Genomic DNA, 50,536 nt, shown 5'->3' on the forward strand with positions numbered 1-50,536 from the left:
TCCCGCACACGTGGAGGGCGGTGGCGGGTGCGGAGGCGCCGCGCGAGCCGGGAGGCAGCCAAGGGCAGGGGATACCTAGCGCCACCCGCTCCGCCTGCATCAGCTGCAGCTGCGCGCCCCAGCCCAAGGATGGGAAGACGCGGCCCCGCCCCCGGCCCGCCCCCGCCTTCCCATTGGCGGTCGCGCGGGGCGGGGAGCGGGGTCGGCTCTGTGGCCCTGAGCCCCTAGCCCTACCCTCCGTCCGCTCGCAGCCCGCTAGCCTGCTGCCATGTTGCGTGCTGCCGCCCGCTTCGGGCCCCGCCTGGGCCTCCGCTTCTTGTCAGCCGCCGCCACCCAGGCCGTGCCCGCCCCCAACCAGCAGCCCGAGGTCTTCTGCAACAAGGTGAGCCCCCCGGCCCGGCTCGCGCTTTGTTCTCCGGCCCAAGTTCCCCCAGGCCCCGCGCCGCCGTGGGCCTCAGTGTACCCATCTGGGGCTCGAGGGACTTGCAGAGGCTGAGCTGGAAGCACATCTGCCCCTTCCTCTCCTGCAAGCATTTTAGCCCCTTCGCCACCTCTGACAGTCCCCGTCCCGTTTCCCCTGACTTGGGCCCCCGCTCCGTCTTTGCCCAGCCTCGGTCTGTTTTCCAGCGCCAACTCTCGGGATTCCGTTCCCCCCACGGTCCTTGGCTTTCGGGTCTCCGCGGGGTCCCTACCCTCAACCACTTAGAAGACGCGGCCAAGTCCCTCTTTGCGGGAACTTTTCTGTCTTTTCCTTAGTCATCCCCTTTACCCCCTGACTCATGCCCTCATCCAAGAAGTTCAAAAGGAAAAACCAAGAAAGAGGTGATTTGCAGCCAGCGTTCTCCAGTTCGCCAAGGGCGAGGCCATGCCAGTGGGCGCTCGACTGCTTCCATCGCCGGGAGTGGGGAATCCTGGAGGACCTTAGGCCCCAGGGCGCCGACTCCAAGGGGTGTCTGCGGCTTGCAACGCCGGCTTTGACCAAACCAAGGAGGAGCTTTCCAGGATAAAACCGATTCCCGTGGTCCATTTATTGATTGCTCAATCAGTAGTACTTTGGAATATTTTTTATTTTGATCTTTGAGTTTGGGCAAAGTTCTAGACTTCACAGAGGTTGAAACTGGTAATGAAAGAGTTTGTTTTGTTTGTGCCAGTGCATGTTGGCTGCTTTCTCTGACTTAAGTTTCTCCTATAAATAGTAAGGGGCTCAGAGGGTGAGGTTCACACAGGTCCTCATCAACCGGTCACTTCATAGTTAATCACAGCTCCTGTCCTCTCTGCACAGCCTTTGTGCCTGGCACTGTTCTAAGGGTCTACCTGTTTTGCAATTTAAGGTAATTCTTACAACAGCCTCAGTAGGTAGGGACTATAATTCTCCATTTTATAGATGAAGAGACTGAGTCACAGAGAGGTTTAGTGACTCACCTGAAGACCAAAGTCAGTGGCATAGTTGGGGTTCACAGCTGAACTTCCAGGAGTAAGCCCCTGACCAGAACATTCCATGGTATGTTGTGACTCTGGGTGGGAGCAAAGGGAACACCGATCCTCTGGGACTGTTGCTGATTTGGGATGCTGTAGAGCTGACTCCTAGCCAGCTGCTTTCAACAGCACACCTGCTGGTCTGGCCCTGAGTGTGGCTGCAAATCTGGATATAGGTGATGGGTAAAGCCACATGCGTGTGATTTTAGGGGATGTTACAAAAGTCATTTGCAAGGGAATTTTTAAAAAGATAAAATAAAATGTCTTTTGTATAACACAAGCTAAAAAGGCAGCAGCTGTGGCTGCCTTGGCAGCCTGTGCAACTGAGGAGTTCATGCTTGGAAGACTTGAGCATCAAAAGATCTAGCAGAGGCCAGGAGCAGTAGCTCATGCCTGTAAATCCCAGCATTTTGGGGTGATCCCTTGAGCCTAGGACTTCGAGACCAGCCTGGGCAACAGCAAGACCCTGTCTCTAGTCTCTACTAAAAAAGTAAATTAGTCAGGTATGGTGGCACATGCCTATAGTCCCAGCTATATGGCAGGCTGAGGTGGGAGGATCCCTTGAGCCTAGGAGTTTGAGGCTGCAGTGAGCTATGATTGGGCCACTACACTTAGTCTGAGCAACAGAGCAAGACCCTGTCTCATAAACGTCCTCAAGGAACAGCCATCACACTAGGAACCCTTGTGGCCACAGGATCTGATTAAGATCTTTATCCTTCATCACATGCAGGTGAGGCAGCTGGGTCCAGAGGGGCACCCAGGCCTGTAGGTAACACTTCCTGTTCTCCAGATTTACTCTGTGGGTGTAGGCTGGAGGAGTGGAGCCAATTCCTGTGGTTGCTCTTCTTTATCAGACTTTTTGAGATCATTAAAGTAACACATGCCCACTGTATAAAATTGCAGAGGACTGACAACTCTCTGGACACAGTCGGCCAAGGTGGTTCATGCCTGTGATCCCAGCGCTTTGGGATGCCAAAGTGGGAAGATCGCTTGAGGTTAGATGTAAGGCTGCAGTGAGCTATGATTGTGCCACTGCACTCCAGCCTGGGCAATGGAGCAAGAACCCATCTCTTAAAAAAATAATAAGTAAATAAACCTCTCTGGATACCCCATTGTACTCCCTCCAAGAGCACTGTGAATAGGTAGGTGTGTCTCTTGTAGACATTTTTTCATTTACAAGTGCCTGCAGCAAGAGAGAGAGAGAGAATGCAAGCACACCAGAATTTTTTTTTTTTAAACATAAATGAGATGCAACCACTTATATTCTGAAGCTCCCCGTCTCACTGAACAGTGTACCTGGGTTATCATTCTGAGTACATTCAGATCTTATTTAACCCTTTCCAAGGACTACAGAGCATTCCACTTTGGCAGCACCATGCTGGAACTGGCCCTCTTAGAGCCCCCTGGGCTGTTTGCTGTGTGGCCTTGATGCCGACTCAGCAGGAAAGAGGGATGTTGTGTACAACAGTGGACTCTGCACCTCAGCTGCCTCATCTGTAAAATGGGGTAAAATGACTGGGTGCAGTGGCTCACACCTGTAATCCTAGCACTTTGGGAGGCTGAGGCGGGTGGATCACGAGGTCAGGAGTTCGAGACTAGCCTGGCCAATGTAGTGAAACCCTGTCTCTATTAAAAATACAAAAATTAACAGAGCGAGACTCCGTCTCAAAAAAAAAAAAAAAGCCAGGCATGGTGGCGCGCCTGTAATCCCAGCTACTTGGGAGGCTGAGGCAGGAGCATCACTTGAACTTGGGAGGCAGAGGTTGCAGTGAGCCGAGATCATACCACTGCACTCCAGCCTAAGTGACAGAGTGAGACTCCGTCTCAAAAACAAAAGGGGATAAAATTCCATCTGCGTCACCGAGTTGCTGGGAGGACCAAATGGGGTGAGGCTTCATGGCAGCTGGTACCTCCATATTGATTGCAGCCTTAAGCAGGAACTGGGATAATAGTGACGCTGTGAACTTGCAGTATCTTGGTGATCAAACTCCATTTGATATGGATGCTGTTATATTTGCAATTTGTTTCCTGAAGGGGTGAGCTAGGTTGTGGTAAAGTAGAATGGGAGTTTGGGGTGAATTAAAACTTGCATCTTTATTCTTACTCTCTCTTTCTGTTTTTGTTTTTGTTTTGAGACAGGGCCTCTCACTGTTGCCCAGGCTGGAGTATAGTGATGGTCACTGCAGCCTCAACCTCCCAGGCTCAGTCAACAAGTTACCCTCCTACTTCAGCCTCCCAAGTAGCTGAGACTACAGGCATACCCTACCACACCTGATAATTTTTGTATTTTTCATTTTATTTTATTTTATTTTATTATTTTATTTTATTTTATTTTTTTATTTGAGACAGACTCTTGCTCTGTTGCCCGCGCTGGAGTGCAGTGGTGTGATCTTGGCTCACTGCAACCTCCACCTCCTGGGTTCAAGTGATTCTCCTGCTTCAGCCTCCTGAGTAGCTGGGATTACAGGTGCCCACCACCATGCCTGGGTAATTGTTTTGTGTTCTTAGTAGAGATGGGGTTTCACCGTGTTGGCCAGGCTGGCTGGTCTTGAACTCCTGACCTCAGGTGATCCACCTGCCTTGGCCTCCCAAAGTGCTGGGATTAGGGCGTGAGCCACTGTGGCCAGCCTAATTTTTGTATTTTTTATAGAGATGGGGTTTCGCCATGTTGCCCAGGCTGGGTATTGAACGCCTAGGCTCAAGCAGTCTTCCCTCCTTGGCCTCCCAAAGTGCTGGGATGACAGGTGTGAGGCACTGAATTAAAGAGAGAACTGACAGAAAGGCAATTAAGGCTAGGTGTGGTGGCTCACAGCTGTAATCCCAGCACTTTCGGAGGTCAAGGTGGGAAGATTGCTTAACCCCAGGAGTTCGAGACCAGCCTGGGCAACATAGCAAAACCCCATCGCTACAAAAACTTCAAAAATTAACTGGATGTGGTGGTGAGCACCAGTAGTCCCAGCTACTTGGGAGGCTGAGGCAGGAGGATTGCTTGAGCCAAGCAGTTTGAGGCTTCAGTGAGCTTTGATCTTGCCACTGCAGTCCGTCCTGGGCAACCCTGCAAGTCTACATAGGCACCGTGCAGAAATGTTCATTGCAACTTCTTTTATGTCAGTAAAAGCTTAGGAAATAAGCCAGCTTGAGCTCCATTGGGAAATAGATGAACACCTATGTTACAGTTAATGTAGGGAATAATCCTCTGCACGTAGCAGTTACAAATCATTGGCTGGACCTGTACAAATAATGTATCTCAAAAAGAATATGTCAAGGAGGAAAAATGTCCAGTACTCTACACCATAAGAAACCATGAAAACTGTACAAAACAAAATTTTATATTGCATGTAGATAGACAGATCTCCATAAAAAATATGTAAGAATGTGCTGGAAGGAAAATTCTCCTTGGTGTAAGGATGGTTACTGCCTGAGTGGGCAAGACAGGATAGGGGACAGGCAGGACAGGATAAGGGTAGTAATGAACAGGGACTCTGGCTTCATTTAAATGTTTGATTTCTTTAAAAATTGCGCAGGCACAGTGGCTCACGCCTGTAATCTCAGCACTTTGAGAGGCTGAGGCCGGCAGATTGCTTGAGCACAGGAGTTTGAGACCAGCCTGGCCAACATGGTGAAACCCCGTCTCTGCTAAAAATACAAAAATTAGCTAGGCATGGTGGCCCACGGTTGTAATCCCAGCTACTCGGGAGGCTGAGGCATGAGAATCACTTGAACCCGAGAGGCAGAGGTTGCAGTGAGCCGAGAGAGAGTGAGGCCTAGCAACAGAGTGAGACTCCGTCTCGAAAAAAAAACAACAACAAAAAGAAATAGATTTAGGCAGGCTGGGTGTGGTGGCTCATGCCTGTAATCCCAGCACTTTGGGAGGCCAAGGCGGGCAGATCACCTCAGGTCAGGAGTTCAAGACTAGCCTGACCAATATGATGAAACCCTGTCTCTACAAAAAATACAAAAATTAGCCAGCATAGTGGCATGTGCCCGTAATCCTAGCTACCCCGGAGGCTGAGACAGGAGAAACGCTTGAACCCGGGAGGCAGAGATTGTGGTAAGCTAAGATCACACCATTGCACTCCAGCCTGGGAAACGAGTGAAACTCCATCTCAAAAAGAGAAAAAAAAGAAATAGATTTAGGCAGCCCAGAGAGTCTGGGGGTGTCACTGGGCCCCACCTTGGTTACTTCTGCTTCTAATAACATGTTTTTTTTTTAGATGGAGTCTTGCTCTGTCGCGCAGGCTGGAGTGCAGTGATGCGATCTCGGCTCACTGCAAGCTCCGCCTGCTGGGTTCACGCCATTCTCCTGCCTCAGCCTTCTGAGTAGCTGGGACTACAGGCGTCTGCCACCACACCCGGCTAATTTTTTTGTATTTTTAGTAGAGACGGAGTTTCATCATGTTAGCCAGGATGGTCTCGATCTCCTGACCTCGTGATCCGCCTGCCTCGGCCTCCCAAAGTAGTGGGATTATAGGCATGAGCTACCATGCCCGGCCCATGTTTTTTAATCAGAGAACACAAATAGGCATTCGGTACTTCCTGCCTGCCCAGAATCTGTAGGACACACTTGAGTTTCAGGTGATGGGGCTATAATAATGTTTGTGTTCCTGAGGGCAAGTTGAGTTGAGAATGTACATGTTGTGGACATGGGTATGTATCCCCTGCTCCAGTAATCATGATTATTCATCACCTGTTTTCTTTCTTTCTTTTTTTTTTTTTTTTTTTGTTGGAGACGGAGTCTCGCTCTGTCGCCCAGGCTGGAATGCAGTGGCGCGATCTCTGCTCACTACAAGCTCTGCCACCTCCCGGGTTCACGCCATTCTCCTGCCACAGCCTAACTAGAAGCTGGGACTTCAGGCGCCCACCACACCCGGCTAATTTTTTTGTATTTTTAGTAGAGACTGGGTTTCACCGTGTTCACCAGGATGGTCTTGATCTCCTGACCTCGTGATCCACCTGCCTCGGCCTCCCAAAGTGCTGGGATTACAGGCGTGAGCCACCGCGCCCAGCCTCATCACCTATTTTCTGTCAGGCCCTCTACTGAGGACTTCTACCTGCATTTCACCCTTCATCCTTCCTGCAACTCTATAAGCCATATGTCTTATATGTTGTCCCATCTTGCAGGTGAGGAAACTGAGGCTCAGGGAGGTCAAGTTCACATTAAGTATAACTAAGGGCATGCTGTGTGAAGGTTGGGCAGGGCAGAATTTGAAGCCCACTTTCAAACTTAAAACTTAGTGTGAACTTGACCTCACTAACTGATGATCAGACCATAAGAATGTATTAATAAACATTTAAGGGACAATTGAACAGAATTTTAAAATCAGAGAGGGGGAGCCATGTTTGTATTGTTCACTTTTGCATTCCTGGCACCTAGCACCTTGGCTTAGGATCATTGTTGGGTAAATATTCAATAATGAGTGGTTGCCATTTATGAAACTGTGTATACAGTTTTATGCTCCAGAAGTGAAGTAAAGGGTTGCTTAATGGGAACCCAGTATTTCTACTCAAAAGTGCCTTATTGCAAAGTATCTGGTAGTTTATAAGAGTGGAAATGTGGGGACGCATAGGGAGTGGTGAAATTGGCCCAGGGACAGTCCATTGCAGCAAGATAGAGGTTGCCAAACTGTAAGCAGAACGACAAGTTGAAACCGCGCCTGTCTGGCAAACAGTCCAGAGTAGAATCGAACCTCCCATCTTTGAAGTGGTGAAAAAAGGCCCTGGGGTGGAGGAGTGGGGCGGAGGGCCGGCGTCGGTTAGTCTTTGTTCGGAAGCGTCACGAGCAAGCCTGGGGAGATGGCTGCCCCTCACCTTGATCCCGAACTAACCTGGGGTTCTGGATGATGTGTGGGGAAGAGGAAATGTATGTGGCATTCCATGTTTGTCTTGGACTTTACTCCCTGGGATCTTGTAATACAAGCAATGGCATCTGCTTTCCATCAGACTTAATTACCTAACCGCAGATTAGCAAGTGAAAGAGCACATGCCGTTGGGATCCCAGGCTGCAAAACCCCGCCATTAGCTTGTACACTCTGGGAAAATAAGGTGTTCCAGGGACGGGGATTTCCTAGGTAACATGCCCAGTTCTTTCATGCTTCAAAGCTTAAACTGAAATCTTTCTAGAATGTGTCCTACCTCCTTAAATCAGAACTAATGAACACAGTTTAGCCTTTCATTGGAGACCCTGGGCATATGATAACCACCCGTTGTCTTGAGGTCTGGGGGTGGTGGCCGGAATTTCATTCTCTCCTGGCCTTGGTCTGGCCTCCGCCCCCAAGGTCCAGCTGTGCTGCTCTGGGTACTGACCCTGACCCAACTTCTGAGCCCCTCGGCCACCACCATCACCACTAAGTCTTCGCCTGGCATGGAGAACAAGATATCCAAGGTGAAGAGGGATCCTGTTACCCTCTAACTCAGTAGTTCTGATTTCTACACGGTAATCTGCCCCACGTTTGCAAAAACGCATGGGAAAGGATTCGCCACAGCTGTTGCTGGAATGATGATCACTTGCCCTAAAAGTGCATTTGTAGGAAATCGTTAAATAAACCATGGCCTGACCATGTTGAGGAATGCTGTGTGGCTTAACATGAGGCAAAGCTGCCTGTGGAATAATGTCCAAGAGAAACTGAGAAAAATGAGTTAGCAAATAGCTAGTCTATTACCCCCACTTAGAAAGGACACGGCAGTGTCCCGATTCCCCGGTCTCCTGGGTCCTCCCAGCACCAAGTGCAGATCCTGGCACACAGTGGGTGGAATTGCGAGCCCCCCCCCCCCGCCCCCTCTACCCTCACCTACACCCTGCAGCCATATCAGCCCATTCTGTTCCTCCTGTCCCCAGGCTCTTGCTAGCAGTCACCCTTCAGGTCCCCTCTTAGCGCACCGTCTGACCCCTCAGCTGGCCAAGCCTCCTTCCACTTCTCACTTGCTTGGTTTTGCGTGTTTACCGCGCCCTCTCCTCACCAGGACTTCAGCTCCCAGAAGCCGGGACTTGGCTGTTGGACTTCCAGTGCTGGAGTGGCCAGGGCTGTCAGTGAAAGCTTATGGAACGCGTGGGTGAATGAATCCCAACTTTTACAAAACAAAGTGAGACGTATTTATTAAAATATGTAGGAATTAGAGTATTTTGATAGAAAATCTTTATGTTTTGCCAACAGTCTAGATTGAAAGTGTCAACTCCAGACATCACTCTGCTTCTAGAAACTATAAAGAGGAAGTGGGAGCTAGGACACCCCCACCCTGCTCAAGAGTGTTATGTGTGTTATGTAAGTCGAGCTTCGGGTTTTGGGTCAGGAGGTTATAAAGCATCCACCCCGCCCAAGAGTGTACGGGTTAAGTGCATTATGTAAGTCGAGTTTTGGGTTTCGGGTCAGGAGGTTATAAAGCATTTGGCCCAGAGTCTGCCCTGGTGTTTATTCAGGAGAGCTGCTCCTCACTTGAAGCAGAACTTTGGCAGAGACTCAGTGTGAGAACAGTTCCTACCCAGTCCCCCACTGGGGAGGGAGGCCACTAAGTCTGGCCCTAGGAGAAGGGAAATGGGAAATGTAAACCAGAGGATGTGTCCAGGGTCCTACTCGGCAGACCCAGGTTTATCTTATCAGTGGAGAAGGGAGAGTGGGTTGTTGAAAGTGCAGCCTGATTCAAGGGTGAAGGGTGACTGAGAACATTCTGGGCTTTGAAAGGCAAACATGCCGGGGAGTGGTCTTTCCAGGATCCTAATCTAAATCAGAGGGGCCAGCCCAGTGAGGAAGGGGTGGGGCTGGTGGGGCTTTAGCCAGACTGGCCCACCTCTCCCCTTCCTACTTCCTGATCTTTGCAAAGTAGAGTTTAAAATCCAGGACAATTTAGTAAGCTTTGGTGCAGGGAACAACATAAAGAGTATAGACCTGGCCCTCGCTTCTAAGAATCTTTAGGCTGTGACAGCTGCAAGATCTAGAACACTGCAGGACCCCCTGCGGGCAAGGTCCTAGCTTAGGAACTGTACACCCATTCATGCATTTAACCTTCACATCTGGCCGCCGGAAGTATTCGGTGAGGCATCTGGGAAGTGAAGGGATTTGCGCAGGGTCAAATCTGTGAGGGATGGAGCCAGAATTCAAACCCAGGCTGGGCACGGTGGCTCACGGCTGTAATCCCAGCACTTTGGGGGTCCAAGACAGGAGGATCACTTGAGCACTTAGGACCAGCTTGGCCAACATGGTGAAAGTCCATCTCTACAAAAAGTACAAAAAATCCCGCCTTTATTTAAGAAAAAAAAAATTCAAACCCAGATCTGTTTGGCTTTGAGGTTGGTGCTTTTTCCAACATGCAGAATTTTAAAAAAAAATTTTTTTTTTTGAGACTCTGTTGCCCAGGCTGGAGTACAGTGGTGCCATCTTGGCTCACTGCAACCTCCATCTCCCAGGTTCAAGCAGTTCTCCTGCCTCAGCCTCTCTAGTAGCTGGGATTACAGACAAGTGACACCACGCCCAGCTAATTTTTGTATTTTTAGTAGAGACGGGGTTTCACCATGTTGTCCAGGCTGGTCTCGAACTCCTGACCTTAAATGATCCACCTGCCTTGGCCTCCCAAAGTGCTGGGATTACAGGGATGAGCCATTGTGCCTGGCTCAGAATCAAAATTTGAAATCAACCTGTGTTGAATCAGTAAGTAAACCATAAAGATGGAGATTCGGGAATCAGAATTCCAGCCTCCTTGAAGGCAGACCTGGACTATGGCTGGAGGTTGGAGTTGGAAGAACTGAGGAAAGAACACAGGCCTTGGAGTCCCAAAGACCTGCCTTCAAATCCTGGCTCTGCCTTTGCTGCTGTGTGACCTAGAGCCAAGTGGCTGGACTCTTCTGTGCCCAGCATCCTCTGCTGTGAAGTGGAGAGGATGAAGTTCACCTCCTAGGTTTGCTATGAGGTTTAAATGGGAACAATCCAAGTACACAGAACCGCTGGTGCGGGGCTACTGCTTGAGGAGTAGCTAGTGAATGTTAGCCGTGTCCATGACACGCAGAGGGCCAAGTGGACTTCCTCCCTCGGTAGGGGAGGAAGGAGAAGCTTGGGGACAGTACAAGGCCAACCAGACCTACTTCCACCCAGCCCAGCCTGGTGCTTCTCTGTACTCTCCTAACCCTGCTGACCCCAAGTACTTTGCTGCAAGGCAGTTGCGTGTGAGGCGTGAACCCTGAGCCTATGCTGCAGGGGGAAGAAAAGAAGGACGCTCACCCAACAGCTGCAGGCTGCCTGCCTGCCCCCCACGCCCGTGAGCCCCCTTCTTCCAGCAGGCAGCCCCAGGAACTCCCTTCTCCTCCACAGGCACCCAGAGGAGGAGCTGACTCTCAGAGTCGGGGAGCGAACACCCAGGGCCCGCTGCCCAGGCACGGCATGGTTCAACTCGAACTTAGGTCTGGCAGTCTCCTGACTTTGAACCTGAGCTCTTTATTGCCATGCCTGTCCCCACACTGGAAACGACCCAGCCTTCCTGTGGAAAGAAAGAAGGGTGCCATTTCCCTAAAGATTAATGATTGACCAACTAATATGAAACCACACAAGCATGACTCCAGAACCCCGGTTAATGTTTACCCAGGTTCTTCTCCGGTGCCAGAGCCTTTCCTGTGGGTGCGCAGCTGCGGATTCCACCAGAGATTATGGGGAACAAATTTAGCCTGGGAAAGTGATTCCTGCTAGACCCTTACCTGAGCGACTCCTTCCTGGGGCACTCTGTTACCACCCTGCCATCGTCACAGCATTGGGCATTCACTCCATTCTTGGCGCAGAGACTTCAGACCTTCACTTGGCTTTATAAAGGGGGATCTAGGGTGATTCCCACCCTACAGATGAGGAAACAAAGACACGGGGTGAGGTCGTTGTCCCATGTGACAAAATCAGGAGCAAAAGAGCCCATATTCAGCCAGGTGCGGTGGCTCATGCCTGTAATCCCAGCACTTTGGGAGGCCGAGGCTAGTGGATCGCCTGAGGTCAGGAGTTCGAGACCAGCCTGGTCACCATTGTGAAACTCCATCTCTACTAGAATACAAAAATTAGCCGGGCATGGTAGCAGGCACCTGTAATCCCAGCTACTCAGGACGCTGAGGCAGGAGAATCACTTGAACCTGAGAGGCAGAGGTTGCAGTGAGCCGGGATTGCGCCACTGCACTCCAGCCTGGGGGACAACAGCCAGACTTTGTCTAAAAAAAAAAAAAGCCGGGCGCTGTGGCTCAAGCCTGTAATCCTAGCACTTTGGGAGGCCAAGACGGGTGGATCACGAGGTCAGGAGATCGAGACCATCCTGGCTAACACGGTGAAACCCCGTCTCTACTAAAAAATACAAAAAAACTAGCCGGGCGCGGTGGCGGGCGCCTGTAGTCCCAGCTACTTGGGAGGCTGAGGCAGGAGAATGGTGGGACCCCGGGAGGCGGAGCTTGCAGTGAGCTGAGATCGCGCCACCGCACTCTAGCACACCGCACTCTAGCCTGGGGGACAGAGCGAGACTCCGTCTCAAAAAAAAAAAAAAAAAAAAGGCCCCTTACGCCTGTAATCCCAGAACTTTGGGAGGCTAAGACAGGCAGATCACGAGGTCAGAAGATTGAGACCATCCTGGCTAATACGGTGAAACCCCGTCTCTACTAAAAATACAGAAAAATTATCCGGGCATGGTGGTAGGCACCTGTAATCCCAGCTACTCGGGAGGCTGAGGCAGGAGAGTGGTGTGAACTTGGAAGGCAGAGCTTGCCATGAGCTGAGATTGCACCACTGCACTCCAGCCTGGGTGACAGAGCGAGACTCCATTTCAGGAAAAAAATAAAAAAGCCCATGTTTGTCCAGATTCTTTTTTTTTTTTTTAAGAGTCTTTTTCTGTCACCCAGGCTGGGGTGCAGTGGTGCAATCACGGCTCACTGCAGCCTTAACCTCCCAGGCTCAAGTGGTCTCCTGAGTAGCTGGGACTATAGGCATGCAACCACGCCTGGCTAATTTTCCATTTTTTGTGGAGAGAGAGTCTCACTATGTTACCCATGTTGTTTTCAAACTCCTGAGCTCAAGCAATCCTCCCGCCTTGGCCTCCCAAAGTGTTGGGATTACAGGCATGAGCCACTGCACCCAGCCACCTAGATTCTTGTCTTGAACCTCTGCTCCTTTTTGTGTTTTCTTTTTTGAGACAGGGTCTTGCTCTGTCACCCAGGCTGGAGGCAGTGGTGTGATCATGGCTCACGGCAGCCTCAACCTCCCAGCTTCAAGCAAGTGATCCTTCCATCTCAGCCTCCTAAGTAGCTGGGACTACAGGCGCAGGCTACCACACTTGGCTAATTTTTCATTTTTTGTGGAGATGGAGGTCTCACTATGTTACTCAGGTTGGTCTCAAATTCCTGAGCTCAAGCAATTCTCACACCTTGGCCTCTGAAAATGCTGGGACTACAGGTATGAGCCACTGTGCCAGGCCAAATGTCTGCTTTTGACCAATGAGCCTGGCCACCCCTCCCCAGCCCTGTTGTGAGCCTCGCTCCAGGCTTTGCTTGGCAGCTCGGTATTCTTTATGGTCCGAGACTCTGGCCCAGAGTGACCATGGATGTCTCACTGGAGTTCTAGGCCAGGGCCAGAACATGCAGGGATCCTGGGGCCAAAGGGTCTCCCAAGGAAGGCAGGCAGAGAGGCAGATGTCTTTGCCTTCATGTCATCTGTAGCCTTTGCCCCAACACTGGCAAGGTGATCATGGACTCTGCCAGGATACTTGTTTACCAAGCCCGAAGGGGACAGCTTTCTGGGAGATGTCTTCTCTGTACTCCCCAAGACCATCCCCCAGTGTCTGGAAAGCAGACGGTGAACTCTGGCACTTTATTTATGTATTTATTTTTATTTTTGTTTTTTGAGACGGAGTTTCACTCTTGTTGCCGAGGCTGGAGCGCAATGGTGTAATCTTCGCTCACTGCAACCTCCACCTCCCAGGTTCACATAATTCTCCTACCTCAGCCTCCCAAGTAGCTGGGACTACAGGCGCCTGCCACCACGCCTAGATAATTTTTTGTATTTTTAGTAGAGATGGAATTTCACCGGGTTGGCCAGACTTGTCTCAAACTCCAGACCTAAGGTGATCCACCCACTCCAGCCTCCCAAAGTGCTGGGATTATAGACATGACCACCGTGCACAGCCTTGTACTTTAACAGGTGACTAGGTAATAGGTAAAGACCCTTCCTCTGAGCAAATGGAGGGGCTTTAGCTCTCTGACATTGGCCTCATGAGGAAGGCAGTCTTTCCCCCAGATGTGGCTTGGTTGGGTGATGGCCTGGTCTGAATTACATTATAGAGGCAGAACTGAGGGCGTCTTGGGACCCGCCCTTCTCCCTGACCCTGTTTTTTATCACTTCCTTTCTGGTTCACCAGTAACTCTGGCCACCTTTGCTTTTTCTCAAATCTACCAGACTTATTCCTGCCCTGGGGCCTTTGCACTTGTTATGCCACAGCCTGGACTGCTGGTCCTCCGGCTCTTCCTGTGGACCCCTCCTTTTCATCATTCAGGACTCTGTCAAATGTCTGCTCCTCAGGGCGGCCTGCCCCTACCACCACGGCTGGAGTTCTCCACCCCACACCTTAGTCACCTTCTCTGGATCCTGTTCTTCCCTTTGCCTTCATCTGTACAGTCTGAGGTGGTCTTCTGTGTTTGATTGCCTCTTTATTTTCTGGGCACCATGAGAGCATGGTCTTTGTTGGCTTTTGGCTCTACTGTGTCCTCAGCCCTAGAACTGTGTCTGGCCCATCGCAGGTGTTCATTAAGTATTTGCTGAGTTAGTGAAAGAATAATCTAAGGCTGGGCGTGGTGACTCACGCCTGCAATCCCAGGACCTTGGGAGGCTGAGGAGGGAGTATCGCTTGAGTCCAGCCTGGGGAACATAGAGGGACTTCGTCTCTCCAAGAAATACAAAAATTAGCCAGGCATAGTGGCATGTGCCTGTGATCCCAGCTACTTAGGAGGCTGAGGCAAGAGGATCGCTTGAGCTTGGGAGGAAGCAGCTACAGGGAGCCGTGATTGTGCCACTGTACTCCAGCCTGGGCAACAGAGTGAGACCCTGTCTCAAAAAAAAAAAGAACAATAAAAAGAATAATCTAATTTAGTTCTCACAATGAATTTGTGTGGGAGTGAAGGTGTTTGCAAATTGTTTGCCATTCCTTCTAGGAAGAAGGGGAGGCTGTCTCCTCAACCTGGGACTCTGGACTGAGCCTGTGACTCACTTTGACCAACCAAATTTGGTGGCAGAAATGAGGCCAGGTGACTTCTGAAGCTAGATCTTAGGAAGCCGTTCAGCTTCCACCTGGGTCTCTAGGAACACTGTCTCAGGGGAAGCCAGCTGCCATGTGGGAAGTCGGACTAGCTTGAGCCAGCCATGCAGTCAGGAAGCCCAAGTAGCCACGTGGTGCCAGAGCAGTGAGTGCAGAAGCCATCTTGCACATCCAGCCTCAGAGTTGGATAACTATGGCCCCAGCTGCCCTCACACTGTAGCCACACAAGGGAACTCTGCCTAGATGAGCCCAACCAGTGGACCCTATTGTGGGAGATAAGAAATCACTTTAAGCCACCAAGTTTTAGGGTGCTATGTTATACAGCAATGGATAACTAGAACAAGTAGTAACATTCTCTTCATTTTTTCAAAGAAACCAAGGCACTGAAAAGAAAAATGACTCCAAATCACTTGGCAGAGTGGGCATTCTGGCCTAGATTTTCTGCAAGGCCTGTGCTTTTCATTTCTAGGCTACACCACTATGAAATTAATTCATATTTGCTGCTTCTTCTTTTGTTTTTTGTTTTACCCTTACAATACTGGTAGTCAGTATTAGGTTGAGAGCTGGTCCTGAGAACTTCTTTCCTTCTCACTGTAGATCTTCATAAACAATGAATGGCACAATGCCGTCAGCAGGAAAACATTCCCCACGGTCAATCCGTCCACTGGAGAGGTCATCTGCCAGGTAGCTGAAGGAGACAAGGTGAGAACTGGTGACTTACCTTGGGGGAGGGATGGATTCGTTTTCTATTTTGTATGTTTTTGTGTGCTGAAAGCTTCACTATTTATGTGTATTACTTTCACAAGTAACAGATACCAATGAAAAATTCCAAGTAAATTAATCAATAGAAACTTCCCTGCAGACAACGGTGTTGATTCACTTAGTGCAGAACTACAGACTTGAAAGTGATTTTGGCAAATATCTAATACAGTGTCTCCTTTCCAGACCTGGAAGTTGAAGGTCAGAGATGGAAACCTTGTTGGGTAGAATTAGGGTCTCCTAAGATCTAGCTCCTGTGGAGGCTTGAATTATATAGACTGTAGGAACCAACAGAAACTGATAATATTAGGTTTACAATTTTTAAATTAGACTCTTAGTAAAAGTATTTTGTGTTTTTGGCCGGGCACGGTGGCTCAGGCCTGTAATCCCAGCACTTTGGGAGGCTGAGGTGGGAGGATCACTTGAGCCCAGCAATTTGAGACCAGCCCGGGGAAACATAGGTATCATCTCTAAAGTAAACAAAGAAACAAATAAATAATTTAAAAACAAGAAAATACAGGCCGGGCGCGGTGGCTCACACCTGTCCCAGCACTTTGGGAGGCTGAGGCAGGTGGATCATGAGGTCAGGAGTTTGAGACCAGCCTGACCAACATGGTGAAACCCTGTCTCTACTAAAAATATAAAAATTAGCTGGGCGCGGTGGCGTCTGCCTGTAATGCCAGCTACTCAGGAGGCTGAGGTAGGCGAATTGCTTGAACCCGGGAGGCGGGGGTTGCAGTGAGCCGAAATTGCGCCACTACACTCTAGCCTGGGTGACAGAGCGAGACTTCATCTCAAAAAAAAAAAAAAAAGAAAGAAAGAAAATACAGAAATTGTCCGGATTCTCATTCCCACCAGGACTTCATGAAAGGGGGGAAGGTTGTGTTATTCAACCCCGTTGCTGAAGTCTGGTGCTGGTCAGGGCTCTGCCAGGCTAGGAGCATTGTTTACGGGGCAGGTTTTCTATGCAGCGATGTGCTGATGAGCCTCTGGATGTGTTTGTATTCGGAGTTGGTTATTACTGAGAAGGCCTGAGTTTTCCTGTGTTTTCCAGGAAGATGTGGACAAGGCAGTGAAGGCCGCCCGGGCCGCCTTCCAGCTGGGCTCACCTTGGCGTCGCATGGACGCATCACACAGGGGCCGGCTGCTGAACCGGCTGGCTGATCTGATCGAGCGGGACCGGACCTACCTGGCGGTGAGTCCCCAGCCCTTCTCCCCCTCAGATCCCACATGGCGAATGGGCTCGCAGCATCCTGTGAACAGCCAGGAACCAAGCATCCTGTGAACAGCCAGGGGCCACACATCGGACATGGGACTGATGGGAGTGGCGTAGGATGGACACCTTTGGGGGGCACCTCTGTATTAACCAGAGGAGGCTTTCAGTGTTTCCTTTTTTTGTTTTGTTTTGTTTTGCTTTTTTGAGATGGAGTCTCGCTCTGTCTCCTAGGCTGGAGTGCAGTGGCGACATCTTGGCTCACTGCAACCTCCACCTCCTGGGTTCAAGTGATTCTTCTGCCTCAGCCTCCAAAGTAGCTGGGATTACAGGCACAAGACACCATGCCCAGCTAATTTGTGTATTTTTAGTAGAGACAAGGTTTCACCATGTTGGCCAGGCTGGTCTCCAACTCCTGGGCTCAAGTGATCCACCTGCCTCAGCCTCCCAAAGTGCTGGGATTACAGGCGTGAACCACTACACCCGGCCTTAGTGTCTCCTTTGATGTGGTGGGTTTGGCTAAGCAAGAAGGATCTGGGGGAGGGAAGAAGAGCTGTGTCAGGGAGGCCTTCCCAGGAGAGAGACCCCTGGGAATGGACACCTCTCCCTGGGCTCTTCCATGATGGGCATTCTCCCTGGCTGCAAGAAGAGAAGAAACCAGGAGGCAATCTCCTCCCAGCCACAATTGATTCTGCACACAGAAGCCAGGGCGAACCTTCTAGAAGGCAGATTATACATGGCACTCTGCTCTTATGCCCTGCATGGTATGCGGTGTCCTTAGGATAAAACCCTCAACATGGTCTGTAAGACCCAGCCTTCAACATGGCGAGATCCTGTCTCTACAAAAAGTTAAAAACTAGCTGGGTATGGTGGCATATGCCTGTAGTCCTAGCTACTTGGGAGGCTGAGGCAGGAGGATTGCTTGAGCCCAGGAGTTCCAGGCTGCAGTGAGCTGTGGTAGCACCATTGCACTTTAGCCTGAGCAACAGAGTGAGATCCTGTCTCAAAGAAAAAAAAAATGGGCCTGGCGCGGTGGCTCAAGCCTGTAATCCCGGCACTTTGGGAGGCCGAGATGGGTGGATCACGAGGTCAGGAGATCGAGACTATCCTGGCTAACACGGTGAAACCCCGTCTCTACTAAAAAATACAAAAAACTAGCCGGACGAGGTGGCGGGTGCCTGTAGTCCCAGCTACTCGGGAGGCTGAGGCAGGAGAATGGCGTGAACCGGGGAGGCGGAGCTTGCAGTGAGCTGAGATCCGGCCACTGCACTCCAGCCTGGGCGACAGAGCGAGACTCCATCTCAAAAAAAAAAAAAAAAAAATGACCCAGCCTGTTCTAGTTCCATCATCTGAGTCATGCTGCACTGCAGTCCTCATATTCCCATGTGCTTCCGAGCCTGGGCTGCCATGCTTGATGGCTAAGCCTCTTTGAGCATCAGCACTTGCACCTGCCTGGGATGCTCTTTGCTCTGCTGCCTTCCGTACCATCCCCTTTGCCCAGTTGCCCCTACATATCATTCAGGTTCTAGCCTAAAGGGCTCATCTCTAGCTGATATTTCTGGACAGGGCTGGGCAGCCTGGCTCCCTGCTTTCTACTTTTTAGCACTCTTTTTTTCTTTTTTTTCGAGATGGAGTCTCACTCTTCACCCAGGCTGGAGTGCAGTGGCACAATCTCGGCTCACTGCAACCTCTACCTCCCGAGTTCAAGCAATTCTGCCTCAGCCTCCCAGTAGCTGGGATTACAGGTGTACACCACCATGCCCAGCTAATTTTGTATTTTCGATAAAGTCAGGATTTCACTGTGTTGGCCAGACTGGTCTTGAACACCTGACCTCAGGTGATTGACCCACCTTGGCCTCCCAAAGTGCTGGGATTATAGGTGCGAGTCACTGTGTCCGTCCTTTAGCACTCTTAACACATGTGACTGAGGACTTGTGTCATTATGCACAGTCTCTTTGCTCTGTGAGCTCCACTCTGGTCTCTATCTCAGCACCGGGATATGACAGAGAGCAGAAGCTAAGAGAGTGTGTTATGTGAAATCACTGAGTGAGAAGTCAGTGCCTCATCCTGCCTGGCCCCCTTCCTCCTCCCTGCCTTTGGAGAGACCATGGCAATAGTCCAGAGATGCCAGTGACATTTGGCAGCACAAAGGGGACTCTCACCCTGGGCTTGCACCAGCCCTTCTCAGTCCCAGCCTTGACTCCCTCTGTCAGCCCTTTATTTTCCTCTCATTCCTGCACTCACATCTCTGCTGACCTTGTTTTCTTCTCAGGCCTTGGAGACTCTGGACAATGGCAAACCCTATGTCACCTCCTACCTGGTGGATTTGGACATGGTCCTCAAATGTCTCCGGTACGGGCTCAGCTTTCCTATTCTTTGTTCTGGCAGAGGAAAAGGGGAGGCAACATTGTTAGGAGGTAAAAATTAAATTACAAAAATTCAAAAGGGGCAGGGTGCGGTATCTCATGCCTATAATCCCGGCACTTTGGGAGGCTGAGCCAGGTGGATTACATGAGGTCAAGAGTTTGAGACCAGCCTGGCCAACATGATGAAACCCCATCTCTACTAAAAATACAAAAATTAGCTGGGCATGGTGGTGCACACCTGTAATACCAGCTACTCAGGAGGCTGAGGTAGAAGAATCTCTTGATCCCTGGAAGTGGAGGTCACAGTGAGCCAAGATCATGCCACTGCACACCAGCCTAGGTGACAGAGTGAGAGTGTGTCTCAAAAACAAAAACAAAAATGAAAAACAAATAAATTACAAAAATCCAAAAGGATCACAGCTATGAGAGAAGCCTACTCCATTTAGACTCCAGCTCGTGGGAAAATCCTTCTATATCACAAATTGTGACTTAGTCATAAATGCTTTCTTTTGTTCTTGAGTCACTTTTGGTACTTTCTCTGTTACTTGGAACTTGTCCATTTTATTGAGGTTATCTAATTTGTTGGTGTACAATTGTTCACAGTATTCTTATAATCCTTTTTATCTCTGTAAGATGTTGTAGTGATGTCTCCATTTTCAGTTTTACTTATTTGGGTCTTAACTCTCTGTTTCTTAGCCTAGCTACAGGTTTGTCCATTTTGTGAATGTTTTCAAAGAACCAAACTTTTGGTTTTGTTGATGTTTTTGTTTTTCTATTCAAGAAAATACTCTCTTTTGTCTATCTCTGTTTCAGTATTTATTGTTTCCTTCCTTTTACTAGCTCTGGGTTTAGTTTAATCAAAAATGTTTTATTGATTGATTATTATTTTTTTTGAGATGGAGTCTCGCTCTGTCGCCCAGGCTGGAGTGCAGTGGCATAATCTCGGCTCACTGAAACTTCCGCCTCCCGGGTTCAAGCGATTCTCTGCCTCAGCCTCCGGAGGTGCTGGGATTACAGGAGCCTGCCACCACGCCCGGCTAATTTTTTGTATTTTTCATAGACACGGGGGTTTCACCACCTTGGCCAGGCTGGTCTCAAGCTCCTGACCTCGTGATCTGCTCACCTTGGCCTCCCAAAGTGCTGGGAATACAGGTGTAAGCTACCGTGCCTGGCAATACCCTGTTTCTTAAAAAAAAGAAAGAAGGTCGGGGATGGTGACTCACACCTGTAATCCCAGCACTTTGGGAGGCCAAGGTGGTTGGATCATGAGGTCAGGAGTTCGAGACCAGCCTGGCCAAGGTGGTGAAGCCCCGTCTCTACTAAAAATACAAAAAATTAGCCAGGCATGGTGGCGGGCACCTATAATCCCAGCTACTCGGGAGGCTGAGGTAGAGAATCTCTTAAACCCACTAGGCAGAGGTTGCAAAGGTTGCAGTGAGCCGAGATCGCACTACTGCACTCCAGCCTGGGTGAAAGAGCAAGACTCCTTCTCAAAAAAAAAAAAAAAAAAGAAGAAGAAAGAAAAAAATTCGGGCCGGGCGCGGTGGCTCAAGCCTGTAATCCCAGCACTTTGGGAGGCCGAGACGGGCGGATCACGAGGTCAGGAGATCGAGACCATCCTGGCTAACACGGTGAAACCCCGTCTCTACTAAAAAAATACAAAAAACTAGCCGGGTGAGGTGGCGGGCGCCTGTAGTCCCAGCTACTCGGGAGGCTGAGGCAGGAGAATGGCGGGAACCTGGGAGGCGGAGCTTGCAGTGAGCTGAGATCCCGCCACAGCACTCCAGCCTGGGCGACAGAGCAAGACTCCGTCTCAAAAAAAAAAGAAAAAAATTCTAATTCCTGGACATGAGCCCCAGCGAGTGGGACTGAGTATATTGGAAGTAGACTCTTGGGATCTGGTTTTTTTTTTTTACAAGAACCCCAGGTGATTCTGAGGCTTAGGGGTTAGCTACCTAGAGTAGATTATCATGACCTTAGCAGTCACTTGTCTTTCTCTGAATAAGCCAAAAGCAAGGGCAGTTATCAGAAAGACTCAGCTGGACCAGTTTGAGTCTTCTCTTTCTGCCAGGGTTTGCAGGGGTCCCTGACAATCATTGATTCGAGCTTGAATGTTTCTTTTTTTAAAGGTATTATGCCGGCTGGGCTGATAAGTACCACGGGAAAACCATTCCCATTGACGGAGACTTCTTCAGCTACACCCGCCATGAACCTGTGGGGGTGTGCGGGCAGATCATTCCGGTGAGTCCAGCCTCCCTGGAGTTTCTTCAGGGTGCCCTGAGATTTGGCAGTCTTCCAGGCTCTTTGCAGAGGTTCTGGGGTTGGCGTTGGAAGGCAGCCTGGGTGGCAGGTAAGAAGATGGGCTCTGACAAAGCCAATCCGGTTTGAGTCTGAGCCCTGCCACTTGTGAATTCTGTAACCTTGGGCAAGTCACTTATCCCCCAAGCCTCAGTTTCCCCATCTGAAAAGTGGAAATGAACATAGTGCCTGTCTTAGGGAGGTAATTAGGGCTTAGCATGGTGTCATGGATGTAAAAGCACAAATAAGTATGAGTCTCTGTCATCCTCATGCACTACCTGCCTTGTCCATCCATCTTAAAACCATGATGGACGGAGTTAGGGGAGGATGCACAGGGTGCAGAGAACTCAGTGCTGCTTCTGTCCTCTGGGGGTGCCACCTTCCGCTACCCAGTGTAGTTCTCTGAGGAAGCTTGGATTTCGAGGGCTGCTGCTGTTTGTTGCAGTGGAATTTCCCGCTCCTGATGCAAGCATGGAAGCTGGGCCCAGCCTTGGCGACTGGAAACGTGGTTGTGATGAAGGTAGCTGAGCAGACGCCCCTCACTGCCCTCTATGTGGCCAACCTGATCAAGGAGGTACGTGGCTTGTCCCGGTCTTAACCTCTAAATGCCCTTGTTGAGGCTTGTTCTAAAGAGTTCTGAGGAGGGTCTCGGGGTCCCTAAACAGGGAGGTGTGTTTTTGGAGCCCTCATCATCATGTGAACCAGAGTGGCTCCCTCTTACCTCCTTTCCACATTGGACTTCACTGCAAGATCCCCTTTGAAGAATTAAAAATATTGCTTCAGGCCAGGCTTGGCGGCTCACACTTGTAATCCCAGCACTTTGGGAGGCCAAGGCAGAGGATTGCATGAGCCCAGGAGTTTGAGTCCAGCCTGGGCAACATAGCAAGACCCAGTCTCTACAAAAAATTAAAAATCAGCTGGGTGTGGTAGCATGCACCTGTAGTCCCAACTACTTGGGAGGTTAAGGCAGGAGGATCACTTGAGCCCAGGAGTTTGAGGCTGCAGTGAGCTGTGATCACACCACTGCACTCCAGCCTGGGTGCCAGAGAGAGACTCTGTCTCAAAAAACAAGCAAAAACCCACTCTTGTTCTAAGTGAATGCTGTCAGGGGAGGGGCAAAGACACAGGGAACCCCAGCGAACAGGCTCCTTCTCCATCCCATTTAGAATTCCCATGTAGTGCCCCATAAAACTAGCTTCTGCCCATGTGTGTCCCTTGGCAGACTGTCCCACCCTCTCTGAGAAAGGATGCGTCTTCCCCTGGCCGAGCCTTTTGGAACAGGAGGGTGACTCCCAATGTCCCCTGGCTGTTTGCTCACAGGCCGGCTTTCCCCCGGGTGTGGTCAACATTGTTCCTGGATTTGGCCCCACGGCCGGGGCTGCCATCGCCTCCCATGAGGATGTGGACAAAGTGGCATTCACAGGCTCCACCGAGGTAAGGTGACCCTGGCCTCAAGCTTGCAACCTCCTTGGCCCAAGCTCCCCCTGTCCTTAGTGGACAACATGCTCAAGGTGAGCTCCCGGGTGTCAAGTGGAGGCCTCTTCCTCCAGGACTTGCCTGTGCAGAGCTCAGGCGAGGACCCTGTAGGTACCAGGAGGGGTGGGCAGGGTTGAGCCCTTTGTGGTCTGGTTGCCACACTAGCTGCCCTTGGGAGGGGCCGGTGTCCCATGTGGACTAAGGAGGCCAGGCCTGGCCAGGCTCCACATAGCGCAGAGCTGACCGCTTGCCCCAAATCAAAGCACCTTGGCTAGGTCAGACTCCTTGACTAGGACTGCCATTGTGGTTAAAAATTAGCCTCGTGTGGTGGTGTGTGCGTGTGGCTCCAGCTACTCGGAAGGCCAAGGCAGGAGGGTTGGTCGAGGCTGCAGTGAGCTGAGATCACGCCACTGCACTCCAGCCTGGGTGACAGAGCAAGACCCTGTCCAAAAGAAAAAAAAAGTGAATGTCTATTTGGTGAAATTCTCTAGGTCTCTCTTGGTCCAGTTGCTCGCTCAAGCCGTGGGGACCTCTGTTCTGTGTCTACAGAGTACTGGGCTCTTTCTCCCTGCACTGAGAGCTCGTTCCTGTCTCTCTGTCCCCACAGATTGGCCGCCTCATCCAGGTTGCTGCCGGGAGCAGCAATCTCAAGAGAGTGACCTTGGAGCTGGGGGGAAAGAGCCCCAACATCATCATGTCAGATGCCGACAGTGAGTTTCCAGCTGGAGGAGGCCTGGCCTTAAAGGCAGCCCTGGCCGCCTGTGTTGTGGGTCCAGCCGATCCTGTCGCCCCCACTGCCCAGTGGTGTTGGTTGCTGTCCCTCGGGCCTCAGGATAAGACGCCAGCGGCCTCGGGATAAGACGCCAGCACAAGGCCCGCGTGGCCTGGCCTTGGCCTGTCCCCAGCCTCTCCCTGGCTGCTCCCTGCAGCATCAGGCTAGGCCACGCCCCTGCTATCTGACTCATCCACTCACTGCCATCACGCCCTTTGTCCTGGTGGGCACTGGGCTCCCAGATCGCCCCTCTTCTCCCTCTGTCTGTCTCTGGCACTCAGCAGGCATCACCCCTGACAGTGGTGGGAACAGGCTTCGTTGGGCAGGTGGCCACAGGGGCCAGGGTCCTCCTCCTCTTCTCACTGTCGCCTTTCTGTCCCCTGCCCACTTCCTGCAGTGGACTGGGCCGTGGAGCAGGCCCACTTTGCCCTGTTCTTCAACCAGGGCCAGTGCTGCTGTGCTGGCTCCCGGACCTTCGTGCAGGAGGACATCTATGACGAGTTTGTGGAGCGGAGCGTTGCCCGGGCCAAGTCTCGGGTGGTCGGGAACCCCTTTGACAGCAAGACCGAGCAGGGGCCGCAGGTGAGCCAGGCAGTGCAGCAGGGTCTGGGTGTCCAGAGCCAGCATGAGAAGCAGAGAGGGCATCAGGTTCAGATCGGTTGGGACTGGGTTCAGGTCTCAGCTCTGCCACACAGCAGCTGTGTGCCCTTGGGAAGCTATGTTCCCTCACTCAGCCTCCATTTCCCCATCCCAAGCCCTGCCCTGCCTCATTCATGGGGTAGCTATGATGTGGAAATTAATTCTGGGAAGCACTTTGTAAATTGCATATATGTAACAAATACCAGGAGTGTCTGCAAAAGGGAGTGTGTGTTTCCAAGACCTTGGTCATCAGTAGAAATGTATCCACTAGAAGATACACAGCCCTGCAAACCTTGGTGTCTGAGAGTCATGATATGACTAGTGTAGGGACCTTATTTCACTTCATGTTTTGAGCTGTTTGATTTTATTTATTTATTTATTTATTTACCTATTTATATTTTAGAGACAAGGTCTCTCTTTGTTGCCCAGGCTAGAGTGTAGTGGTGCAATCATACCTCACCTCAGCCTTGAACTCCTGAGCTCAAGCAGGCTCAAGAACCACCGCGCCTGGCCTGGATTTTACTTTTGAGCAGTTGTAGGTTTACAGCAAAATTGAGCTGAACATATGAGGGTGCCCACATGTTCCTTTGCACCTCTCTGGTCCCCCAGTTTCCCCTTTATTCACGTCCTGCACGAACGTGGTTCATCTGTTAGTACCAATGAGCCAATACTGGTACTTTATTATTAACTTAAGTCTGTAGAGTACATTCGGGGTCACTATTTTTTCTTTTTTTTTGGAGACAGAGTCTTGTTCTGTCGCCCAGGCTACAGTGCAGTGGCGTGATCTTGGCTCATGCCTCCTGGGTTCAAGCAATCCTTGTGCCTCAGCCTCCTGAGTAGCTGGGACTACAGGTGCGCACCACCACGCCTGGCTAATTTTTTGTATTTTAGTAGAGACAGGGTTTCACCATTGCCCAGCCTGATCTCGAACTCCTGACCTCAGGCAATCTGCCCTCAGGCTCCCAGCCTCGGGGTCATTTTTTTGTGTTGTACTTACTATGGGCCTAGACAAATGTATCATAATATGTATAATACTATCATTCTAGTATACAAATAGATTTGTGCCCTGAAACCCACTGTCCTCCACCTATTCCCTCTCTTCCTCCCCTGAGCCCTGGCAGGCAACCACTGATTTTTTTAAATTTTATTTTATTTTATTTTATTTTTGAAACAGAGTCTCGCTCTGTCACCAGGCTGGAGTGCAGTGGCGAGATCTTGGCTCACTGCAACCTCTACCTCCTGGGTTCAAGTGATTCTCTCCTGCCCCAGCCTCCTGAGTAGCTGGGACTTACAGGTGCATGCCACCTTGCCCAGGTAATTTTTGTATTTTTAGTAGAGACGGGGTTTCACTGTGTTGGCCAGGATGGTCTCAATCTCCTGACCTCGTGATCCACCCACCTCGGCCTCCCAAAGTGCTGGGATTACAGGCATGAGCCATTGTGCCTGGCCGATCCTTTTATTGTCTCTATAGTTTTGCCTTTTCCAGATTGTCTTACACGAATCATACAGTAGGCAGCCTTCTCAGACTGGTTTTTTTCTTTTAGCAATTTGCATTTCTGGTTCCTCATTGGGGAGCCACAGCCATGTCTGAGGATGGACTGGCCTTGCCATGGGACAGGGTTATGTGCCCAACATTCCCCTCTGTGATTTTTTTTTTTAGAGACAGGGTCTTGGTGTGATCATGGCTCACCGCAGCCTCAACCTCCTGGCCTCAAGTGATCCTCCTGCTTCAGCCTCCCAAGTAGCTGGGACTACAGGCACACGTCACGACACCTGGCTGATATTCATATTTTTTGTAGAGACGAGGTCTTGCTATGTTACCGAGGCTGATCTTGAATTGCTGGGCTCAAGCGATCCTCCCACCTCAGCCTCCCAAAGTCCTGGGATTGCAGGTGTGAGCCACCGTGCCTGGCCTCTAACATCTCTCTCTTTCATAGCTTTATTGAGATATAATTCATGTAGTGTGAAATGTACCATTTTAGTGTACGATTCAGTGATTTTTAGTATATTTACAACATTGTGCAACTATCACCACCAATTCTACAATATTGTCATCACTTCCCCAAAATATCCTGTACCCATTAGCAGTCACTCCCCATTCCTCCCCCCACCAGGCCCAGGCAACCACCAATCTATGTTCTGCCTATAGATTGGTCTATTGTAGACGTTTTATACACATGGAATCCTACACTACATGGTTCTTTGTGTCTGGCTTCTTCCATGTAGCATGTTTTCAAGGTTCATCCATGTTGTAACAAGAATGTAACAGAACATAAAAGGCCAAGTAATATTCCGTTGTGTGGATAGACCACATTTTGATTTTTCCATTCATCTGCTGACAGATACTTGGTTGTTTCCACCTTTTGGTTACCGTGAATAGTGCAGCTAGGAACACTAACATTTCTTTCTTTCTTTTGAGACAGTCTCACTTTGTCACCCAGGCTGGAGTGCAGTGGCACCATCTCGGCTCACTACAACCTCCGCCTCGTGGGTTCAAGCAATTCTCCTGTCTCAGCCTCCTGAGCAGGTGGGACTACAGGTGCACGCCATCACGCCCTGCTAATTTCTGTATTTTTAGTAGAGACGGGGTTTCATCAAGATGGTCAGGCTGGTCTTGAACTCCTGACCTCAGGCGATCCACCTACCTCAGCCTCCCAAAGTACTAAAATTGCAGGTGTGAGCCACCGCACCTGTCCTAACATTTCTTTTCTTTTCTTTCTTTCTTTTTTTTTTTTGAGACAGAGTCTTGCTCTATCTCCAGGCTGGAGTGCAGTGGCGTGATCTTGTCTCACTGCAACCTTTGCCTCCCAGGTTCAAGGGATTCTCCTGCCTCAACCTCCCAAGTAGCTGAGATTACAGGTGCCCACCACCATCCGTGGCTAATTCTTTTGTATCTTTAGTAGAGGCGGGGTTTCACCATGTTGGCCAGGCTGGTCTCAAACTCCTGACCTTGTGATCCGCCCGCCTCAGCCTCCCAAAGTGCTGAGATTACAGGTATGAGCCACTGCGCCCATCCTAACGTTTCTTTTTGTCTCTTTTCTCTTTGTGGCTAATTATTAAGGTAATATAAACTTGCATTAATAAATTTAATGAGAAAGTGTGTAGGCTATGTGTGGCAGCTCACATCTGTAACCCCAACACTGGGAGGCTGAGGCAGGAGAATCTCTTGAGCCCAGGATTTCAAGATCAACCTGGGCACTACAGCAAGACCTTGTCTCTACTTAAAAAAACAACAACAACAACAAAAAACAAATCATGACCAGCCTGGCCAACATGGTGAAAACTCATCTTTACTAAAAATACAAAAATTATTCAGGCATGGTGGCAGGCGCCTATAATCCCAGCTACTCGGGAGGCTGAGGCAGGAGAATCACTTGAACCTGGGAGGTGGAGGTTGTGGTGAGCCAAAATCGCGCCACTGCACTCCAGTCTGGGCGACAGAGTGAGACTCCGTCTCAAAAAATAAATAAATTTTGTTCTTTTTTAAAAAAGCAAAAAAAGGCCGGGCGCGGTGGCTCACGCCTGTAATCCCAGCACTTTGGGAGGCCGAGACGGGCGGATCACAAGGTCAGGAGATCGAGACCATCCTGACTAACACGGTAAACCCCGTCTCTACTAAAAATACAAAAATTAGCCGGGCGCAGTGGCGGGCACCTGTGGTCCCAGCTACTCGGGAGGCTGAGGCAGGAGAATGGCGTGAACCCGGGAGGCGGAGCTTGCAGTGAGCCGAGATTGCGCCATTGCACTCCAGCCTGGGCGACAGAGCGAGACTCCGTCTCAAAAAAAAAAAAAAAAAAAAAAGCAAAAAAAATTAGCCAGATGTAGTGATGCGTGCCTATACTCTCAGCTCCTTGGGAGGCTGAGGTGGGAGCCCAGGAGGTCAAGGCTGCAGTGAGCAGTGATCACACCACTGCACTGCTGCCTCAACGGCAGAGTGAGACCCTGACTCTTTTTAAAAAAAGGTGTTTAATGTAAAAAATGAGACTCTGTTGCATTTCTTTTATTCTCCATTGGTAACCACACATGAACACACAGTTATGTTGTTGTATGTTTATTTTTTTAAAAATAGGCCGGGTGTGGTGGCTTACCCCTGTAATCCTAACACTTGGGAGGGAGGCCAAGGTGAGCCAATTACTTGAGCCCAAGAGTTCGAGACTAGCCTGGTCCACATAACAAAACTCCATCTCTACTAAAAATATAAATATTACCCAGGTGTGGTGGTGCACACCTGTAGTCCCAGCTACTAGGCAGACTGAGGTGAGAAGATCACCTGAGCCCAGGGAGGTTGAAGTTGCAGTGAGCTGTGATTTTGCCAGTGCTCTTCAGACTGGGCAATGGAGTGAGACCCTGTCACCCTTCCCCCTACCCTATAAAGGAGTATATAGTGCGTATTCTACAAGCTTTCCTTCTTTTTTTTTTTTTTTCTTGAGACGAGGTCTCACTCTGTTGCCCAAGCTGGAGGGCAATAGTGCGATCTCAGCTCACTGCAACCTCCACCTCCCCGGTTCAAGCGATTCTCCTGCCTCAGCCTCCCGAGTAGCTGGGACTACAGGCACGTGCCACCATGCCCAGCTAATTTTTGTATTTTTAGTAGAGATGAGGTTTCACTGTGTTGGCCAGGCCAGTCTCGAACTCCTGACCTCATGATCCACCTGCCTTGGCCTCTCCAAAGTGCTGGGATTACAGGCATGAGCCACTGCACCTGGCCCAAGCTTTCCTTCTTTTTACAGAATATCTTGGGCCATCTTTCTGTGTCAGTTAGTTCTCAGATCTATTAGTGACAATAGAATATATCAGATGCACCATAATAATTTTAACCAACCCCTCTACTGATTTATACTTAGAATTGCTTCCATCTTTTGCCTTTACAAAATGCTCCCCAGCCTGGGCAACAAGGGAAACCCTGTCTCTACTAAAAATACAAAAATTAGCCCAGCATAGTGGTGCATGCCTATAGTCCCAGCTAACTCAGGAGGCCGAGGTGGAAGGATCGTTTGAGCGTGGGAGGCATAGGTTGCAGTGAGCAGAGATCACACCACTGCACTCTAGCTCGGGTGACAGAGTGAGACCCCATTTCAAAAACAAAAATACAAAAAAAAAAGATACTCCCTAGTGAATATCCTTGTTCATTTCTCTTTGTGCATATGTAGAATAAATTCCTAGAAGTTAAATAGCTGGGCCAAAGGGTCTGAGCATATAATTTTTGAGCAATATTAATAAACCACTTGCGCCGGGCGCAGTGGCTCAAGCCTGTAATCCCAGCACTTTGGGAGGCCGAGGCGGGTGGATCACAAGGTCAGGAGATCGAGACCATCCTGGCTAACATGGTGAAACCCTGTCTCTACTAAAAATACAAAAAACTAGCCGGGCGTGGTGGCGGGCGCCTGTAGTCCCAGCTACTCAGAGGCTGAGGCGGGAGAATGGCGTGAACCCGGGAGGCAGAGCTTGTAGTGAGCTGAGATCGGGCCACTGCACTCCAGCCTGGGTGACAGAGTGAGACTCTGTCTCAAAAAATAAATAAATAAATAAATAAACCACTTGCTCTAAAGGCTGTACCAGCCTGTCATCCTTCTAACAGTGTATGTAACAGTCTCTTGCTATCAGTGTATTTTCTTCCTAAACTTTTTGGTAATCTTACAGTTGAAAAGTAAAAATTGATTTGATGTCCTTTTCTCTGATATGCTGAGGAAGTTGGGCCTTTTTGGTGTTTTCTGCTATTGGCCCTGTGTGTTTCCTCTTCTGATCTTGCTTACTCATGACCTTGGTCCGTTTCCCACTTGTCTTGTTGCCTGCATAATTCTAAGCCTGAAGCCTAGGAGAGGTCTGAATCTGATGCCTCCATAACTCTGGGTTACTTCTCCCACAGGTGGATGAAACTCAGTTTAAGAAGATCCTCGGCTACATCAACACTGGGAAGCAAGAGGGGGCGAAGCTGCTGTGTGGTGGGGGCATTGCTGCTGACCGTGGTTACTTCATCCAGCCCACCGTGTTTGGAGATGTGCAGGATGGCATGACCATCGCCAAGGAGGAGGTGAGCACCTGGGGCCGGTGTTCTGGGAACGTTTTTGGTGGGAGACGAGGTAAACAGTTCAGCCTGGCATCCTGCCACTGTCACCCATCTGCTGGCTTGGGGCCAGATCTGGAGTTAATGCCCAGAACCAGTGCCCATAACAAGTTATTCATAGTATGTATCTGATCTTGTCGCTCCTCTTCAGCTTGTACCCTCTGTCTGGGAGATCGTCTGCATTCCTTAGCATGGCCTGCAGGCCTTCATGTCGTGGCCCTCAGAGCCAAGAGTCTAGGAATGACGTTGCCTGCTCCTTCCCATGACCTTTTTCTTTTCTTTTTTTTCAGTCAGAGTCTTGCTCTGTTGCCCAGGCTGGAGTGCAGTGGCATAATCATGGCTCCTTACAGCCTTGAACTCCTGGGCTCAAGTGATCCTCCCACCTCAGCCTCCTGAGTAGCTGGGACTACAGGTGCTCACCACCATGCCTGGCTAATTTTTAAAAAAATTTTTAGTAGAGGCTAGGTGCAGTGGCCCATGCCTGTAATCCCAACACTTTGGGAAGCCGAGGCGGGTGGATCACCCGAGGTCAAGAGTTCGAGACCAGCCTGGCCAACATGCCGAAACCCTGTCTCTATTAAAAGTAAGAAAAAATTAGCCCAGTGTGGTGGCACTTGCCTGTGATCCCAGCTACTCTGGAGGCTGAGGCAGGAGAATCACTTGAACCCGGGAGGCTGAGGTTGCAGTGAGCTGAGATCATGCCACTGCTTTCCAGCCTGGGTGACACAGCAGGACTCCGTCTCCAATTTTAGCCACGCCTGGCTAATTTTTGTATTTTTAGTAGAGACAGGGTTTCACCATGTTGATCACGCTGGTCTCAAACTCCTGACTTCGTGATCTGCCCGCCTTGGCCTCCCAAAGTGCTGGGATTACAGGCGTGAGCCATCACACCCAGCTTATTTTTTCTTTTCTTTTTTTGGGATAGAGTCTCACTCTGTCGCCAGGCTGGAGTGCAGTGGCACGATCTCAGCTCACTGCAACCTCTGCCTCCCGGGTTCAAGCGATTCTCCTGCCTCAGCCCCTACTAATAGCTGGGATTACAGGCACGCACTACCACACCCAGCTAATTTTTCTTATTTTTAGTAGAGACAGGGTTTCACCATGTTGGCCAGGCTGGTCTCGAACTCCTGACCTCAAGTGATTCACCTGCCTCAACCTCCCAAAATGCTGGGATTACAGGTGTGAGCCATCGTGCCCAGTCAGAATTTCTTTTTTTTTTTTTTTTTAGTAAATACAAGGTCTCACTGTGTTTGACAGGCTGGACTCAAACTCCTAGACTCAAGCAGTTCTCCCACCTTGGCCTCCCAAAGTGCTGGGATTACAGGCATGAGCCACAGTGCCCAGCTGACTTAAATTCTTTCACACTAAATCTACATGTCATGTGTGAATAACATACCTGGCAGAATTGTTTAGAAATGGGATGCTGTATGTAAAGCCCGGGGACCACAGGAGGAAGTTGGCCCCTGTTAGCTCCATTCCCTCTGTGTTCTGCTGAGCTTGATGACTGTTGTCTTCCCCTGGAACTGTTAGAGCATGGCTGGGGGCTCATCCCCCAATCTGGAATCATCTGTTCTGCTCTGCGAGAGCTCGATGGCAGGTGCCTCTGTGTTGCTGAAACCCCCTACTCTGCTCTGTCCCTCCAGATCTTCGGGCCAGTGATGCAGATCCTGAAGTTCAAGACCATAGAGGAAGTTGTTGGGAGAGCCAACAATTCCACATACGGGTTGGCCGCAGCTGTCTTCACAAAGGATTTGGACAAGGCCAATTACCTGTCCCAGGCCCTCCAGGCGGGCACCGTGTGGTAAGAGCCTTCCAGCAGCCCCTCACAACCCAACAGAGATTCCTCAAAGCCAGGGCCTTCTGGAATCCAGTGGTCACCATCCTGGAATTTGGGGAGCTGGGCTCAGTTTCTCCTGGGTCAGGGTGTGATGTTGATTTGAGAGGTCCTGCTACCTCACCTCTGAGGGATCAAGCTTCTCTGTGGTGCAAACGCCCTGCACCTGTCCTTGGCAGGCAGCTGGGTGGTGGGCCTCCTCCCCAGCTGCCTCAGGGCAGGAAACCAGAGCAGACGGACCCGTGATTGTGACACTGATCCTAAAAACTTAGCCCCCGCTTCACACTTAGCCCCACTAGGATGGCTATATATTTACTATTTTATTTATTTTTAATTTTTTGAGACAGAAAAAAATACTCCACCCAGGCTGAAGTGCTGTGGGGTACGATTATAGCTCACTGCAGCCTTGAACTCCTGGGCTCAAGCAATCCTCCCATCTCTGCCTCCTGAGTAGCTGGGACCACAGGTCTGTACCACCACACCTGGCTAATTAAAAACAATTTTTTTTTGTAGAGATGAGATGTTGCCACGTTGCCTGGGCTGGGCATAATAAATATAAAAATATATATATATTTTATATAATATATTTTATATTATATATAAATATATAATATATAAAAATATATTATATATTTATATATAATATATAATATATAATATATAAATATATTATTTATATGATATATAAAAATAAAATATATATATTTTTTTAAGTATTGGTAAGGATATGAAGAAATTAGATCCCTCCTGTGTTGCTGATGGGAATGGAAAATGGCACACTCATTGTGGAAAATAGTTTGGGAGTTCCTCAAAAAGTTAAACATGAAGCCCCCATATGACCCAGCAATTCCACTCCTAGGTATTTATCCAAGAGAAAGAAAAACACACACCCACATAAAAACGTGTATATGAATCTTCACAGCAGCATTATTTATAACAGCCAAAAGGTGAACACAACCCAAATGTCCATCAGTAGATGAATGGATACAGAATATGATCTGTCCATGCAATGAAATGTGACTCAGCCACAGAAAGGAATGAAGTAAGTAACTGTATGAGTCTGTTCTCACACTGCTGGTAAAGGCATTCCAGAGACTGGGTAATTTTTAAAGGAAAGAAGTTTAATGGACTCACACAGTTCCACGTGTGGGAACTGGGGAGGCCTCACAATCGTGGTGGAAGGTGAAAAGCACATCTCACATGGGGGCAGACAAGAGAAGAGAACTTGTGCAGGGAAACTCCCCTTTATAAAACCATCAGATCTTGTGAGACTCACTATCACAAGACTAGCATGGGAAAGACCTGGCCCCATGATTCAATTACCTCCCACAACACATGGGAATTGTGAGAGCTACAATTCAAGATGAGGTTTGGGTGGGGACACAACCAAACCATATCAGTAGCCATGCATGCAATAGCGTGGATTAATCTTGAACATAGCATTGAGTGAAAGAACTCAGACTGTCTGGGCATGGTGGCTCACACCTGTGATTATAGTTCACTGCAGCCTTGAACTTCTGGGCTCAAGCAATCCTCCCACCTCTGCCTTTGGTAGGCCAAGGTTAAAAGGGTGGCCTGCCCCTCCATACCTGTGGGCGTTTCTCGTTAGGTGGAATGAGAGACTTGAGAAAAGAAATGAGACACAGAGACAAAATATAGAGAAAGAAAAAGTGGGCCCAGGGGACCGGTGCTGAGCATACAGAGGACCCACGCCGGCACCGGTCTCTGAGTTCCCTCAGTATTTATTGATCATTATCTTCACCATCTTAGAAAAAGGGAAGTGGCAGGATAATGGGATCGTCATAGGGAGAAGGTCAGCAGTAAGACGTATGAATAAAGATCTCTGTGACATGAATAGTTTTAAGGAAAAGTGCTGTGCCTTGATACACATATGCAAATATCTCCATAAACCTTTTTAGTGCATAAAGAGCAGCATTGTCACTAGCACGTCCCACCTTCAGCCCTAAGGCGGTTTTCTCCTTTCTCAGTAAACAGAACATACAATCGGGCTTTACACCAAGATGTTTCATTGCCCAGGGACTGGCAGGAGACAGATGCTTTTCTCTATTTCAACTGCCAACAGGCCTTCTTTCCTCTTGTACTAGTCCTCCTCAGCACAGACCCTTCACGGGTGTCAGGCTGGGGGACGATCAGGTCTTTCCCTTCCCACGAGGCCATATTTCAGACTATCACATGGGGAGAAACCTTGGACAATACCTAGCTTTCCTAGGCAGAGGTCCCTGTGACCTTTGGCAGTGTACGTGTCCCTGGGTACTTGGGATTAAGAGAATGGTGATGACTTTTCTTTTTTTTTTTTTTTTTTTTTTGAGACGGAGTCTCGCTCTGTCGCCCAGGCTGGAGTGCAGTGGCCGGATCTCGGCTCACTACAAGCTCCGCCTCCCGGGTTTACGCCATTCTCCTGCCTCAGCCTCCCGAGTAGCTGGGACTACAGGCACCCACCACCTCGCCCGGCTAGTTTTTTGTATTTTTTAGTAGAGACGGGGTTTCACGGTGTTAGCCAGGATGGTCTCGATCTCCTGACCTCGTGATCCGCCCGTCTCGGCCTCCCAAAGTGCTGGGATTACAGGCTTGAGCCACCGCGCCCGGCCCGGTGATGACTTTTCACAAGCATACTGCCTTCAGGCATTTGTTTAACAAAGCACACCCTGCACAGCCCAAAATCCGTTAAACCTTGAGTCACCACAGCACATGTCTCTTGCAATGACAAGGTTGGGGGTAGGGTCACAGATTAACAGCATCTCAAATACAGAACAAAATGGAGTCTTTTATGTCTACTTCTTTCTGTATAGACACAGTAACAGTCTGATCTTTCTTTTCCCCACAGAGGTGGGTAGGTCACTTGATCAGGAGTTTGAGACCAGCCTGGCCAACATGGTGAAACCCTATCTCTACTAAAAATACAAAACTTAGCTGACAGTGGTGGCAGGTGCCTGTAGTCCCAGCTACTTGGGAGGCTGAGGCAGGAGAATCGCTTGAACCTGGGAGGCGGAGGTTGCAGTGAGTGATCATGCCACTGCACCCCAGCCTGGGCAACAGAGTGGAGACGCCAAAAAAAAAAAAAAAGAACCCAGACATGATGGCCACATACTGTGTGATTCCATTTACAGTATTATAAATATCTAGAGTAGGCGAATCCATAGAGACAGAAAGTACATTAGTGGTTGCCAGGGGCTGGCGAAGGAAGGAATGGAGAGTGCCTGCTTCCCAGGCATAGGGCTTCTTTCAGTGTGATAGAAATGTTCTGCAATTAGACAGTGGTGATGGTCACACTGTTATGCCCAGACCGTTTATTCCCCGAAGAAGACCACCAGAGTCCAGAGTCAAAGCTAAGCAGCAAGGATCTTTATTACAGGTTCGAACCTGGAACTCTCCCTCGCTCGCGAAACGAGACGGGCAAGAGAGCTCCCCCACTGAGCTCCGAGCAGTGTTATATAGTCTAAGAAAAGTGGGCATAGAATTATTATACAAATCAGATATATGATTGGCTAGTGTTTGAACAAGGCGATTTGGCTAACTATGATTGGTTCCCGCCATTTCTGATATTTCGGTTCAACCTTTGAGGCGGGAGAGCAGGTTTATGGCAGCAAGAGTTTATCTTACTTAAACACATCTTGTGACCTTGCCTCAGAACTTACAAAATTTCTGGTACGTGCAGAAAAACAGGTACTCACAGAACTTACGAAATCTCTGGTATGTGCAAAACAAAATCTCTGGTATGTGCAAAACAAAATCTCTAGTACGTGCAGAAAAACAGGTACTCACAGAACTTACGAAATCTCTGGTATGTGCAAAGATTAGAGAGCAGAACAAAGGGTGTAGTGGGGTGGGGGGGCAGGTACACATCTATCTTTGTGTCCTTTCAACACAACACTGTGAATATGCTATCAACCAGTGATTGTACACTTTAAAATGGTGAATTTTAGGCTGGGTGCGGTGGTTCACCCCTGTAATCCCAGCACTTTGGGAGGCTGAGGTGGACAGATCACAAGGTCAGGAGATTGAGACCATCTTGGCCAACATGGTGAAATCCCATCTCTACTAAAAATACAAAAATTAGGCCTGGGCGCAGTGGCTCACACCCATAATCCCAGCGCTTTGGGAGGCCAAGGTGGGTGGATCATGATGTCAGGAGTTCAAGACCAGTCTGACCAACATGGTGAAACCCCGTTTCTACTAAAAATATACAAATTAGTGGGGCATGGTGGTGCACGCCTGTAATCCCAGCTACTCAGGAGGCTGAGGCAGGAGAATCACTTGAACCCAGGAGGCAGAGGTTGCAGTGAGCTGATATCATGCCACTGCACTCCAGCCTGGGTGACAGAGCAAGACTCTGTCTCAAAAAAAAAAAAAAAAAAAATTAGCGGGGCGTGGTGGCAGGCGCCTGTAGTCACAGCTACTCAGGAGGCTGAGGCAGGAGAACGGCGTGAACCCGGGAGGTGGAGCTTGCAGTGAGCTGAGATCCGGCCACTGCACTCCAGCCTGGGTGACAGGGCGAGACTCCATCTCAAAAAAAAAAAAAAAAAAAAGAAAAGAAAAAATAGGCCAGGCATGGTGGCTCACACCTGTAATCCCAGCATTTTGGGAGGCCAAGGCGGGCAGATCATGAAGTCAAGAGTTCAAGACCAGCCTGACCAACATGGTGAAACCCTGTCTCTACTAAAAATAGAAAAATTAACTGAGCATGGTGGCATGTACCTGTAATCCCAGCTACTCAGGAGGCCGAGGCAGGAGATTCGCTTGAACCTGGGAGGCGGAGGTTGCAGTGAGCCGAGCTCACACCACTGCACTCCAGTCTAGGCGACAGAGTGAGACTCCACCTCAAAAAATAATAATAATAAAAATAAATAAATAAATAAATAAATAAATAAATAAATAAAATGGTGAATTTTAAATTCAAATAAAATTTAATAATTTTTTTAATGGCAAAAAAAAAAAAAAAAGAAAGAAAAGAAACCCATCCAGATGCAGTGGCTCACACCAGTAATCCCAGTGCTTTGGGAGCCTGAGGCAGGAGAATTACTTGAGGCCAGGAGTTCGAGACCAGCCTGGGCAACATAGTGAGACCCCCCCCCCCCCCCCCCATCGCTACAAAAAATAAAAGATAAAAAAATTAGCCAGCCATGGTAGCACATTCCTGTAGTCTTACCTACTTGGGAGGCTGAGGCAGGAGGATCACTGGAAGCCAGGAGTTGGAGAACAGCCTGGATAACATAGTGAGACCCTGTCTCTTAAAAAAAAAAGTTATTTCCAGGCGTGTTTGCGCATGCCTGTAGTCTAGCTGCTTGGAAAGCTGAGGCAGGAGAATCTCTTGAACCCCAGATGTGGAGGTTGCAACGAGCCGAGATCATGCCATGGCAACTCCAGCCTGGGTAACAGAGAAAGATTACATTTCAAAAAAAAAAAATTTTTTTTTTAAGTTAAAAATAAAATACAGACTTTGGGGCAATACAGGGGATCCTGGGAGTGTAACCCATAACCCCCAAGAGTGACTTCTGCAATCTCATTTCAAATTACAGGGTCAACTGCTATGATGTGTTTGGAGCCCAGTCACCCTTTGGCGGCTACAAGATGTCGGGCAGTGGCCGGGAGCTGGGCGAGTACGGCCTGCAGGCATACACTGAAGTGAAAACTGTGAGTGTGGGACCTGCTGGGGGCTCAGGGCCTGTTGGGGGTTCAGGGTCTGCTGGTGGCTCGGAGCCTGCTGGGGGATCGGGGTCTGTTAGAGTCTCGGGGCCTGCCAGGGGTTTAGGGTCTGCTGGGCAGGCCACCTTTTGGCCTTTCCCTCATGCTTGAGGCCATCAGCATTTCCTACTAATTTCCCATTTTAAGCCTGAGAAGTGACAAGAGAGGGTAAAGACCCAGCCTCTGCTCTGTCCCATGAGAAATACCGAGGGACGTGCCCCAGCCAGCCCTATGCGGTCATTTGCTGGGCTTCGTTATATGCCAAGGCCTATAGAACCTGAGAAGAGGGAGAGACCTCAGGGGGTGGAGCCAAGAGGAAAAGCTTATAGTAAGAATCAGCTGGCCAGGGTTACTATGTTACCCACACCTGTAATCCCAGCACTTTGGGAGGCCAGTGTGGGTGGATCACGAGGTCAGGAGTTCAAGACCAGCCTGACCAACATGGTGAAACCTCGTCTCTACTAAAAATACAAAAATTAACCAGACATGGTGGTGTGCACCTGTAATCCCAGCTACTCGGGAGGCTGAGGCAGGAGAATCATTTGAACCCGGGAGGCGGAGGTTGCAGTAAGCCAAGATTGTGCCATTGCACTCCAGCCTGGGTAACAGAGCAAGACCCCATCTCAAAAAAAAAAAAAAAAAAAGAGAGCTATTAGGTTGGAATGGAGCAATTCCCACAGTAATAAAATTATTTTAGGCCGGGCGCGGTGGCTCAAGCCTGTAATGCCAGCACTTTGGGAGGCCGAGACGGGCGGATCACGAGGTCAGGAGATCGAGACCATCCTGGCTAACACGGTGAAACCCCGTCTCTACTAAAAAATACAAAAACCTAGCCGGGCGAGGTGGCGGGCACTTGTAGTCCCAGCTACTCGGGAGGCTGAGGCAGGAGAATGGCGTGAACCCAGGAGGCGGAGCTTGCAGTGAGCTGAGATCCGGCCACTGCACTCCAGCCCGGGCGACAGAGCAAGACTCCGTCTCAAAGAAAAAAAAAAAAAAAAAAAATTTTAAAATAAATAATAAAAAAATAAGCTATTAGGCATGAGATATCAAGGCCCATAACCATACCCATCTCCTTTGATTTGCAACTTCAGTGATTGGAATATAGCCTGAAGGACTCATCAGAAATAAAAGAAAGCGTTCCTTCCATAAATGTTCTTCACTGCTTTATCTCTAAGAAGCGAAAATCAGATGTAACCTTAATGCCCAATAAATTATCGAACACCCTGTTCAAGGAGTAACAGGTATCTGTTACAAATGTTTTTGTAGAATATTTGATATGGAAAATGCTTAGCCTTTAAAGTAAAAACAGTATACAAACTAATATATATTCAATATAAGTTCAATTTTTGGAATATATGTACATAGATACTCAGATACATTTACTTATAAATATAAAAAAAGACAGGAAAAAGTGGAGTGTGGTGGTGCATGCCTTTAGTTCCAGCTACTTGGGAGGCCGAGGTGGGAGGATCGCTTGAGCCACAAGTTTGAAGCCAGCCTGGAAAATGGGTTGAGAAGGCTTTCCAGGATTGAAATCACCAGGCTGGAGTGCACTGGTGCCATCACAGCTCACTGCAGCCTCCACCTCCTGGGCTGAAGTGATCCTCGCATCTCAGTATCCCAAGTAGCTGGGACTACAGGTGCACATCACCATTCCCGACTAATTTTTTTATTTCTTGTAGAGATGGGGTCTCACTATGTTACCCAGGCTGGTCTCAATCTCCTGGGCTCAAGTGATTCTCCTGCCTTGGTCCCAAAGTGCTGGGATTATAGGCATGAGCTACCACACCCAGCCTGGCTCTCAGTTTTGTAAGTCGAAAAACTTGGACAGGCCAAATTAGAGTCGTGTTTGCCAATTTCATAAGAGACTAATTTGGCAATGTAGCGAGACACCATCTTATTAAAAACAAAATGGCCAGGCGCAGTGGCTTACACCTATAATCCAAGCACTTTGGAAGGCCGAGGTGGGTGGATCACGAGGTCAAGAGATCGAGACCATCCTGGCCAACATGGTGAAACCCTGTCTCTACTAAAAATACAAAAATTAGCTGGGCATGGCGGTGCACGCCTATAGTCCCAGCTACTTGGGAGGCTGAGGCAGGAGAATCGCTTGAACCCGGGAGGTGGAGGTTGCAGTCAGCCAAGATCGCACCACTGCACTCCAGCCTGGCGACAGAGGGAGACTCAAAAAAAACAAAACAGGCCAGGTGCAGTGGCTCACACCTGTAATCCCAGTACTTTGGGAGGCTGAGGCGGGCAGATCACGAGGTCAGGAGATTGAGACCATCCTGGCTAACATGGTGAAACCTCGTCTCTATTAAAAACACAAAAACAAAATTAGCCGGGTGTGGTGGTGGGAGCCTGTAGTCCCAGCTACTCTGGAGGCTGAGGCGGGAGAATGGCGTGAACCTGGGGGGTGGAGCTTGCAGTGAGCCAAGATCACGCCACTGCACTCCAGCCTGGGTGACAGAGCAAGACTCTGTCTAAAAAAAAAAAAAAAACAGGGAAATACACTAAAGTGAAAATGAGTTTCTACCTACCGTGAATACTAATTATAGTTTAACCAGAAAACATAAGCACAAGTGATGTTTAAGGAAGAGGTAAATGGGATGAGCTGGCCTTTCCAGGATTGGAAAAGAGGAGGCTCAAGGCAAGCCTGCCAGCTGTGGAGCAGGTGAGAAAAGGCAAACAGGACTCATTCAGGGCTACAGTGCCAAGCCTGAGACTGGAGAGGCCGAGGACACACCCTGTGTTTCTGAATAGCTCACTGGAATCAACTAAACGTGTTTGCTTGTTTAATGTGGAAACTTTCCAATCTATGCAAAGAATAGGTATAAAGGTAGAATGAGACCAGGCACAGTGGCTTATGCCTGTAATCCCAAGCATTTTGGGATGCCGAGGTGGGCGGATCACTTGAGGTCAGGAGTTCAAGACCAGCCTGGTCAACATGGTGAAACCCCATCTCTACTAAAAATGCAAAAATTGGCCAGGCTGGTGACAGGCTTCTGTGGTCCCAGCTACTTAGGAGGCTGAGACAAGAGTTGTCTGAACCTGGGAGGCAGAGGTTGCAGTGAGCTGATATCACGCCACTATACTTCAGCCTGGGCAACAGAGCAAGACTCTGTCTCAAAAAACAAACAAACAAATAAAACAGTAGAATGAGCCTCTGTGTCCCCACCATAAAGCTATAACAAAGACCAGCTCACAGTCAGTCTTGTTTCCTGTATGCCCTACCCACTTCCCAGCATATACACTTCATCCACTGCCCGAGCAGAGCCCACAGCAGTAGGAGATGGCCATGTGGGTGGACAGCCTGTGCTGGGCTTTGAGTTATGGCATTGGATAAAAGGTCCAACTTCAGTTGATGGAGACTCTTAAATCTTGGCACATGACTAGTGTTAAGGAGGCGACGTCCAGGATGGCCACATGACAGGGTGGTATCTAAGCTGATATACCTGAAGGATGAGTGGAAGTTGATTTGGTGAAGGGAGGAAGAGAATAACGTTCTAGACAAAGAGCATGACGTCTGGAAAAGCTGTGATGGTGAGAAATACGGCTCTTCCAGGAACTGCAGGAAAGTTGCTGGTGGTGGAAGATGTAGTGGTTAGTGGGGAGAGAGCAGGGCCAGAATACACAGGCCCTTGTTGGCCATGATGTGGGGTTTGATGTCTTTGATAATGGAGTTTGATCTCAGCTATGGGAGCATTTTTAGTAGAAGAATTTCGTGGCTCAATTTTTTTTTTTTTTTCTGAGACAGAGTCTCGCTCTGTTGCCCAGGCTGGAGTGCAGTGGCATGATCTTGGCTCACTGCAACCTCCGCCTCCCGGGCTCAAAGGATTCTCATGCCTCAGCACTTGAGTAGCTGGGATTACAGGCGCCTGCCACCACATCTGGCTGATTTTTTGTATTTGTAGAGATGGGGTTTCACCATGTTGGCCAGGCTGATCTTGAACTCCTGACCTCAAGTAATCTACCTGCCTCGGCCTCCCAAATTTCTGGGATTTACAGGTGTGAATCACTGTGCCTGGCCTGCTCAATTTGTATTTTTAAAAGATTGCTCTGCTTAATCTATAGAGACAGAAACTTATTACTGGTTGTCCAGGGCATGGGGAATGGGGAGTGGCTGTTCATGGGTGCAAGATTGCTTTTGGAGATGATACAGATGTTCTAAAATTGAAGTATGATGATGATTGCACAACTTAAAATATTCTAAAAGCAATTACACTTGATTGTGCATAAATTATATCTCAAGAAAGTTGTTTAAAAATTTAAGAAAGCGACCAGGCACCGTGGCTCACGCCTGTAATCCCAGCACTTTGGGACGCCGAGGCAGGTGAATTGCCTGAGGTCAGGAGATCGAGACCAGCCTGATCAACAAGATGAAACCCTGTCTACTAAAAAAATACAAAAATTAGCCAAGCTTGGTTGCAGGTGCCTGTAGTCCCACCTACTCGGGAGGCTGAGACAGGAGAATTGCTTGAACCTGGGAGGCGGAGGTTGCAGTGAGCTGAGATCGTGCCACTGCACTCCAGCCTGGGCAACAGAGCGAGACTCCATATCAAAAAAAATATATATATATGTAAGAAACGTCACTCTGCTTGCCATAGGGAGAATGGACCATCTGGTAAGAGGGGGGATGAGGGAGCTGTCAGGAGACTGCTCCAAGGAAAAAGATGATGGTGGTCTGGATTGGAGTGGTGCAGTGCAGGTGGAGAAAAGAGGGTATATGTGATGGGAAGCCAGGAGTAGGATTGGTGACTCTGGATATGGAGAGGAAAAGCAAAACTAGGAATCAAAGATGGCGCCCAGGTTTCCAAGGAGGGGTTGAGTGGTGATGCCAGTCCTATGATAGAGAACACTGAAGTACTGTGGTTCTCTTTAGGGTTGTGTTTGAGGTACCTGTCCAAACCCAAGAGGTGATGTGGAGAACACATCTAGGGAGATGGGCTTGGAGCTCCAGGGGCAAGACCCAGATTTGAAATAGAAATTCTGACATTATTGGCCTATAACTGTTCATCAAAATCGTAGTTATAGGCCACGTGTGGTGGCTCACGCCTGTAATCTCAGCACTTTGGGAGGCCCAGACAGGCGGAACACTTGAGCCCAGGAGTTCAAGACAAGCCTGGGCAACATAGTGAGACCCCATCTCTAATAAAAATACAAAAAGTTAGCTGGGTGTTATGGTGCATGCCTGTAGTTCTAGCTACTTGGGAGGCTGAGGTGGGAGGATCGCTTGAGCCAGGAGGTCAAGGCTGTAGTGAGCTGTAATTGCACTCCTACACTCCAGCCTGGGGGAAAAAAAAGAAAAGCCCTTTCTGCTCACACTCAGTCAGCAGCTAGCTGAGAATGCCTACAGATCACAGGGAAACAGGAAGATCTAACAGTTCTCTGTCCCCCTTACAGATCACAGTCAAAGTGCCTCAGAAGAACTCATAAGAACCATGTGGGCTTTCTCCCTCAGCCATTGATGGAAAGTTCAGCAAGATCAGCGACAAAACCAAGAAAAATGATCCTTGCGTGCTGAATATCTGAAAAGAGAAATTCTTCCTACAAAATCTCTTGGGTCAAGAAAGTTCTAGAATTTGAATTGATAAACATGGTGGGTTGGCTGAGGGTAAGAGTCTATGAGAAACCTTTTAAATGACAACAATACTGCTAGCTTTCAGGGTGCATTTTTAAAAAATAGATTCAAATGTCTTATCCTCTCTCTGAAACGCCTCCTGTAACTTGAGTTTATAGGGGAAGAAAAAGCCATTGTTTACAATTATATCAGCGTCAAGGCAACTGCTACACCCTGCTTTGTATTCTGGGCTAAGATTCATTAAAAACAAGCTGCTCTCAACTTACTAGGTAACTCTTTGTCCATCTCAATAACCAAAGGAAGGCGGGGCGTGGTGGTTCACCCCTGTAATCCCAGCACTTTGGGAAGCTGAGGCAGGTGGATCACTCAAGGTCAGGAGTTTGAGACCATCCTGGCCAACATAGTGAAACCCTGTCAATGCTAAAAATACAAAAAGTAGCCAGGCATGGTGGCTGGCACTTATAAGCTACTTGGGAGGCTGAGGCAGGAAAACTGCTTGAACCTGGGAGATGGAGGTTGCAGTGAGTAGAAATCATGCCACTGCACTCGAGACTGGGAGTCAGAGTGAGACTCCATCTCAACAAAAATAATAAAATAGCCTAAGGAAACGCTGGCAGACAGTAATGATGTGGCACACTGGGTATGATTTCTGCTCCTCCTCCGCTGTGGGTAAACAGCTTCTGTTTCATGCATTTAGTTTTTTATTTTAATTACACCAATAAGAATGTGCTTGAATGTTTCATGCATTTAACTTCTGGCCTGTTTACCCGTAGCAGGCTCTGAGATGTGCTCTAGAGACAAAACCTAAACATGATGCCCAAGATGGGGAGAGGTAAGCCAGAAAAGAGACACTGAATGTCCAGTGTTCTCAACTTTTTTTTTTTTTTTTTGGAGACAGGGTCTTGCTCTGTCTTCCATGCTGAAGTGCAGTGGCACAATCATAGCTCACTGCTGCCTCAACCTCCTGGGCTCAAGAGATCCTCCTGCCTCAGCTTCCTGGGCTAATGTTTGTATTTTTTGTGGAGATGGGGTTTTGTTATGTTGCCCAGGCTGTTTTCAAACTCCTGGACTCAATTGATCCTCCCGCCTCAGCCTTCTAAGGTGTTGGGATTACAGGCATGAGCCACTGTGCCCAGTTCAGTTCTTAGTAAAAACTTGATCAGGCCAAATAAAAGTGACATTGGCCAATTTCATAATAGATTGATTTGGAAACCAGATGTCAGTTTACTCAGTTTAAGTGAGATCTGTATCTTCAGTAATCAGACCTCTTGAGTCTCCCACCCAGAACACTATCTTCCTGTAGTCAAGATACCTGTCAGAGGCCAGACACAGTGGCTCACACCTATAATTCCAGCACTTTGGGAGGCCAAGGCGGGCAGGTCACCTGAGGTTGGGAGTTCCAGACCAGCCTGACCAACAGGGAGAAACCCCATCTCTACTGAAAATACAAAAAAAAAAAAAAACTAGCCGGGCACAGTGGTGCATGCCTGTAATCCCAGCTACTCGGGAGGCTGAGGCAGAGAATCGCTTGAAACTGGGAGGCGGAGGCTGCAGTGAGTCAGGATTGCTCCATTGCACTCCAGCCTGGGCAACAAGAGTGAAACTCTGTCTCAAAATATAAATAAAATAAGAAAAAGAAGAAATGGAAGCTGGGTTCAAGAGGCCAATCAGCAGTCTCTACCATCATGTAAAACACCACTCTGTGATTTGACAGTCTTGACAATGTATTTTATTTTATTTTATTTTTTGAGACCGAGTCTCAGTCTGTCGCCCAGGCTGGAGTGCAGTGACATGATCTTGGCTCACTGCAACCTCTGCCTCTTAGGTTGGAGCGATTCTCCTGCCTCAGCCTCTTGAGTAGCTGGGATTATAGGTATGCACCACCATGCCCGGCTAATTTTTGTATTTTTAGTAGAGACGGCGTTTTGCCATGTTGGCTAGGCTGGTGTTGAAGGCCTGACCTCAGGTAATTCACCCACCTCTGCCTCCCAGAGTACTGGGATTACAAGCGTGAGCCACCGTTCCCGGCCGACTACGTATTTTCAATATACTCCCCAAACTACAGCAAACTCCTCTTTAACTACTCAGGATTTAGGGTGATACCCTCCTTATGCCTAACTTTATCACAAGCTTAACCCTCATCTCATTATATAGGATGAGATTACTTCTAGGAAGATTTTCTGTGTATGGAGAGTACATCATTTAAGAATATTTTAGGTTAGGCACTGTGACTCATGCCTGTAATCCCAGCACTTTGGGAAGCTGAGGTGGGTGATTTGCTTCAGCCCACGAGTTCAAGATCAGCCTGGCCAATATGGTGAAACCGCATCTCTACAAAAAAATAGAAAAATTAGCCGGGTGTGGTGATGTGTGCCTGTGGTCCCAGCTACTCTGGAGGCTGAGGTAGGAGGATCACTTGAGCCCAGGAGGTCGAGGCTGCAGTGAGCTGTGATCGTGCCACTTCACTGCAACCCAGAGTGAGACCCCATCTCTGAAAAAACCACAAAATACAAGAAAAGAATACTGCAAAGACCCTTGGTAGGGGTGAATTGGAAAAAGTAGAGAAATATAATATTTCTTGACTGCTGTACTCACTGTAACTGTGAGAGAATTGGCTCTTTTAACCAACGGATAAGAAAGGAAATATTAGCTATGAAGAAATGTCTATCATGTTGATTTTGACATCCTAGACACATTAATCTCCTTGCACTTTTAGTGACATTAGAACCTTAAGCAGCTGTCTGAAGTAAAAACAAAGCTCTCAGGTGATGAACCACCTAATCTCTCTGGGTATTTGGATATGTGTTAATCACAGGAGTATTAGGTGTAAAGCCACTGCTTCTGGGTAGAGGCTCCACTTCTGGCTGCACGGAGGGCACAGAGAGCTTTTCCTTCAGCCTGGAGAAGCTTCCTAAGTGTGGGCGCCACCTTGTGGGACACGCATTGAACTAAGAAGTAACAGGACAGTCCCTCCCACCAGTGTCCTTCCAACAGTGTTGCATACAATTTGGCTGTATATTTGGCAGGCAGTGTAATGAGGGAATCAAAGACCAGGATCACAGACTCGAAAGAATTGAAAACAGGGACTCCCAACAAAAACTTGTACACGAACCTTCACAGCAGCACAATTCATGACAGCTCAAAGGTGGAATCAACCCAAATGTCCATCAATAGATGAATGGACAGACAAAATGTGACATATCCATGCAATGGAATATTATTTGGCCATAAAAAGGAAGGAAGTGCTGATGCATGTTGTGATGTGGGTGAACCTTGAAAACATGATGCTGAGTGAAAAAAGCCAGACACAAAAGGAGAAGGACTGTATGATTTCACTTACAGGAAATGTCCAGAACAGGCAAATCTATATATAGAGAAGGTCGATTGCTGGGGGCCCTGAGAAGGGACCAATGGGGAGTGACTGCTATTGGGTGGGGTGCCTTTTTGGGGTGATGAAAATGTTTTTAACCAGATACAGGTGGTGGTTGTACAGCATTGTGAATTTACTAAATACAACCAAATTGCTCACTTAAAAACAGTAAATTCAGGCCGGGCACAGTGGCTTACGCCCGTAATCCCAGCACTTTGGGAGGCCGAAGTGGGCGGATCACATGAGGTCAACAGTTCGAGACTAGCCTGGCCAACATGGTTAAACCCCATCTCTACCCAAAATACAAAAATTAGCTGGGCATAGTGGCTGGCACCTGTAATCCCAGCTACTCGGGAGGATGAGGCAGGAGAATTGCTTGAACCTGGGAGGCAGAGGTTGTAGTGAGCCGAGATCGCACCACCACACTCCACCTGGGTGACAGAGCGAGACTCTTGTCTCGAAAAAGAAAAAAAAAAGTGGCCAGGTGCCGTGACTCATGCCTGTAATCTCAGCACTTTGGGACACTGAGGCAGGTGGACTACCTGAGGCCAGGAGTTCGAGACCAGCCTGGCCAACATGATGAAACCCCATTACTACTAAAAATACAAAAAATTAGCTGGGCTTGGTAGCACATGCCCAGCTACTTGGGAGGCTGAGGCAGGAGAATCACTTGAACCTGGGAGGCAGAGGTTGCGGTTAGCCAAGATTGTGCCACTGCACCCCAGCCTAGGTGACACAGAGAGACTCTGTCTCAAAAAAAAAAAAGTAAATTCTATGTTATGTGAATTTCACCTCAACTGAAAAAAAAACAGGGTCCCACAGCTGGTCAGGGGAACTTGGGCAAACCATACAACCTCTAAGCTTCCATTTCCTCACAATCTCTGAAGTCACTTCCAACTCTCATTTGGCTTATTCTGTGAAGGATAAAACAGAGCTGACATTTGTTCATTTGTATTGATTTTATTTACATTTTTGAAAAGGAAATAGATACAGATGGTAAAGAAAGTTTTGGTGAAATGTAAATCTGATGCCCAATCCTGTGGCCCCAAGAAGAAGTATTAACTGTGCACCCACTACATGCCAGGAACGGTACTTGGAGTCTTCTCAAGAGCTTTTTAAAAATATTTTTATTTTTTATTTTTTTTAGTGACAGGATCTCACTCCGTCGTCCAGGCTGGAGTGCAGTGGTGCGATCATAGCTCACTGCAGCCTCTACCTCCTAGGCTCAGGTGATTCTTCTGCCTCAGCCTCCCAAATAGCTGGTACTACAAGCATGTGCCACCACACTCAGCTAATTATTTTTGAAGAGTCAGGGTTTCAATATGTAGCTCAGGCTGGTCTTCAGCTTCTGGCTTGAAGTGATCCTCCTGCCTTGGTACATAGAAGGGGTTACAATATAGATATACTAGAGTGAGAGCATAGATGTGATGCCTGGCGATATGTGGTTTACTTGTGAGACAGCACCGGACCTACAGCCATCTATGACTCCTACTATATCTTCCATGCCAGGAGTAACAGTGAGGATACCTGGCAATAATAATAAGCCTAGAGTCTAATGGCTTATTTTTTGTAGAGATGGGATCTCACTGTGTTGTTTAGGCTGGTCTTGAACTTCTGGTCTCAAGCGATCCTCCCAACTCAGCCTCCTGGGTAGCTGGGATTATAGGTGTGCACTACCATGCATATATATGTTTTTTTCTTTTTTTTTTTTTCTTGAGAGAGACAGAGAGAGAGATGGGGTCTTGCTATGTTGCTCAGGCTGATCTCGAACTCCTGGCCTCAAGTCATCCTGCTGGCTTGGCCTCTCAAGTGCTAGGACTACAGGCATGAGACGCTGTGCACAGACCTAATAGCTTATTTTTAAAGCTATATCAAAATGTCATGCACCTGAACATTTGAAGTAACCTCTCTGATACAGTTTGGATATATATCCCCTCAAAATCTCATGTTAAAATGTAATATTCAGTGTTGGAGGTGGGGCAAGATGTGAGGTGTTAGGATCATGGGGGTGGATCCCTCATGAATGGCTTGGTGTCCTCCCCCATGGTAATGAGTTCATGCAAGAGCTGGTTGTTTAAAAGGTGAGGTGGACCTAATCTCTGTTGGACTGAACAAAGGGGGACGAACGCAGGAATAAAGATAAAGACCAAAGAGTATATTTGGAAGAAGGGGCCAGGGGGCTCCTTGCTTCTAGTGACCAAGGGCCCTGAGCTTTAGAGCCCTTTGTATTTATTGGGTAAAGGAGATAGGGAGAAGAGAGGGTGGTTGTTGGTCAGCAGCCTGAGTCATAGCAGGCTCGCAAGACTGCATTCTTTGAACAGTAGGCTCTAGATGTCCCAGTAGATAACCTCAAGGTGCACAGCGCCAGGGAGTGATTGCCCTCAGCAAACCTTCTGGCGGCTAAAGCAGAAGTGAGTTTGCCCACATTCTGCATTCATGATAAACAGTTTGCTCTTTGATCATATAGCCTCAGTGGAATGCTGAGTTGGTGATGACCCATGGGCATTTGGCTCTCTACATTTCCCCCTTTCTGTTTATGAATTAATTGAAAGAATGTAAGGCCAGGCTGGGCAGCTCTCATTTTCTGATTGGCGGTCCATCCAATTTTACAGACTATGAACAGGAGACAGAGAAAAAAACAACATTATTGCAAGGACTACATATAAGATATTAATGAGGTGCTTTAGATAGGTCCAAGGGTTGAGGCGCTCCAGGCCTTGCTGGAATTCGGTCCAGTCTTCTAAAGAAGGCTGAAACTCTTGAGTTTGTTTATTTAAATCAAGAATTTTGTTTTGTAATTGACCAATATCAAAGGTGATGTTGGATGTGCAAGCTCTCTGCAAACGGGCTTTCACGAGGTTCCACGGATACTCACTTTGGTTATATTCTAAGTTGGTTACACAAATATGAGTGTGATTAAAATGATGGTGCAATTGCTGTTGCAATTGCAAGTTTTGTACTTGTTATTCTAACCATAGAACCATGGATTTCAACATTGCCACTTCAGTTTGTAACTCAGTGTTAATTTTATTGTGAAGTAGCCACACTTGGTTGGCTATACGCATCCAGTTTTCCACATACTGAGTTGTTTGAATAGAACTATGCAAAGTTACAGAGGACATCACAACAGAAGTTATTAATGTGACCAAGGAAACAATAGCAAAAATTATGATGCCTAAGGCTTTATGGACACAATGAGTAAGATGAGTTAAAAGTTGTTTCATGAAGTGCAAAGCAGGGGTGGTAGCCCAAGGCTCAGACAGATTAACAGGAATCCATAGCCCAGGGATGCAACCCAAAATAATCAAAGTAGAGATATTATGTGTGTGCAATGTGCTATGATTAATGCAGTGATATAACTGGCAAGATTTACAGGTCAACTGGGTATTGTTTACCTGGAGCTGGTCCTTCTTAGCTGCCAAAAAGACATAAGGATTAAAAACACAAACTATAAATCGAGTGGTGATATTCTTTACAAACGTAACATTAAGACTGTGTTGCTTACTGTTGCTATTATTGGATAGTATCCCATCCCAGATGCTGCCATTCATAAATGGGAGTGCTGCCTTCCCTAATGTCTCTTGGATTGGTCCTTTCCTCCCTAGATAATGCCACTGAGGAAGAGGCGGGCTAAAACCTGCTCCATGCCAAGCAATCCGGGTGGCAGACTGGGATTGGATCCCGGTACGGTATAAAGAAGCAGCATTAAAAGCTTGCTACCCCATGCCAGCAAA

General features: G+C 48.5%; 1 protein-coding gene across 2 annotated transcripts; it reads left to right on the plus strand.

Moving 5' to 3' along the window:
- Nucleotides 1-213: 213 nt before the first annotated feature.
- Nucleotides 214-43,697, plus strand: ALDH2 (aldehyde dehydrogenase 2 family member). Of its 2 annotated transcripts, XM_008004748.3 has the most exons (14): nt 214-382; nt 8,437-8,556; nt 15,325-15,429; nt 16,541-16,681; nt 18,972-19,051; nt 21,195-21,306; nt 21,809-21,937; nt 22,684-22,797; nt 23,447-23,549; nt 24,009-24,193; nt 30,117-30,281; nt 31,958-32,115; nt 37,686-37,800; nt 43,255-43,697. In XM_008004748.3, the coding sequence occupies exons 1-14, from the start codon at nt 269-271 to the stop codon at nt 43,285-43,287; spliced, it is 1,674 nt and encodes a 557-aa protein (XP_008002939.1). In that variant the 5' UTR covers nt 214-268; the 3' UTR covers nt 43,288-43,697. The 2 variants fall into 2 exon arrangements, with proteins under 2 accessions (XP_008002939.1, XP_008002940.1); XM_008004749.3 differs by lacking the exon at nt 8,437-8,556 and having other exon boundaries at nt 215-382.
- Nucleotides 43,698-50,536: the final 6,839 nt, after the last annotated feature.

The sequence above is a fragment of the Chlorocebus sabaeus genome, chromosome 11, assembly GCF_047675955.1.
Source record: "Chlorocebus sabaeus isolate Y175 chromosome 11, mChlSab1.0.hap1, whole genome shotgun sequence".
Taxonomy (NCBI): domain Eukaryota; kingdom Metazoa; phylum Chordata; class Mammalia; order Primates; family Cercopithecidae; genus Chlorocebus; species Chlorocebus sabaeus.

Coding starts and splice junctions, on each gene's coding strand:
- ALDH2 (XM_008004748.3), top strand. CDS start 269: ATGTTGCGTGCTGCCGCCCGCTTCGGGCCCCGCCTGGGCCTCCGCTTC. Junction 8,557..15,324: donor CCCAACTTTTACAAAACAAA/GTGAGACGTATT, acceptor TTCTCACTGTAG/ATCTTCATAAACAATGAATG. Junction 23,550..24,008: donor CATCATGTCAGATGCCGACA/GTGAGTTTCCAG, acceptor CACTTCCTGCAG/TGGACTGGGCCGTGGAGCAG.